Here is a 71,927-nt window from a genome sequence, read left to right on the forward strand (position 1 = left end):
ACCTCCCCATCCCCCTCCAAAAATAGCTGTTTCCTTCAGCTTGTTTTTGTGTGTTTGCTGTGGTCTGTATCTTCATTAGAGGCATTCCCAGTATGTCACTGAAATGTGATCTTTCGCTGTGTTGCTTCTGATTAAGGGCAGGACAGGGGAATTAAAAAAGAGCTCTCAAGACCTTGACATTGTGGTAAATGAAAGAAGCCACTCACAAAGTACCACATGCTGTATGATTTCATTTTAACGAAATGTCCAGAATAAGCAAATTCATAAAGACAGAAAATAGATCAGTAGTTGCCTGGGGCTGGAGAATGGGATGACTGTTAATGGGCATAGCATTTTCTTTGGGGTGATGAAAATATTCTGAAATTGATTGTGGTGATGGTTGTACAACTCTGTGTATATACTAAACACCACTGAATCGTACACTTTAAAAACTGAATTGATCAGGATGGGGGACACATGGGCAACTGTGGCTGATTCATGTCGATGTATGCCAAAAACCACCACATTATTGTAAAGTAATTAGCTTCCAATTAAAATAAATAAATTTATTTAAAAGATGGAATTGAGTTACATCTTAATAAAGCTTAATATTCTAGCTTAATAAACCACCCAGTGATGATGGTTATACTACTAAACACCATTTAATTGTACACTTTTTAAAAGGGTGAACTGAGTTGTGAGTTATATCTTAATAAAACTGTCCAAAAAAAAAAAAAAGCTGTCAGGAAAGCGAATATGGGATGGATATCATTAACTCTGAGCCTCCCTGTAGCTTGATCTGGGAGGGCTGTCTCCTGGGAGCCTCTGGAGCAGCGTCTTCTGGTTTTCCTTCTGCTCTCTTCACCTGGAGGAGTCTTTCATCCTCTTGCAGAGTGTGGGCCACCTGACAACATTATGGCAGTCAACAGGAGCGAGCGTATGAGAGCCTCTCCTCTGACATTTCACCATCAGTAGATACAGTGCCCTGACTTTTTCTGTTCGCCTTCAGCCGTGCTGGGTACTCCTGCACCAGAGACACTCTTGCTTTTTACTATGGAAAATTTCAAAGATTGACAAAAGTGGAGAGAATAGTGCAATAAACCTCCATGTTCCCACTATCCAGGTTCACAAATGATCCCTTCATGAACACTTTCTTTTCATCTATATCCCCCACCCCCTTCCTTAGACTATTTCACAGCAAGTACTAGACGTTTCTCTTTCACGCTTTCTAGAGCCTGTGCTGTGCTATGCTTAGTCGCTCAGTTGTGTCCGACTCTTTGTGACCCCATGGACGATAGCCTGCCAGGCTCCTCTGTCCATGGGGAGTCTCCAGGCAAGAGTACTGGAGTGGGTGGCCAGGCCCTGCTCCTGGGGATCTTCTCAACCCAGGGATCAAATGCAGGTCTGCGGCATTGCAGGCGGATTCTTTACCATCTGAGCCATCAGGGAAGTCCTCTGTTCAGTTCAGTTGCTCAGTTGTATCTGACTCTTTGTGACCCCATAGACTACAGCATGCCAGTCTTACCTGTCCACCACCTCCCTGGAGCTTGCTCAAACTCATGTCCATTGGTCAATGATGCTATCCAACTATCTCATCCTCTGTCATCCCCTTCTTCTCCCACTATCAATCTTTCCCAGCATTAGGGTCTTTTCCAATGGGTCAGCGCTTTGCATCAGGTGGCCAAAGCATTGGAGTTTCAGCTTCAGCATCAGTCCTTCCAATGAATATTCAGGACTGATTTCCTTTAGGATGGACTGGTTGGCTCTCCTTGCAGTCCAAGGGACTCTCAACAGTGTTCTCCAACACCACAGTTCAAAAGCATCAATTCTTTGGCGCTCAGCCTTCTTTATGGTCCAACTCTCACATCCATACATGACTACTGGGAAAAACCATCGTTTTGACTAGATGGACTTTGTTGGCAAAGTAATTTCTCTGCTTTTTAATATGCTGTCTAGGTTGGTCATAGCTTTTCTTCCAAGGAGAAAGTGTCTTTTAATTTCACAGCTGCAGTCTCCATCTGCAATGATTTTGGAGCTCCAAAAAATAAAGTCTCTCACTGTTTTCATTGTTTTCCCATCTATTTGCCATGAAGTGATGGGACCGGATGCCATGATCTTAGTTTTCTGAATGTTGAGCTTTAAGCCAACTTTTTCACTCTCCTCTTTCACTTTCATCAGGAGGCTCTTTAGTTCTTCTTCACTTTCTGCCATAAGGGTGGTGTCATCTGCATGTCTGAGGTTATTGATATTTCTCCCAGTAATCTTGATTCCAGCTTGTGCTTCATCCAGCCTGGCAATTCTCATGATGTATTCTGCATATAAGTTAAATAAGCAGAGTGACAATATACAGCCTTGACATACTCCTTTCCCAATTTGGAACCAGTCTGTTGTACTTTGTCCAGGTCTAACTGTTGCTCCTTGACCTGCATACAGGTTTCGCAGGAGGCAGGTCAGGTGGTCTGGTATTCCCATCTCTTGAAGGATTTTCCACAGTATGTTGTGATCCACACAGTCAAAGGCTTTGGCATAGTCAATAAAGCAGAAGTAGATGTTTTTCTGGAACTCTCTTGCTTTTTCCATGATCCAGCGGATGTTGGCAATTTGATCTCTGGTTCCTCTGCCTTTTCTAAATCCAGCTTGAATATCTGAAAGTTCATGGTTCACGTACTGTTGAAGCCTAGCTTGGAGAAGTTTGAGCATTACTTTAGTAGCATGTGAGATGAGTGCAATTGTGCAGTAGCTTGAGCATTCTTTGGTATTGCCTTTCTTTGGGGTTGGAATGAAAACTGACCTTTTCCAGTCCTGTGGCCATCGCTGAGTTTTCCAAATTTTCTGGCATATTGAGTGCAGCACTTTCACAGCATCATCTTTTAGGATTTGAAACAGCTCAGCTGGAATTCCATCACTTCCACTAGCTTTGTTCATAGTGATGCTCCCTAAGGCCCACTTGACTTTGCATTCCAGGATGTCTGGCTCTAGGTGAGTGATCATGCCATCTTGATTATCTGGGTCATGAAGATCTTTTTTGTACAGTTCTTCTGTGTATTCTTGCCACCTCTTCTTAATATCTTCTGCTTCTGTTAGGTCCAGACCATTTCTGTCCTTTATTGTGCCTGTCTTTGCATGAAATGTTCCCTTGGTATCTCTAATTTTCTTGAAGAGAGCTCTAGTCTTTCCCATTCTATTGTTTTCCTCTATTTCTTTGCATTGATCACTGAGGAAGGCCTTATCTCCCCTTGCTATTCTTTGGAACTCTGCATTCAAATAGGTACATCTTTCCTTTTCTCCTTTGTCTTTCACTTCTCTTCTTTTCTCAGCTATTTGTAAGGTCTCCTCAGACAGCCATTTTGCCTTTTGTAGCTCTTTTTCTTGGAGAGAAAGAGGAGACAAAGCATCCTGAATTCTGTTAGTAAGGGGGTTGTCTAGGGCTCTAAACTCTTTTCAATCTGCTTTCCCTGTGGTCCTTACTTTAGCATCCTGCTCCCCTGCTCTAGGTCCCCTGGAGGAGGGCATTGCAACCCACTCCAGTATTCTTGCCTGGAGAATTCCATGGACAGAGGAGCCTGACAGGCGTTAGTCCATGGGGTCACAGAGTCAGACACGACTGAGCGTGTCTGAGTGCTTCTTTTCAGGAGCACCCAGTATGGCTAGTCTTGGGCCCGGTAAGGATTCTGTGGTTTAAGTCAGTCGAATTCTCAGCTTTCCTTGCATCTGATTTAAGATTCAGATTTCTTAAGTCTGCTAAGTCTGTTACTAGTTAATCATTGTATCCCAAGCTTCCCCAATTTTACATCATCATCTTCTCTCCACGTTCCCTGTCCTAAACTCTGTTTTTGGCTGTGGTAGGTCTTCATTGCCGTGCGCACGCTTTCTCTAGTGGTGGCACGTGGGGGCTTCTCTAGTTGTAGCTTAGTTGCCCCCTAGCGTATGGGATTTTCTTTCCCTGACCAGGTATCAAAACCACATCCCCTGCCATGGAAGGTGGATTCTTAACCACTGGGCCACCAGACAAGTCCCCTGAGTGGTTTTGTTATTAAGGAAAAAGCAGGAGTTGGTGAAAGTAGAGGCGTCTGTTCAGTATGCCAGCCTGTCAGAAAGATCAACTGCTTTTTAATTTTTTTCCCTTTATTATTTATTTATTTATTTTTGCTCTGTCCAACCCTCTTTTACTCAAACTGGAACCCTCTTTTATTTCTTTATAGATGATTGATCTATTTGCCTGGAAAACCTGATCTATTTGCCTGGAAAACCCCTTTCCGATCTTCAAGAACTAAGAGGAGTATCCTTGTTTTAACACGCCTCTGTTCCAACCTTAAGCCCAGGCAAGGTTATGGAGTCCCTGCATTATGCCTTGCAGGCATTTTTGTCCTCGCCTCTTATTCTGGCATTGTTTGCCTGAGCTCCGAGTGCTGCATTGCTATTTGTTTTCATCTTCCTTGCTGGCCTGGGAAGTAGGGCCTGAGACTAGGAAGTAGATCTCGTTTTCCTCTGTACCATGAGCAGCGTCTGGTTCCCAGTAAACGTGTGTTAACCCCCAGACTGGGTCATGGAGCACCGTGCTTCCAGGGTGGGGACAGGAAGTGGACGATGACCCTTTCCTTCTCGCCTCTTACAGGCGTGACAGTTTGCTAAATATTAAGGAGTAGAACATGTTGTCAGCTTGTTGTTATGCAACGTTGCTCCCTTTGCTTTCAAGTCTGGTGTTTTTTAGCCGGTCAGCAGGTCAGAGAGGGTGGGAGGGCCGCTGTAAGGGCGTAAACATCCTACCGAAGAAGGAAGGGACTCACTCACAGATGCTGAGTTTCCCTCCCTTGAGAGAAAGGCTTGTAGTCTCCACACCCCCCACCACGCCCCGCTCCAACTAGGGAAGGGAGGCAGTTCATCCTGTCTTGACAGCTATTCACTCAGCTCTGCAGGGTCTTCCATTATGTTTTCCTTTGGACGTGATGCCAGGAGGATTTTTTAAATTGATGATTATGTTATTAAAAAAAAATCTGATGTTAAGATATTATTTCTGAGAGGTCCTATTAAAAATGCAAATATATAACTTTGAAAGGATTTAATGTGTTGTTTCTTTATATATGAATATATATACACATTTGGCTGTGCCAGGCCTTAGTTGCGGCACATGGGATCTTCCATCTTCGTTGCAACATTCGGGGTCTTTAGTTGTGGTCTGCAAACCCTTAGTTGCAGCTTGAGGGATCTAGTTCCCTGACCAGGGATAGAACCTACGCCCCCTGCCTTGGGAACTCCGAGTCTTAGCTACCGCACCACCAGGGAAGTCCCTGATTTCGTGTTTCTTGAAGTGTGATCCTCAAGAAGCTATAAATATCATCCTGGGGCGGGGGAAGGAAATTAAGAACTAGTGGCCAAACAAATGTGGGATGCTAGATTAAACAAAGTTAAATAGGGTCCCTTCAAGACCTGTCAGCATCTCGCTGCTGTGCCTTGTGACTTCGAGAGGGGTGTGTAGTAGCAACGTTTCCTGAGTTTATTTTATGTTTCATCTGAGGAGCAAGAGCACTTCAGTAATGTGTTTTGTGGAACACAAGTAATTCTGGAAACAGCCCCTCAGCTTAAGTTCATCCTTTGAGGTCCCCCGGACGTGCCACTTCATCTAAGCTGCCCCTGGAGATATGTAAACTTTTCTTTCGTGAATTGCCTGACTTTCCTTTGTCTCGTTGTCTCCCTACCTCTTCTCTACCCACTGTGGTGGTGGTGGTTTAGTCGTCAAGTTGTGCCCGACTCCTGTGTTGCAACCCCATGGACTGTAGCCCTCCAGGCTCCTCTGTCTGTGGGATTCTCCAGGCAAGAATACTAGAGTGGGTTGCCATACCCTTCTCCAGGGGATCTTCCCGACCTAGGAATCGAATCCGGGTCTCCTGCATTGCAGGCAGATTCTTTACCGACTGAGCTACAAGTGAAGCCCTCTCTACCCACTACCTCCTTGTCCATATTGTATCAGTTTCACTGCATCTGGGACATCCTTGTCTTGCACAGAGGTACTCAGGAGATACTTGCAGTACTGTATTGGTGCCTTAGCTGAGTCAGCCTTAGAGTTCAAAAGGCACCGGCAGGAGTGGGAGCCCAAGAGAGGTCCGGGGCTTGGGACCCTCACTGCTCAGGGATGGGGATCGGGGAGAGGACTCAGGAAAGACACGGGACCAGTGTAAGAGCCTGGACACAGAGAACAGGAAAAGAGAGCAAAATCTGGACATGCTGAGAATATAAATCAAATGTACTGAAGGCCAGCTCTGTGTCTGACACCCTGTGGTAGGCTCTGGTTTTCGTTGTTGTTTGTTTCTGTGTGTGTTTTTTTTTTAACATTTCTTTCTTTATTTGGACGCATCAGGTCTTAGTTGCGGCACATGGGCTGTTTGTTGCGTTATGCGTGATCTTTCATTGCGGCACGCAGACTCTTCAGCCGTGGTGTGGGTTTCTCCTAGGCAGGAGGGATCTTAGTTCCCTGACCAGGAATCAAACCCATGTCCTCTGCTTTGGAAGGTGGATTCTTAAGCCCTGGATCACCAGGGAAGTCCCCTAACCATTGAATATTTAAACTTAATTCTGACCTTTCAAATAGGTGATATTCTTCCCATTTCCTCAATGAAGAAATGGCATCAGCAAGGTGAAGCAGACATCAGTGTTTGTGCTGAGGATACAGAGATGAATAAAGCCCAGGCCCTTCCCCCAGCAAACCCTTGTTTTACGGAATAGGTGGTCCTGTAAATAAATAAACAGTGGGGTGACTACAGTGATTAAGCTGTGGTCAGGGTCACAAGCAAGAACCCAATGTGTTTATGTGGGGAAGGGATGGGAGTTGACAAATCCAGAAAGGCTTCCAGGAGTGATGCTGGAGCCAGGTGGGCTGAGAGTGTGAGAACAGCAGGGACCGAAAAAGCAAAAGCTTGGGGGTGAGGAATATCCCAAGAAATTCATTGCCATTGGAGTATGGCATGTGAGGTAGGTGAGAAGTGAGGCTGAGGAAGTTGTAGACAGGTTGAAGAGTTTCGGATATGATTTTTGAAAACCATGGGAAGCCACTGCAGGGTTTTTAGCAGAAGAACAAGCCCGTGTGGATACATAGTGGTAGGTAGTATTATTCCCATTGTCTGTGAGGGAAGCCAGGCTTGGAAAGAGACTTGCCCAAGCTCACTCAGCTTATCAGAGGTGAAGCAGAGCCAGTTTCAACTCAAATCCATCTGGATCTTTCCATGACTAAGCTGCCTCTCAAAGTAACAATGGCCAATCATCACACTGAGTTTCCTACTGAAAAGTACTCTCATTCTGATATTGGAATGAGACAATAGTTTTAAGACTTAATATGGGAAAAAAAAAAGACAATATGATAAAAAAAAAAGGTTGTTCTTTTTTTTTTTTCTGCCTTCTTTATTTTCAGAGTAAAGAAACACTGGACAAAGTTAGGAGATAAAATATGCTTTATAATAAAACCCATTTTACTTCCCATAAAAGTTCTTATTTTCTAGAAGTTTTAGCTTCTAATACATTTAAAGTTTTAGCTTTAATACATTTAAAGATAGTCTAATGATGGATGAAGATAATGAGAATTTATCAATGTAAAATGACATTCTTTATTCATTTTTCCTTTTTTTATTTTATTTTTTAATTTAAACTTTTTTTTTATATTGGAGTATAGCGGATTAATAATGTTGTGATAATTGCAGGTGCACAGCAAAGTGACCCAGTCAGTTCAGTTCAGTTCAGTTGTTCAGTCATGTCTGATTTTTTGTGACCCCATGGACCACAGCACACCAGGCTTCCCTGTCCATCACCAACTCCCAGAGTTTACTCAAATTCATGTACATTGAGCCGGTGATGCCATCCGACCATCTCATCCTCTGTCGTCCCCTTCTCCTCCTGCCTGCAATCTTTCCTAGCACCAGTCTTTTCTAGTGAGTCAGTTCTTCGCATCAGGTGGCCAAAGTATTGGAGTTTCAGCTTCAGCATCAGTCCTTCAAATGAATATTCAGGACTGATTTCCTCTGGATGGACTGGTTGGATCTCCTTGCAGTCCAAGGGACTCTCAAGAGTCTTCGCCAACACCACAGTTCAAAAGCATCAGTTCTTCAGTGTTCAGTTTTCTTTATCGTCCAACTCTCACATCCATACATGACTACTGAAAAAACCAGAGCTTTGACTAGACGGACCTTCGTTGGCAAAGTAATGTCTCATACATATATATGTATGACTTTTTTTTTTTGAGCATAAGCCCATCTGTTCTCCTTGGTTGGCCCTTGTAATAAACCTTTTTTTCTGATCAAAAAAAACAGGCTTAATGTGATCAAGAGCGAAAGTTGGGCTGCTCTTTTGGAGTCATGGCGCCGTCGCTATGGAAGGGGCTGGTGGGCATCGGCCTCTTTTCCCTAGCCCACACGGCCTTTTCCGCTGCACAGCATCGTTCTTATATGCGATTAACAGAAAAGGAAGATGAATCACTGCCAATAGATCTAGTTCTTCAGACACTCCTGGCCTTTGCAGTTACCTGTTATGGTATAGTTCATATTGCAGGGGAGTTTAAAGATATGGATGCCACTTCAGAACTAAAAAATAAGACATTCGACACACTAAGGAATCACCCATCATTTTGTGTATTTAATCATCATGGCTGAGTACTGTTCTGGCTTTCGAATACAACAAATTCTTCAAACCAAGATGCATTGTCCTCTACACATCATTGAAGTTACGAAAACTTGAATGACTGCGTTGTTAAGATTTTTACAAATTATAATAATAGGACAGGACACAAAGCTGGAATATTGGAGTTTGGGATACAAAACACTCCCCCATCAGTATTTATATTGATCGCTCAGACCTAATTAAAAAAGTCCACGACCCTTATTTGTACACTGTTAACCAAGTCATTAATGCAGTATAAGTTATCTGTGAAATGAGTCTTTGATCTTTCATAGAGAGAATTCTTTCTTCATTTAAAACAAATTCACATTTTTGTAAAAGTCACTGTTTTGAGCACATTTCTTTGAAAAATGTTGATGGTTTTGTAATTATTTATTTTCTTAGATTTCTTTTGCACTACAGTTTTTAGGATCCTTTTGGAAATAGTGTGACTACTGCATTTTGCTGCATGAATGGTAGTAAATGGTCTTAAGTTCTTAACAACAAATGGATTTCTCTAAAGAGACCAAAATGGTGACTTATCAGTTTTTCTTATGCCCCTAAAAAGTGGCTCTGCTTCAGCAGATACTTGCCAGTTTTTAATTTATCCATGACTTCTCACCCTACCCCACTCCCATATACCTCCTAACATCAGCTGTCTTGTTTCATCACTTCTTCGAAGTTCAGTGTGCAGTGAGCAATTTTTGTGTCAGAAATCCCTTGTCATAACAAATAGATTTAACAAACTCAGCTTACGTAAAGCTACCTGTGTTCTTTTCATATATCTGTAAAAAGATGTCCCTAATTGATTATGTAGTGTAAGAATAGTTGAAGATAGACCAGAAAGACTATCGTGAATTAATTATCCTGCCTATGTAGAAGAACAGTGATCACTGAAGAAAACTAATTAGTTGTTACTAGCCAGTTTAACTTATTCAAAGCCTCTGTTATTTTACTGCATACTAAACTAGTGAATTAGTTGGAGAAGGCAATGTCAACCCACTCCAGTACTCTTGCCTGGAAAATCCCATGGACGGAGGAGCCTGGTAGGCTGCAGTCCATGGGGTCGCTAAGAGTTGGACATGACTGAGCGACTTCACTTCACTAGTACTTAGTGCTATAAAGGTTCAGAGAAGGAGGAATCAGGGAGGACATCATGGGGGAGATGGCATCTGTGTTGCCCTGAAGGAAGACGTAAACTAGAACAGATAATGCGAAACCAGGTGAGAGAACGATGGGGCTGAGGGGGTGGAGTTGTGCATCCACGTGGTAGAGTAGGAGTGGGCGTGGGAAACAGATGACAAGAGGCCACTTCCTGGCATAGCCATAGCCACTCCCTTCCAAAGATTGCTATGTAAAGAGGAAAGAAACAACGATCATATAACTTGATTTCCATCTTCACTTTTGCTAAATGTAAATACACAACTGACATTCTTAAAATATTTTTAACTGCCTTATTGCAGCCACTAGAGAGTTTATTTCCTGCCCTGTTCCCCCTTACTCTGCACAGTGATATATCTTAATGTCCCCATCCCCTCCTCAAAGCCACTCTGTACATAAAAGGACAACAATGAAGATTCTACTGCTGGTAGGACCGTAGTCAGATGTACACACATAAATGACATTTGAGTGAAAATGCAATCATAGGATTCTGTATGATGAACAGAGCTTGCTTATGTAGAAGGGGGTGTGTGTTTGTGTTAATTCTCCCAAGTTAAGATTCCTTCTAACTGTTCGGATGATATTTAGAGCCTGGAGTTGGAATCTTTTGCAAATGCTACTCTATTATATTACTGTTGATGGTGTGGGGAAAAAAGGATGTATATATGAATCAAACAGACCCAGGAAAGTGTTCCAGCTCCCTTCCTACCAATTCTTTTACCTTGAGCACATTATGAACTGTCTTAAGACCAAGTCTTATGGATCTTTGATCTTATAATTATGCCACTTCTTTCTGCCATTGTGAAATTACCCATCACTGGATAACTTTCAGTAGCAAATAAATATGCTTTAAGGGGACAACAGAGGATGAAATGGTTGGATGGCATCACCGACCCAATGGACATGAGTTTGAGTAAACTCTGGGAGTCGGTGATGGATAGGGAGGCCTGGCATGTTGCAGTCCATGGTGTCCCAGAGAGTTGGACACAACTGAGCGACTGAACTGAAGTGAATATTTCTTACCTGAAAACAGCCCCCCCAAAATTAAAAATGTTTTCTAATTTTGTTTCTCAAATGTTACAAGATAAATTCATTAACTTAAAACTCTGTTGATCTTATTCCCCTCTTGAGCTATCTTTTAGTTTCTGCATTCCCTTTCTCAATCAAACTTAAAAATGGTCTCTTGTTTTGGCTTTGACTACTTCCCCTCACTCTAATCTCTTCTCATCATTCCACAGGGACTATTCTTGTCTGTGTCATCCAGTGACCTTCATGTTGCCAAGCTGAAGGCCACTGCTTTGTTTCGGTCTTACTTATTCTCTCAGCAGCATGTGACAAGGCTGATCTCTCTTTGACACTCTGCTTTCCTGGGTCTCTTCATACCTCCCTTGACTCTCTTCACGTCTCCTTCTCTCAGGACTTCCCTGTGGTCCAGGGGCTAGGACTCTGCTCCCAGTACAGGGGCTCTGGGTTCGATCCCTGGTCAGGGAACTAGATCCCACGTGCTGCAGTTAGCAGTTCCCATGCCTCTACGAAGATCTGAGATCCCATGTGCCACAGCTGAGGCCCAGTGCAGCCAAATAAGTAAATATTTTTAAAAACAAAATTCTTAAAAAGAAAATCTCTGTCTGTCTTCACCTCTAAATAATAATACGCCTCATGTTCTGAAATGGCCTCTTCTCTATTCACCCTCTGTAGATGTCCTGTTTTAATCTGATGGCTTGCCATAACATCCGTTGGCTAATGACCCTCAAATTTGTAGCTTCATCCTCAGACTTTCTCTGGAACTCTAGATTCCTATCCAGAGAGATGTCTAGGCAATGTTGCACATTTAATGTGACCGAAAGAGAACTCTGGATGTAGTCTAAACCTGTTCTTTCAGTCTTCCCCACCTCAGTAAGTGGGGAAGTGCTAGTATTCCTTCTAAGTACTCATGCCAAAATATCTAGGCCTTACTTTTTTTTTTTACTGAGAAAATAATTTATTTAATTGTAAATCAGGAATTTTAGTTTTTTAACATTATTAATAAGATTTTTGAGTTTGTCCATTTGGATTTTAAATTTAAGTGAACTTAAAAAAAAATTCAAGATCCCTTCAAAAGGAAACATCATTCCTTTCCTCTGATCTCTGAGGGTATATTTTCTTTGCTTTCAGACTTAAATTATGAACTTTCCCTACTCCAGAATGGATCCCAAAAAACTTGAATTATAGAGAGGCAAGAGTCCTAACCGACCTTTGATCGCCTTTTTCTTTTACAAGCCCACTTCTTCAGGACTTTTGTTGGTTTTGTTTTACTGGGTTGTGAAAAATTTGGGCAAGAACTGAAGAGTAGGAGGCACAGTGAAACAGCAGAGAAAATGAAGGTTTCATTTTATCGAAGAAGCTCCCAGTGCTGAGCATCAAGCCAGTGCAGTGGCTCTTCAAGTCAATTGCTTGAAAATGGAAAGCAATGTCGTAAACTGGAACGCAAGCAAAATAGAAACGTGCCTGCATACGTAAATGTTGCCTCCTAACCTCCTTTACATCGACTTGCTTAGCTTTACAGAATATATAAGATCTGATAGCTTCTTTTAGAGAAAGGAACTGAATGATAAGATGTTCAGTTACAAGAACTGGATCTCCCATTGCCATCCCCTCTACTTTTGATATAAAATCAATTGCCCATTTTTATTAAACACGTCTGGTTGTTATACTTCAGTAGTGCAAGGGGAAATGAGAGGTTCCTTGATGTTAGCCCTCCAACTTGGGGCTTGATGGGCTGAGGATTGGAGCGGGGGTAGCAGAACTCACTGATGACTGACTGTCATGAAGTCCAGGTCTGGGAAATGTAACCCCTTGCAAGCCTCTTCAGTCCCCTGCAGGTCTTTGTCTCCTGTGACACCATCCACTTCTTCTGGCCTAGGATCTGAAGACTCAAGTTCCAGAGTCTGGCATACTGAATATGACTTGGGCAAGACAACACTGCTCTGGCTGTCATAATGGTTGAGGAGACTGGAGACCACCCACACTGCCTCCCATTCAGCGCCTGGATCCATGCCATATTTATGTGCCAACTGCATGCCCTGTGCCCCTCAGAGGAGGCACTGCCCCACAGTGATCAGCTCCCTGTCTTTCTACCCTCTCTTTGCTTATTTCATGCCAACTTACAACAACTCATTGCCAACTTACTTTGAGGCTTTGTTCTCACTTCATGCAGAGCACCCACTGGCCCATTCAGATTGCTTGTGACTCCCAACATCTCCACCACATCCACTGGGAATCTCGACTAGTCTTGGCACAGAAGCCAAACAATGTCCTGATAAGGAAAGGATGTTGACTAAACCATTTGAGGATCAACAAGGTAGACTGGGGCATACTAAGAGTTCTCCTGAGGCAAAAGCAACCCTGTGTTGCTTCAGACCCAGCAGAGATAGGAAGACACTGAAATCAAGAGGACAGCCCCTCACAATCGTATCTTGTTGCCAAACGCTTCCCTTCACATTCTTCTCTTCAGTACGTCAGCTGGCACACATAGAGTGTTTCTGGCTTTTTCTTTGTCTATGGCAATTTTTTTTTTTTTTCAACTGATAATGTATCCTCTTCCCTGCCTCCCCAACTCAGAATAGATAAGAAATCACTGGGAATTTACATCTGATTACCACAGGTTCATTCTCTCATACTACAAGGCTCAAAGTTACAAGGAGAAATAATACGTACTTGCTGTGTTGGTCTTTTGTTAGTTTTTTTTTTTTTTTAAGTTAAAAGTAAGTGTTACTTTTCTGAGGAAGTAGGCAGAATAATACTCTCTCAAATTCAGAAATGTACTGGCACAAAGTCAAAGTTATTTCTAACCACATGATACTCTTTTGTCTGCCAAGATAGCTTGACAAGCTTAATATCCGAAGGCAGGCCTATAGGATAATCCCAGCAGTATTCCGGGGATAAGATTTTAGTGGGTTTGTGGAGAAGGAAATACTTGTTGAGATGGCTTTCATCATGCCTTTGGGTTTCTATGTCATTTTTCTTATCCTTGAGGACTCCTTTGAAGCACTCCTGAGTGATGTTCAGGACCTGAGTGGGTGCTCCTTCTGAAATGGCCGCGTGGTAATAAAAATCCCCTCTGCCGAAGCGAATGTATGCTGCAGACTCCTTCCACCTCTCGTAGGTGAATTTATGGGGATCTGCCTTGTACCACCAGGCCTGTAGCTTTGCTCACCGACTTGCACAGGGTCTCCACTCCAAACTTGTCGTGGAAGACCTGGTCCAAGTCCATGCAGAAGAGGAAGTCAACCTCATGGCAGATGTACTCCCCAATGGTCTTCACATGCATCCTGAGGATGTCCGGCCAACTCCTCTCAGGCTTGATCTCGAACACTTTGATGGAGCGCAAGAGGACCCAGGTCTATCAAAAGCATCTTGGAGACATCATCCACCATGATGTAAACTATGACTCTGTGGCCAACCATGAAGTGCTTATTGGTAGACGTTAAGAACTCCTCCAAGTAATGCTCAATGTAACTTCCGACAGCAAAAACTGTCAAAGGGCCTTCCCACACTTGCAGGCGCCTTCCATTCCGTCATGGTCGCAACCTCGGGACATCTAAGTGTGTTGAATCAGTCCGAGAGATGAAGTTTTCTTTCGTCTTCCTTTGTCTGTTCCTTTTCTTCTGTGTCTTCGTCTTCCTTGTGGTAACCATTGTTAAGCCATCTTGGAAACCACCAACCCTTCTGAATACTGCTGCCACCAACTTCGGGGTTTTTTGAGGGATTTATCCAGAACAGAGAGCCTTCTGGGCTGTGGCTGTATTCCCCACATACAACGACAGCTGAGACAACCAGCATTGACAAACTCACTTTTCCTTTGACATTCATTCTTTTCTCTGTATCGTCTGCTCCTCTCCTCCCAGAGTAAAAGGCAAAAACCACCAAGCTCTGTTGAGCTTTGCTCTGCAGAAGGAGGCAGGGCTGGGAGGCAGGGCGAGGAGGCAGGGAAGGTCCGGGACTCCCACTCCGCAAGAGGATGCGCAGAAGCCGGGTGCGCTGAGGCTGGTGGGCGCCTCTGCGTCTGCCTTTTCCCGAGCCCCGCGGGGCATGCCAGGCAGTGCCATGCCGGGCTGTGCCGGGGCGGGGCGGGGCGTGCCAGGGCGGGGCTCCAGCAGGCCAGCTGCCGGGCACGCCTCCCTGCCGGGCTGCAGGTAGAGGGCCCTGGGCAGCTGGTAGCACTCTCCACGCTCTGCCCCGCCCGCGCAAGGCCCTAGGCCTTACTTTTGATTTCTTTCTTCTTCCACCATCATCATCCAGTCCTTCAGCAATTTCAGTCTTCTAGTTCTATCTTCAAAAACATTCCCAAATCTTATCACCTTCCTGCCATCTTCATTCAGTTTCAGTTCAGTTCAGTCGCTCAGTCATGTCCGACTCTTTGCGACCCCATGAATCGCAGCACGCCAGGCCTCCATGTCCATCACCAACTCCCGGAGTTTACTCAAACTCATGTGCATCAAGCTGGTGATGCCATCCAGCCATCTCATCCTGTGTCTGCCCCTTCTCCTCCTGTTCCCAATCCCTCCCAGCATCAGAGTCTTTTTCAATGAGTCAACTCTTCACATGAGGTGGCCAAAGTATTGGAGTTTCCATCTTCATTACTAACACCCTAGTCCAAGCCACATCATCTCTCACCTAGGCTTCCTGCAGTAATCTCCTACCTAGTTGCCCTGCTTCAACCTGTATCTCTGCCACAAGACCCTACTGTACAAGGACCAGAGAAATCTTTGGAAAAGGTTAAGTGGTTTATGTCACATTCCCAACCATCCCTCCCCCACCAGGTGGCCTCCTGTTGCACTCAGAATGGAATCCTGAGTCCTCGCCGTGACTGACTGAGCTGTGTGTGACCTGCCCCCTGGTCTCTTAGCCTCTTCTCCTTGACCATGCACCCAGCTTCATTATTCTATTTTTGGCTCCTTGAGCATGCCAAGTCCATTCTTGCTTTTTAGGCCTCTTTGTACTACTTATTCCTTCAGCCCAAAATGCTCTTCCAGTTTTTTTTTTTTTTGGCTGCACTGGGTCTTCATTAGGGCATGTGGGCTTAGTTGCCCCATGACATGTAGGATCTTAGGACCCCAACCAGGGACTGAACATGTGTCCCTTGCATTGGAAGGCAAATTCTTAACCACTGAACCACCAGGGAAGTCCCTGTTCTTCCTATCTTCATGTGCTTGACATTTTCTTATTCTAATCTTATTTTAAATAGAGCCAGCCCAGAGAGGCCTTCTCTGACAACTCACTCTAAAATTGCTCTCTGGGGATTTCCTTTGTGGTCCAGTGGTTAAGACTCTGTGATTTCAATGCAGGGGGCACAATTCCAATATCTGTTCGGTGAATGAAGATCCCATATGCCACATGCTGCAGCCAAATAAAATAAAATTGCTGTCTCTATACACTCTGTCCTTTCCTTTTATTTTTGTTCTCTACTGGCAGTTGCCACTATTTGATATTTTTCTTGTTTATCTATGTATATGTTCCTTTCCTCATTCCTTGCTCTCTTTTCTGTTCAGCTAAGATGTATACTCTGTGAGGGGTGTGGAGAATTTTGTCTGCCTGTTCATCACTGTAGCCTGGGCTCCTGGGTCAGTGACTTGCACAGAGAATATGCTCACTAAAAATGTATGGAATGATGAATATGTTTTTCTCATCTATAGAATGCAGAGGGAAATACTTAGTTCTCAGAGTTGTTGAGGACTAGCATTATCAAATCTGATGATGCATCTAAAGTGAATGGTTCTGTGTCTAGCATCTTTTGCTTAGTAAATAGAAATGATATTATTTTTAAAGTAGCTGGCTCACTATACACATTCAGCAAAAATTATATCTGTTCTTGTAGTCTGGGTCCTGTGTAGTATTTTATATTGAAATAACCTGTACTCTGAACAAGGTAAAAAAAATACTTCCCAATCAGCTTTTTTTTTTTCCTCCTAAAGAAAACATTTAAAACCTGCTGTTCAGTGATTAGTCAACATCAGTTAGTTTAGAACCATTATTAATGTTACTTCTCCTCCCCCTCCTCCAACACACACAGAGACACTGCATTATAATAAGGTTTGGCTTTCCCCTGGGAAATTATCATTTTCTTTCTTCTCTTTGGTTATATGATCTTTGCCAATTAACTCTCCTCAGGATCAAAGTGTTTTGGGGTTTGGTTTCCTCCTCCTGGTATTGAGGTTCTCTGAAAACTAGTCCTAGCTTTTGCATGTTCTGATCAATATTTCTTTTGCATTTATTTAACAACTATTTACTCAGGATCTCCTGAGTGCCAGGCAGTGGGGGTACAGACAGAAATTCGTAGGCGCCTCTGTCCTTAAGGTCTAGTGGGGGAAGCAGGATCCCTGAACCAGTGAGGATAATGAAGTATCTATGAAGGGAGTCTCATGGCACACGGTGGAAGTGTAAAGGAGAGAGGGGCTAATTCCCAGAGGGGAGGGTGGAGGGGTCCAGAGCTGTGTGATTGCTTACCAGCAACAAGGAGAGAATGGCCTCTCCTTGTGGGTGGAGCCATGGAGGAATGAACCTGCCTCAGGGGCCACTCTCTGGGAGCTTGGCATGGCTGTGTGATCATCGTGGTGGTGGTGGTGGTGGTAACTCAAAGGTCATGAGAATTGAAGCCAAAGAGATGAGTGGGGACTGGGTTATGGGTGGCTCTGTGTGCCCTGCTAGGGAATTTGAACTTTCCAAAAATGACTTAATAAGATTTATAAATACTTAAAAAAAATTTTTTTTTTTAACTTTTTATTTTGTATTGGGGTAGAGCCAATTAACAATGTTGTGATAGTTTTGGGCTGACAGTGAAGGGACTCAGACATACACATACACGTATCCATTTCCCCCACAAATTCCCCTCCCTTTGAGGCTGCCACATAGCATTACGCAGAGTTCCATGTATAAGCACCTGAGATTTATTGGGTGCCAGGCTCTCTTCTTTGTGCTTTGTTGTATTAAATCTTTTCATCTGTAAAATAACCCCATGAAGTAGGTGCTGTTATTATCCCTATTTACAAATGAAGAAATGTGGGCACCGAGAGGAAAGGGAACTTGCCCACAGTCGCCCAGCTCTTTGGGGCACAGACAGGACTCAGACTCGGGCAGTTGGGCTCCTGGGTTTACCTCCTTCACCAGGGCCCTGTTCTTCCTCTCACAGTGAGCTTGTGTGGGCAGCCAGGATCTCCGAGGAATTTGAAGTCTGGGAATGGCATGGTCAGATTAGTTCTTTGGAAATTGATATTGTGGTGGAATAGTCACATTGCGACATCTTGTCCACCAGTTCGTTTCCAAAAACTTCTAAGGCAAAGAATACAATGTGACTTTTTACCTTGATGTAGGCAGTATCTGAATGAGGTTGGCCGTCTTCACAGTGGCATCTTATGTCTTCATCAGCTCAGCCCAGCCCAGCCCAGCCGCTTTCCCCCAGCCTTGTGACATAGGACAGAGGCTTTGCTAGACACACATGGAGGAGATGAATAGTCAGTTTGTCTCGAGGGGCCCTGTTGTTTGAAAAGCCCCAAAGTGTCACACTCCTGCAGAAACTGAGCCCGTCCATGAGGAAAGCAGACTCAGTCTCGCCTCCCTGTCTGCAGGGCCCACATTGAATGGGCAGCGGAGCCCAGGCGTTGCTTACATAGCGATCCCTGTTTCTCTTTCTGGAGGGATCCTTGCTGGTGAGGTTGTCACTTCGGTGTCAAGGAGGTTAAATATGCTGGATCAAGCAACCAGTTGGATTGGATCCCTTCAAGCTTTTCCTGATTTGAAAACTTAATCCATTGTTATATCTATTGTCTTTTATTTTTTAAATTTTATTTTTAATTTAAAACATTTTTATTTAGGCTGTGCTGGGTCTTTGCTGTGGCTCATGGGAGCTTCTGTAGTTAGTTGTAGTGTGAGGGGCTTCTCTCTAATAGCAGAACACGGGCTCTCGAGCGCATGGGCTCAATAGTTGTTGTTCACGGGCCTCGTTGTTCAGTAGCTTATGGGATCTTCGTTCCCCGACCAGGGATCGAACCCATGTCCCTTCACTGGAAACTGGATTCTTAACCACTGGGCTACCAGGGAAGCCCCCCATTATCTTTTCCAAATCTGAGAAAATTCCTTCTAATTTACAACAATGTCAACTTTAGTAGCACAGCACTCTCCACGCTCCTGGCTTATGGCTATTGATACAGGCCTAAGAAGGCTGAGCGCTGAAGAATTGATGCTTTTGAACCATGGTGCTGGAGAAGACTCTTCAGAGTCCCTTGGACAGCCAGGAGATCCAACCAGTCCATCCTAAAGGAAATCAGTCCTGGGTGTTCATTGGAAGGACTGATGTTGAAGCTCCAATACTTTGGCCGTCTGATTCGAAGAGATGACATACTGGAAAAAACCCTGATGCTGCAAAAGACTGAGGGCTGGAGGAAAAGGGGGAGACAGAGGATGAGATGGTTGGGTGGCATCACTGACTTGATGGATGTGAGTCTGAGTGAACTCTGGAAGACAGTGAAGGACAGGGAAGCCTGGCGTGCTGCAGTCCCATGGATTTGCAGAGTCAGACACAACTTAGCTACTGAACAACAACAACACAGGCCTAAGAGTCTTCCGCAGGCGTTAGGGACTTTGATCATTCCAGCTGTTCTGCCACCATGGTGTGAAATTGCTGTTTTGTTTACAGTCAGACATTGTATGAGGTCAGTTCTCTTGACAGCACTTGAAAAAACCCATTGCTATATGTTCCTACAGGTCTTTGTAATGTACTCTGGTTTTAAAAATTGAAATGATTTTTTTAACTGCTTTGGAGGAGATCTTGTCATGATTACAGTGATCAAAACCAAACTAAATCATGTAGTGCTCAGGAAAAAGAGGGAGGAACACATCAAAATGCTGGTAGTGTTTGTGTTGCTTTTGGTTAATTCCTTTTTCTATGTCTTCTGCTTTTTTAAAAAATGTGTCTATGGTATATGCAAAATGTTAAAACTTGTTTAAAAGGTGGGGCGGATGAAACTTAAAAAACGAAAAGCTCCCTGTGATCTCATAAACTAAGCGCAATATATGTTCTTGCTTTGGAAATGCTCTTGTTCACATCCATGCTTATTTTTTTTATAGCTACAGTCCTGATAAATGCAGCTTTGTGTATTATTTTAGTTTTGTAGCCTATGTTCAACATTATTTCATATTTCTACATAGTTTTCATAACTGGAATTTCTAATAGCTGCCCTGCATTCCATGGTGTTGATGTTCCATACAACACTGCCCGAGCTGGACAACTGGATTGTTTCCAGTTCTTTTAGGTAAGATGTAATGAGCATTTCTGTTCATATTGCATTTTGAGTTTATTCCTTAAGGTGAATTTCCAGAAGGGAGTTCCCAGCATGGAAAGTGTGAATGCAGTTATGGCTTTTGGTTTTTACCTGTAGGAAGATTCTGCTTTCAGAAGAGCTAATTAAATGTGGATGGTCACTAGCTGATTATGTGTCTACCTGTTACGTTTCCCTTACCAGTATTGAGTCCCTATATTTTAATAAAGCGTATTATTTCTAAATAATTCATGTTTATTGAAGAAAGTTTAGAAAAGATATAAATAGATCAAGAGGAAAATAATCTATAATCCCACTGCTTAGAGGAAGCATTTTTAAAATGCATTTTCTTCCACGTATATGTTTCATAATGTTACATCATGTGGTTCCATGTAACCATTTCTCCACTGTTGGATAGAGGCTTTACCCGCCCCGTTTTCCGGGACTGTATTAAATAATATTGGAACGAATTTTCTTTGTGCACTACTGTGAATAAATCTGTGTGTATGTCTTGGAATCATTCCTTAGGGAAAACTCCCAGAAGCGAAATTGCTAAATCAAAGAGCATGGATGTTGTTAAGGCTTTTGATAAATACTGAAGGCCTGCTAGTGAGGACAGTCATTCCTTGTTACACTTACACCTGGTTAGACATCGCTGGCTGGGTGAGAGGTGACAAGGGCTGGAGCCAGGCTGGTGCTGTGGAGAGAAAGGTGCAGAGGAGGGGGGTAGTCAGGCTACATTTCTTTCTTCTTCTTTCTTTTTCAATTTTATTTATTTATTTTTGGCTGCACTGCATTGCTTTTGTGCAGGCTTTCTTATTGTGGCGAGCAGGAGGCTACTCTCTTGCTGTGGTGTTTGGGCTTCTCATGGCCTGGCGTCTCTCGTGGAGCACAGGCTCTGGGCGCACGGACTTCAGTTGCAGCATGCGAGCTCAATAGTTGTGGCACAGGCCTGATTTGCTCTGAGGCATGTGGGATCTTCCCAGGTTGGGAACCCATGTCCCCTGCATTGGCAGGTAGATTCTTATCTATTGCACCACCAGGGAGGCCCCAGGCTACATTTCTGACAGCGCATCAGCAGGCCTTGGCGACAAATGGCTTGTGGCCTTCTGTGTGTGTGTGTGGTGTTCGAGGTAGACTGGAGAATTTTTACCCCATATTCCATATAGGAATTTGCAAGGATACAGATAAGGGTCTTCCCTGGTGGCACGGATGGTAAAGAATCTGCCTGCATTGCAGGAAACTTAGGTTCCATTCCTGGGTCGGGAAGATCCCCTGGAGAAGGGAATGGCAACCCACTGCAGTTTTCTTGCCTGGAGAATTCCATGAAGGAGCCTGGCAGGCTACAGCCTGTGGGATCGCAAAGAGTCAGACACAACTGAGCAACTAACACATACAGATAAGATAATTTTTAGGACAGCAAACCTGAGGCCTTCTATAGATGTAAAAGTTTATTGATAGTAATAGTCACCAAGAAATCTCACCCCACAAGCCTGTTTCAAAGGATGAAATAGGCTGATGTGTATAAAGCATCTACGCTTAGACAAATAGGCATTCTTCTGTGTTGACAGCAGACCTGGCAAGGTCTTGGGAGATAAAACTTGGGAGAATTGCTACATTTTATCCTCCTCCATTTGAGTCACAGAGCATGTGGACACTTGCTTCCCTTTTTCCTTTTCTCCTGCTTCCAGTGAGGAGGGAATCTGTTTAACAGTTGAGGGTAGGGTCCAGCCTGGAGTGACAGGGAAGGAGATACCCCCAGCCCTGGTCTGGCTTGGAGGGAAGTGCTTGGGGCTGAAGCTCTGACTGCTGGCTGCCTGGCCCTGCTGCTCTGAATCTCAGCCCGGGGGAGGAGCCTAAGGATGCTGATAACGAGGTCCTTCCGGTCCAGCCAAACAGGCACAGGAAAGCTGCTGCGGAGCAAAGATTAGACACACTCCCTGATTTACACAACGTGGAGAACAGACCTTCCCCGCCTCCCCAGAGCTCTTGGCGGGTGGTATTGTTTATTGTTGGAGGAGGACAACAGAGGGAGCCTGGCAGGCTTGTGCAGAAGCCGGAAACAACGAGTTGGGTCTGGGAAGGTGTTTTCTTCGATCAGTGCAACAAACATGTTTTGCAGACAGAAGCTCCCCATCTTGGAAAGGGATTAATGAGTGGAAGGGTATCTTCCTTCTCCCCGGTAGACAAGGGGCCTGAACCACCCAGTGTATCCTGTGCCCAGGTGCTGTGGTGCAAAACAAATTAACTGCCTGCCGGGGGAGTGCGTGGAATGGGGCCCAAGTGGGTGGAGGGCGGCCCTCCCCCTCGTCTCCTTTCTCTGTGGGAAGACACATCTGGGCCCAGGGCAGTGATGACTTCTCACTGCGGAAAGTGAAAGAGCGTTGTTTACTTAAGCAGAATCGTTCCGATGTGGCCTTTGGTGAACTGTTCTCGTGAAATGCCATTCCTTGGATTACTTTTCACTCTCCTTATTCCTCTGGATTCCCAAATCCATTTTGTACTTAGAGCAAAGAGGAAAATATGGAAGATAATGTGTACGAAGACTAAGATAAAATACCTTACTGTCTTGCCCTTGAAAATAATACTGTGGAGATCTCAGGCCTACCTTGTTTTTTATCTTTATTTTTTTCATGTGTCTCAAAGAATATTCTTGGGACTTCCCTGGTGGTCCAGTGACGGGAGACTGTGCTTCCAAAGCAGGTGGCCCAGGTTCGATCCTTGGTCAGGGAACTAAATTACACATGCTGCAAGGAAGACCTGGAGCCATCCTGGCCACGGCCCCCCGACCGCCGCCCACCCCCCCCTCGCCAAAATCTCAGAGGCTGCTTTTTTTTTTTTTTTTTGCGTTTTCTTCCCTTTTATTAGATTCATAATATGCTGCCCAAGTTGGAAATGCAAGCAAACCCAGGGCTGCTTTTGACCTCCCTCCCATCCATGGGTCCCTGCCAACCTCCCTGGTGGTTAGGCCCCAGCCTTGCCCAGAGGGGATGTATAGTTGCAGACTTTATTTGTCCTGGCGGCAGCTCTGATTTAGAGTTAGAGGACCCAGGTGTCTCTTCTGACTCTGTTGCCTACACGCTGTGCAGCTGGAGGCAACTCACTCTTCGTCCTTTCAAAGGCCATTTCTGTAAAATGGGGAGAAGGAGACAGGTTCCTCCTGCCTTCTCAGGAGGGTTCTGTGTCAGAGTCCAGTGAGAGCAGTTTCTGAGCGGCAGTACATGATCCTCAAGGGCAAGAGTTTTGTTTTGATTAGGGACACAAATAGCCTATCGTTCTACCCGTTGGATTTGGCTGTCACACACACGATGGATACTTGGTTTTAAGGGAATTTGGCGTGAAAGAATGAGCCCACCATGTAGAGAGACATGGTTTAATATACACCATGAGCTAGAAAAGGCAACTCCAGAACCTGGGAGGGACATTCCCTAAAGGGTTTCTGTCACAGTAAGGGGTGCAGCAGGGCAAAGAGAAAACAGAAAGAGACAGACAGAGCACCTCAAATAGATATTTTTAAAAGGGCCCCTTTCACTGTATTAGGATAGCTACCTTGCCTCTTAAGCACTATTGTAAGACTGAATGAAAGGGCAGAGTATAATTTTCTTTTTTAAAATATTTATTTGTCTGCACTGGGTCTTAGTTACGGCATGTGGGATCTAGTTCCCTGACTGGGAATCACACCTGGGCCCCCTGCCTTGGGAGTGTGGAGTCATAGCTACTGGACCATCAGGGAAGTCCCTATAATTTATTCAGAGTTGGAGGTCATCCTTTTTCCCCAAAAGAGCTAGATACTACAGTCTCTCCAAAAGCAAACACTGCACTAGTTTTCTTTTGTAGTTTTTCTGGAGATATTTTATGCAGATATGCTGGGCTACGCTAAGTTGCTTCAGTCATGTCCGACTCTTTGTGACCCTGTGGGCTGTAGCCTGCCAGGCTCCTCTGTACCTGGGATTCTCCAGGTAAGAATACTGGAGTGGGTTGCCATGCCCTCTTGCAGTGGATCTTCAGGGATTGAACCCACAGTCTCTTACGTCTCCTACGTTACAGGCGGATTCTTTTCCACTAGTGCCACCTGGGGACCCCGTGCAGGTGCAGTTAATTAATTATATGCCCTCTTTTCATACTATGGACTTCCCCAGTGGCTCAGTGGTAAAGAATCTGCCTGCAATGCAGGAGACTCTGGAGACATGGGTTTGATCCCTGAGTCAGGAAGATCCCCTGGAGGAAGAAATGGAGACTCACTCCAGTATTCTTGCCGGGAAAATCCCATGGACAGAGGAGCCTGGCGGACTACAGTCCATGAGGTCGCAAAGAATCAGACACGACTGAGCAACTGAGCACAGCAGCAGCTTTTCATACTATGCACACTGTTCTCCACCTTGCTTCTTTCACTTAATGTACTTTGCAGATGTCCATAGTGGGCTGCATGGAATATTGGTGTATAGTTTTCACAGTCTGTACAACTATTTTCCTACTGATGGAGTTAGGCTGATTTCTTATTTGCTATTATAAACATTGTTGTAATATATCCCACTCCATGTGTCTTTGCACATATGTATCAGTATCAGTGCAGGATGAATTCCCCGAAGTAGAATTGTTGAATCAGAGAGATTATAATAGTCTTTTTAGTTTTCAGTCGATATAGCCTTGCATAGAAATTGCATTGGTTTGCCTCCCATCAGCAGTATACAGGTGCTGTATTTTTGTATACTCTGTCCAATGCAGAGTGAACGTTACCAATGTGATATGAAAAATGGCCTCTGATTACAAATTCATTGTAGTTTTCATCATAAATGATAATTTATAAATTCATTATAGTTTGAATTTACTCATGAGCAAGGCTGATTTTTTTTTAATGTAAGTACCATTTTAATTTCATCTGATAAACTGTCTGCTCATGTCTTTTACTCTTTTTTTTTCTATTGGGTTATACATCTTATTGATTTATAGGAAATTAGCCCTTAGTTATATGCATTTCACATATTTTAGTTCATCTTTGTTTTATGATGCAGAATTTTAAAAAATTAGTCAAATGGGTCAATATCTTTATTTAATGGCTTTGATTTTATGCAATTCTTAGAAAGCATTCCCCACTTTAAGATTTCTGTATTTATGTATATCATGCTTTCTTCTAGCACTTGCATGTTTTCATTTTAAAAAATCCAAATCTCTCATCCATCTGGAATTTATTTCAGGAAGAGGAGTGAGACAGGATTCCAGCTCAATTTTTTTCATAGAAAAACATGGGTTTTGAATCCTGGCACTTTAGCTCATTAGCTGTGTAATTTTAAACAAATAAGTTAACCCCTCTGAACCTCAATTTCTTTATCTGTGGAATGGGAATAATAATGCCTACCTAGTGAGGCTGTTGAAAAGGTTAAATAAGATTATGTATGGAAACAGAATAGTTCGTGGCATATAGTTAAGTGTTCAAATCATGGTCCAAATACCCAGGAACCTGGGAAAACAGGGCGTTCCCACAAGGGGAGAATTTTGAGGTACGTGGGATACAGAGGTCACCTTGCAACTCGCCAGCGTGTGACTTAGGGTGAATCACTTAAACCCTTGGTTTCCTCACCTGCATAATGAGTGATAAGAACTAGTTCTTGTGGAGAGGCCCAGATTAGATCATGTCTGTGAAAGCATTTGGTCAACTGTAAAGGGCCATAACAGAAATGCTGGAGATTATGGCCTGATGAATGAGAAGCAGCCACGGCACAGGTGGGTGTTTGCCATCCCTGGCCGGGGAGAATAATTAACTTGCAATAACCTGAAATTAGCAGCTGATGTAAAGCAAGTGAGCTTGCAGTACTTGATTATAGTAATGTTTAGTAATTGCCTTCTAGTAATTAAGCAATAATGAGCTTCCTGAGACAGAACCTTGTTAGAGCAAAAGACAGATCAAGCCCTTCCAGTTCAGTGTACGCTTCTTGAACACTGCCAGGGGAGTATGCAGACACGAGTACCTTGTGGAAGTGTGGTTCTTGTCTTTAAGAACAGACGGGAGGAGCCGTAGACGTGTAGGGCACAGCCCCCTGCAGCGGACAGAGCACATGTGGAGATAAACTGGGAGGAAGGTCCGCAGTGCCCTGTGATTGTCCAGGAGGGAGAGAACCACCTGCTCAGCCCTGTGTGTCCGTCTGCACCCAGTCCCTGCAACCCAGCCCGGACTGAAGAGCCGCAGCTCAGTAATGCTTTCTTCAGATGTTACTTGTTGCCCTTTTCTGCCCCTCATTTGGTTGTTTTGGATTCATCAGTCTCATATCTTGTTTCTCGGGCCCTACCCATCTTCCTCCACAGCTGGGGCTTTGTTTAGGGTCTCTGTTTCTCCTAGACCTGATGAGTCCAATTTTTCCCAGGGTAGGAGTTGCTATATAAAGTGTAGGATGTCTGGTTAAATTTGAATTTCAGATAAACAACTAATAACTTTATAGTAGCAATATAAGTATGTTCTGTGCAATATTGGGGTTATACTTATCTGCTAAAAATTATTCATATGTCCCATGTAATATTTGGAGCAAACATACTGAAGTCTATTTGTTGCTATCTGAAATTGAAATTTAACTGGGTCTCTTCCTCCTTCCCTCTTCCCTCCCATCCTTCCCTCCTCCCTCCCTCCATTCCTCCTTCTAAAACCCTATCTGAATAGCCCTGATTTCAAATGCTATAAAATAGCATTTACCATACTCATGTTTTATGGAGTCCAAGTAGCAAGGGATAGTAAAAGGTATTAATCTTAGAAAAGACTTTTCAGCTAAAGTCATGTCTGGTAAATTCTGGTTTAAACAGTTAACCAGTTTTCTTCATTGTGGAAAAATTTTCAGAACCTTTTAAGTCTCCAACCCTGGATTATAGTATTTAGTGTTTCTCGAAGTTATGTCGCTGTCCTCCCCCTCCCACTTCCTGCGTTTTTAGGGTCTTAGGAGCAAATGTTGAGTGAATGCTGATGGGCCTTCCGGGTGTCTGTTCTATTTGCAGACCATGAGTTCTGATTTGAGGTTTTGGAAAAATAGCCCTCAGTGTGTAGTCACTCAATCGTGTCCGACACTTTGCAGTCCTATGGAGTGTACGCAGCCCACCAGGCTCCTCCGTCCATGGGATTTTGCAGGCAAGCATACTGGAGTGGGTTGCCATTTCCTTCTCCAAGCCCTCTGTGGAAAATAAAAAAGAGTTTGTATAATATTATGATTCTGTTTTTGTTTTAAAAATCTTTAAATTAAAAAATAAACACATTGATGTGAGAATATGTATATTAAAAAAGCTAGAAGATTGTAGAACAAATTATTAACTGTACTGTCCCCAGGGCGGGTGTGGGTAGGGAAAGAGATTTTCCCTAGCAGACTTTTCTTTCCTTCTTGTTTGACTGTATGCTCTGCAATCAGTATATATGACTCTTGACTGACGGTTAGGGATTAAAAAAAGTTTGATTATTATACTTTTGAAAACATTTGATTATTGTATATTTATTTACATACTGCTTTTCTGTTTATTTCCTGATTTGCAACTCAGTGATGTAGGTTCTAATGTTGTTGTTGTTTAATCACTAAGTTGTGTCCGATTCTTTGCGACCCCATGGACTGTAGCCCTCCAGGCTCCTCTGTCCATGGAATTCTCCAGGCAGAAGTACTGGAGTGGGTTGCCATTTCCTTCTCCAGAGACATTTTCTGGACCCAGGGATTGAACCCACATCTCCTGCTTGGCAGGCAGATTCTTTACCATTGAGCCACCAGGGAAGCCTCATAAATCCCCGCTTTCTGGATGAGGAAACTTTACCCAGCTCTTTGGCTGACCCAGGTCTCTCTCGTTCCTGAAACACTCATGCTGCCTTTTTGGGTTAGCGAAGGGGCGGCACGTGCAGTGCTGGGGAGGGACCACGGCTCCTCTTCACCGACCCTCTCAGTTTATAGAGCACGGTTGAGACCTTGAACGGGAGAAGGACCTCCATGAGACATGTAGCCTTTGAACAAGGACAGGTCCCCCAAATATCATTCTCTTTGGCAGGGGCTAGGGGACAGAAGGCAGGGCAGGGATCTGGCCCTGTGTTCACCAGAAGCCTTGACTTTAATTGGTTGTGCTGAGCCCAAAAGAGCAAGGGGAGATGTTCTGATGTACAGCAGTGAATACAGTTTGTTTTGTTTTTTGAAAAGGTCACTTTGATAAGTGCTTTTATGTTGCCAAAATCACATTGGTTAGAATGTTTTTTTTTTCCTTTTAAGCTTTTCACAGTACATTTTGTTTCCTTATCTTTTTAAAAACATATATTTAAACACGATTTGTTTCTTTATTTTTGATTGTGCTGGTTCTTAATTGCTGCGTGGGCTTTCTTCTAGCTGCAGAATGGGGGCTACTCTCCGGTTGCAGTACGCGGGCTTCTCCCTGCAGTGGCTTCTCTTGTTGTGGAGCACGAGCTCTAGGGCATGCCGGCTTCAGTAGCTGAGCAGACGGGCTCCGTCGTTGTGGCTCCGTGGCTCTTGAGCACAGGCTCAATAGTTGTGGTGCAGAGGTTTAGTTGCTCTGAGGCATGTGAGATCTTCCCCAACTAGGGATCGAACCCATGTCTCCTGCACTGGCAGGGAAATTCTTTCCCATGGAGCCACTAGGAAAGCCCCTCCTTATCTTTTTTAAAGTCATTTTTTTCTTTTCCTCATCTGTTTTTCCTTTTTTGAATTTTATGTACATATCCACTTACTTAGAGCTATTGTGGTATTTACGGTATTTGAGGCTTGGCTTGTTTATCTGAGCAGAGTTCCTGTTTATATCCCTTGTGCCGATACTTGGTTACAGGACAAACTGAATGGTGGATGTGGTTTGCTGGGGAAAGTCTGGACCCAGCTCTGAAAAGAGACCTGCGCACGGAGGGTGTAGCTGTGCTTGGATGACTGGCATCAGTGTGCGGCCCTTTCAGTGTAGTGTGCTGCTCCCAGAGCAGGGAGGTTCCAGAACACTGCAGTTCAGAGAGGCCTGGGGGTCCATTCAGCTTAGCCTCCAGTCCTCATGACAGTTACAGCAGTGCTCTCTTACCACCAGGCAGAGGGCAGCAGCATTCTACTTCAGAAGGAGCTGGAATTAGGAGTTAGATGCATCTGGCTTTGAATCCTGGTCTTAAGACTGACTAGCTGCATGACTTTAGAATAACCCCTCTGTGCCTCAGTTAGAAAAGGCAGAGGAACCAGCGATCAAATTGCTGACATCTGTTGAATCATAGAAAAAGCAAGAGAGTTCCAGAAAAACATCTGCTTCATTGACTCTGCTAAAGCCTTTGACTGTGTGTTTCACAGCAAACGGTGGAAAATTCTTAAGGAGATGGAAATACCAGACCACCTTACTTGCCTTCTGTGAAACCTGTATGTAGGTCAAGAAGCAACAGCTAGAATTGGACATGGAGTAATAGACTGGTTCCAAATTGGGAAAGGAGTACATCAAGGCTGTATATTGTCACCCTGCTTGTTTAACTAATATGCAGAGTACATCATGAGAAACGCTGGGCTGGAAGAAGCACAAGCTGGAATTAAGATTGCCGGGAGAAATATCAATAACCTCAGATACACAGTTGACACCAACCTTATGGCAGAAAGCGAAGAGGAACTAAAGAGCCTCTTTATGAAAGTGAAAGAGGAGGGTGAAAAAGCTGGCTTAAAACTCAACATTCAGAAAATGAAGATCATGGCACCTGGTCCCATCACTTCATGGCAAATAGATGGGGAAACAATAAAAACAGTGACAGACTTTATTTTCTTGGACTGCAAACTTACTGCAGATGGTGACTGCAGCCATGGAATTAAAAGACACTTGCTCCTTGGAATAAAAACTTTGACCAACCTGCTGCTGCTGCTGCTGCGAAGTCGCTTCACTCGTGTCCAACTCTGTGCAACCCCATAGACGGCACCCCACCAGGCTCCACCATCCCTAGGATTCTCCAGGCAAGAACACTGAAGTGGGTTTGACCAACCTAGACAACATATTAAAAAGCAGAGATACTACTTTGCTGATAAAGGTCCATCTAGTCAAAGCTATGGTTTTTCTAGTAGTCATGTATGGATGTGAGAATTGGATCATCAAGAAGGCTGAGCACTGAAGAATTGATGCTTTTGAACTGTGGTGTTGGAGAAGACTCTTGAGAGTCCCTTGGACTGCAAGGAGATCCAACCAGTCAATCCTAAAGGAAATAAACCCTGCACATTCACTGGAAGGACTGATGTTGAAGCTGAAGCTCCAATACTTTGGCCACCTGATTTGAAGACTCACTGAAAAAGACCCTGATGCTGGAAAAGAGTGAAGGCAGGAGGAGAAGGGGACAACAGAGGACGAGATGGTTGAATGTCATCGCCGACTCAATGGACATGAATTTGAGCAAACTCCAGGAGACAGTGAAGGACAGGGAAGCCTGGCTTGCTACAGTCATGGGGTTGCAAAGAGTCGGACAAGACTGAGTGACTGAACGACAACAGCAAGTTAGGGGTGGTCATAATAGTACCTACCTCATACATTGTGGGACTTCCCAGGTGGCACTAGTAGTAAAGAATCTGCCTGCAATGCAGGAGAACCAGGTTTGATCCCTGGGTTGGGAAGATCCCCAGGAGGAGGGCATGGCAACCCACTCCAGTATTTTTGCCTGGAGAATCCCACGGACAGAGGAACCTGGGGAGCTACAGTTCATGGGGTCACACAGAGCGAAGCAACTTAGTATGCACATACGTTGTGAGGAGTAAATGAGCAAATACATGTAGAAGAATACCGTTCATGTAAGAAACATTGAAGAGAAGAAAATGGCACCCCACTCCAGTATTGTCGCCTGGGAAATCGCATGGACAGAGAAGCCTGGCGGGCTACGGTCCATGGGGTCACAAAGAGTCGAACGTGACTGAGTGATGAGACAGCAGTAGCCAGAAACGCTGACTTACAAGAGAAGCCATTTGCAATGAGCAACCTGCAGACCAGCTGGAGAGTAGCCCCCGCTCGCCGCAACTAGAGAAAGCCTGCTGCAGCAACAAAGACCCAACACCGCTAGAAGCAAATTTTTAAAAACTTTAACAAGAGAAACATGGAGTAAGTGTCAGCTATTATTAACAATAATAGAAAATACAGTTCCTAGAATCGTGCTTGGCCAGTAGCATATCTTGCGACCTGTTTGCTCCAGACAAGGTGTGACTTTTGTTGTCAATTTTGGGACAGGGTGTAACTGACAGCTTCTGAGTGGATCCCCCCTCCCGGGACGCTGTGTTACCACGTGGCGCTTGGTGATGCTTGGGCTGTTCTGTTACTTCCCAAACAGAAAGACTTCCTCAGAGCGCAGTTTCCAGATGTCTTGTGAGCTTTTCACCCAGCGGTATGTCTTCTATTAAGAACGAAACAGTAACCACAGCCAGTCCCCAGGAGTTTACAGTGCAGCGTTCACCACGGGCAGTCTGCATTTTTAAAGGGACCAAACACTTTCCCTCTCAGAGGTTTATTTAAAAAAACAAAACAAAACAGCCACTCAATGGAGCACTGAAGTAATTTCTTACAGAAAGGGGCGGGACCTTTGCTTTTAGTCTGTGGCTGCTCCAGGTGGTCACTGCCTGCGGCTTGACTCTGAGCCTGACTCTGGGCAGGTAACTTCCTCTTCTTTCCCTGAAGCTGCATAATTTGGGCTCTGCTGACCTTCTCTTAGGAGCCCTGTATCTCAGCCCTTTATTTTTGGACATTCTCCTCTTGATCTTCTGCTTTGTTTCTTTGAACTCTGCCCAAGATGGAGACATCGATGTGTTGCAAATGATCTGAGCACAGAAAAAGCACATGATCCAAGGCTGCGTTCTCTTTTCGTTGACTTAGGATGTGTGAGTTGTGGTCTGTGTGTGAGCCACATGGCCGCACATCTTCCCGCTCTCCTTGCACCTAACCCTGAGATTTCTTTTCTTTTTGCTTTTAACAGCTTTATTGAGTTTTAACCCTTGCGTTTTTAGCCGGAGTCTGATCTTGATTCTTATCTTAACTGCTCCAGTGTGGTAGAAAGAATTTTGGATTTGAACCCACAGGGGAAAAGAAAAGGAAAATCACGTTTACTGAGTCTTGTCCTCGTCATTCGATTTGTCAGGATTTTCTGAAGTTGCTAGTATGAGCCGGGCTTTGTGAAAGGCACCCTAGGGTGGTGCTTCGGGCAATGTGGGTGCTGGACCCAGGCTATCTGGGTTTGAATTTCAGCTCCATCAGCTCTTTAAGTGGGACCTTAATGACATCTTATCCCATGTGTCAGTGTCCCCATCTGTCAAGTTAGGATGCTAATAGTGTCTACCTGATAGGAGTGTTGTGAGGATTAAATGAGTTAATAATATAGAATGAGGTGATGATGGTGGTGGTAGTAGTGGCGAAGGCGATAATCACAGCAATGATGATGACTGGGGGGACTAGGATCGGAGCTCAACCAGAGAGACGCTTCACTGGTTTCATGCTGCTCACAGTCCCGTATGCACGTGCCCGTGTGTGCTAAGGGATGCACTTGGAACATGAGACAGATATAAATAAATAAGTACAGTAAAACTTGGTGAGGGGAGGGGACAGGGGAGGCCCCTTTTGATGGCATGTATATCTTCTGGACTTGAAGTCTGGCTGTTGTCTTTATGTTTGGACTACCCTCAGTTTACTCGCCTGTAAACTAGGTTACATGAAACACCCGCCTTATAAAAAGAAATGAAAGTAGCCACAAAGCGCCAAGTATGGTGCCTGACATATGGTGAGCTGAGTGACCATTTATGGACCCAGATTCTTGACAGAGAGATACTTTTCCTCTGCTGTCCCAGGGAACGGAGACCTGCACGTTGGCTTTGGCTGTCAGTTGTCTTTCCGAGGGTCGTTGGAATCCACATAGAAATCACCGTTGTTCACATGGAACTGCCCTGGCTCCTTCGCAGGTCGCTTTGCAGTGGCCTCTCCCTCCATGCCTGCACCCTGCAGCCCTCAGCCCGTGGAGCTCCGGAGGCAGGTGGGCATCACCCTTGGCGGCCCCCGCTCCCCAGGCTCCCTCGCCCCCGTGTGCTCACTGACCCTCTCTGCTCACCTCCTTTACACTGACCCTCCTGTGCTCCAGAATCCATCAGGCTTGTTCGGCCTTCACCTTATGAAATGAGCTATGCTCCTGTTGTTTTGAATTGTGACTAACTTCGTTATTGTTCTTTAGCTTTTCTCATGTTGATCTCACGGGCAGAGACTGTGTCATCTCTGTATTTCCTAGGATGACTGTTCTTATTGTTTAGTCACTAAGTCTTGTCTGATTCTTTTGCAACCCCATGGACTGTAGCCTGCTAGGCTCCTCTGTCCATGGGATTTCCCAGGCATTCCCTTCTCCAGGGGAGTGGGCTGCCATTCCCTTCTCCAGGGGATCTTCCCAGCCCAGGGGTCAAACTCGAGTTTCCTGCTCGGCAGGCAGATTCCCTACCTCTGAGCCACCAGGGAAGTCCAAGTGACTAGCACACTGCTATAGTAGGTACTGAACTGTTTTTACCAGGATGGGGCTTTGTGGGTACCAAGGCTCTTTTACATGGTCTTCTTTTTTCCTTTAAGTCTCCATAAGAGTTCTCTGAAGGAGACAAGGCAGGTAGCCTTTTTAGCACAGTCGGGAAACTAAGGCTTTTACTTCAGCCGTAGGCTCATTAGTTAATTATTTAATTCTACAGAGTAGATATTGACTAAGTGTAACTGTGTCCCATGGGCTAGGAAAATAGAGCTGAAAGACATCATTCTTTCCCTCAAAGATGAGGCAGACATTAGAACAAAGAATTGTATGACGTTTTAGGACAGAGGAACGGTGAACCTGTTTGTTTGGGGAAGATGAGCAGAAAACTCAGAGAGAAAGAGATGCTTCCATCAGTCCCTAAAGGACTAACTTTCCAAACATAGAAAGGTTAAGGATTGTTTTTGATATACACTTGATTCCCTACAGTGACAAGTACTCAGTAAACATTTGTAATATGAAAACACACACGCAGAAGGTGATCGAGAGGGCTTCCCAGAGGAAATACTGGTACGTAGTCCAGGGGGATGAGAAGAAGGGTACTTTGAGAGGTGCTGTAGCATCCACACGGCTAGCAGGAGGTGAATAGCAACGGGGAGGTGGTTGAGGGGAATATGGCAGCATCTCCCCCTGGTAGGACCCCAGGTCCCCCAGGATTTGCAAGAGACTGAAAGCTTCCTCCCTTCATTCACACTCCCAGTCTCTAGCCCTTCCTCCCAGAGGCACTCACAGCATCTACATAAACCACCTTTCAGCTTTGCATGGGCTCCGCTTCGCTCCGCTTCCTTGCACCCCCAGCTTGTCTGCTCAGAGATTCATAATCTCCTTTTTGTGGCTAAAAGAAAACTGCTGACCACAGGAGCAACCTGCAGCCTGACTGCTTGGAAGAATAAAGGTTACCAGGTGAAAGGGCGTCGGTGTCATTTGCTCTCCGTGGCGTGAAGGGACCGGGAAGGGTTAAAGGCCATCTGTGACCACACACCTGTGTTCCTCTCTCGCTGGAGGGGAGCATTACATTGCTTCTCTGATGAGTCAGCCCCGTGGTTCCTGGGGAGACGGGCTGGCGCAGCTTGAGCTCTGTGGGCAAGTCTGACCAGGCCCATCTCACTCGTGCCTGTGTTTGCCTTGCAGCTGTGTAAATGAGTATGGAAGATTATGATTTCCTGTTTAAGATTGTTTTAATCGGCAACGCTGGTGTGGGGAAGACGTGCCTAGTCCGACGGTTCACTCAGGTAAGAACCCTGGAGTCTGGGTTGGGTTTCTCTGTGTGGCCTGTGGAGCTGCTGGTGGTGGTTTAGTTCCTGAGTCGTGTCTGACGCTTGCAGCCGCATGGGCTGTAGCCCGCCAGGCTCCTCTGTCCGTGGGATTCTCCAGGCAAGAAAACTGGAGTGAGTTGCCATTCCCTTCTCCAGGGGATCTTCCCGACCCAGGGATCGAACTCGAGTCTCCTGCTTGGCAGGCGGATTCTTTACTGCTGAGCCACCAGGGCCTACAGGGTTAGGGGATCCTAATAGGATGGGTGAGCAGTACCCGCCCCAGCCTCTTGGCTGCCAGTCCTTTCCAAGCCCTTTCCAAGTGTACCAGCTCTGTAGCCTAAACTAGAAGGTTTGTTTTTGACATTTAAAATTTTCCATCTTATTTGAAATCTCAGCAGTGGTGAACACGACCACTCCTTCCTCTGTGAAATACCCTTTGCTCTTTTCTTTCCTTTTGTTTTGATTTTTTAAATTGAAGTATAGTTGGTAAGCAATATTATATGTTACAGGTGTGATTGACCATTTTTAAAAGGTAGTACTCCATTTAGAGTTTAAAATATTGGCTGTATTCCCTGTGTTGTGTAAAAGGTGCACACAGCTTGTTTGTTTAATATGTAATAGTTTGTATAGACTAGAGATTTTAAACCATCCCCAGGGAGCACGGCTCAGTGAGTTACCACCAACCCTCCCAAGCCTCCCATGGCTTCCTCTAGTGAAACGGGTGAGTGGCTTTGCTTTCAGTCTTCAGTATCAAAAGTACCTTCATTGGTGTTTAATCACTAAGTCGTGTCCAGCTCTTTGCGACACCATGGACTGTAGCCCTCCAGGCTCTGTCCATGGGATTTTCCAGGCAAGAATATTGGAGTTGGTTGCCATTTACTTCTCCAGGGAGTCTTCACAATCCGGGAATCGAACCCATGTCTCCTGCTTGGCAGGCGAATTCTTTTACCACTGAGCCACCTGGGAAACCCATCAAAAATACCTTATTGGATAAAAAACCCTGCAGATTACTCATTAATAATAATACAGATGAAAACCAATAATAATTAAGTGGAAACGAATCTGTACATCAAGTTAAACAAACATGTTAACTTTTTAAAAACTCAGATTCAAATTAAACCACTCAAGCTCCCTGCTGATGCCCTCTCAGTTCCTCCCAGAAAACTGAATCATTTTGGTTTAGAATCAAATATGCTGATTTTTCTAACCTACTCCATGAGAATGAAATGAGAACAATGAAGGACCATTTGAACCAAATTAGATGTTCCCTCTGGGTTGGGTCCTTTGTTCTAACTATAAGTTCCCTTTAGGGGGCTGCCCTTTTGAGAATTATCGCCAGAGATTATATACCCGATTTTACCCAGAAATGGGTGGGAAATCATTCTGAGATTGACCTTGTTTTGTGTTTCCCGGAAAATGATGAATGACATCCTTTTCAGGATTTATCATGCATGCATCTTGCATTTTCATCAAGTGCTAGTGGGGAAGTTGAGAATAGCTCTTCTGTCTAAGGCAGAGGGCAGTTTGATGCTGGGGAAAGCACACTGGCTTGAGAAGACCTGGACCTTCATCCCAACTCTGCCCCGGCTTGCCTGGGAGCCTTGCCCAGCCTCCCTGCTTTCCTTTGATCTCCAAGGCCTCTTCCAGCTCTGAGAGTCTGTGGTTCTGTGGAAAACCAGAGAGGCCGATTGGATAACACAAACAGCTGGCGGGCACAGAAATGTCAAGGGAAAATGTCAAGGATTTTCCCAGGATAATGAACACAGAATAGAACTTGTTACTGAGCCAGGTGTGCCTGTGTGCTAAGTTGCTTCAGTTGGGTCCGACTCTTTGCAGCCCTATGGACTGTAGCCCACCGGGCTCCTCTGCTTATGGGATTCTCCACCAAGAATACTGGACTGGGTTGCCATTCCCTTCTCCAGAGGATCTTCCCCACCCAGGGATCAAACCCACACTTCCTGCTTCTCCTGTGTTGCAGGCGGATTCTTTACCACTGAGCCACTGGGAAAGCCTACTAATCCATGGTCTGGTGAAATAAAAAACGACAAGCTTACTGGCTTCTGGGTTCAGTCAGCCACCAGGGCATAATATTTGAAACTTCAGCTGGTTTTACTTCCATCTAACGTTAGTAATCTTTCCTGCTTTCGGCAAGCGGATGAGATGAGACTGCAGAGATACAGAGAAGTTTGCAGCCCCTTTATTGAAAATTCTCTTGACCTTGTCTTATTACTGAAAGCTCCCTTAGACATTTTTCAGCCCACTCTTCTCATTTTATAGGTTAAAAAACCCCTGAGGTCTAGAGGAAGGAAGTGACTTGTTAGTAATTTTGTGTCATGTTAGTGGCAAGGCTGGGATGAGAAGCTAGATCTAGCTCACAGCCTGATCATTTTTATCTTCTTCATGTTCTCTTCTTGGAGACCATAGGAATCTGGCCTTTCTTATTTAAAAGCCTAATTCTTATCATTAGGGATAAAAACACCTCCCCACCCCTGTTTTGGTCACACCGCTAGGCATGTGGGATCTTCGTTCCCTTACCAGGGATCGAACCTGTGCCCCTGCAGTGAAAGCTTGGAGTCTGAACTACTGGACCACCAGGGAAGTCCAGACATGTTTCCATTTTTAAACAGTTATGTTTAGCAGACTCTTTGTGACCCTATGGGCTATACAGTCCATGGAATTTTTCAGGCCAGAATACTGGGGTGGGTAGCCTTTCCCTTCTTCAGGAGATCTTCCCAACCCAGGGATCGAACCCAGGTCTCCCGCACTGCAGGCGGATTCTTTACCAGCTGAGCCACAAGGGAAGTCCAAGAATACTGGAGTGGGCGGCCTATCCCTTTTCCAGCAGATCTTTCCCATCCCAGGAATTGAGCCAGGGTCTTTTTCATTGCACGCGGATTCTTTACCAACTGAGCTATGGGGGAAGCCCAACCAATAAGCACACCACCCCTTAGTTTTTCTTTTCTGTTTACTTTATACCCCTCTTGGCTCCTCAACTCCACCCTCCCACCCCCCGCCAGAGTTCATATTTCATAGACAGGATTATGTTTGGTTTTGTTATTTAGTTGACAGTTAAAAATGGATTGGATTCAGCTGTTTTGGAGGCATGAGGAATTGGGGAATGAAATGATGAGGGAGACATTGGGAAGGGTTTGTTTTATTTTTTGGCATTTGTTCCACTGCAAAACAGCTGGAGCTATAAACTTGAAGCTTGGCAGCCTTGTGTTTGAGCCAAACCAAAATAGAAGAAAATTGATTCAATATTTGTACGTAAAGTTCTGAATGTTTATATTTACAGGGTTTGCAGACGTGCAGAGGAACATTTGCTGTTGGTGTGACGCTCAGTCTTTCAAGTTCAAACTTTAATTAAAGACCTCTCTTGTTAGGGAATAGACTTAATTAATGATGCCCCCAATCTTAGCTCCCAGAGCTAATAAAGTCCATTTTATTTTAATTTCTGGAAGTTCTGGAGTGTGAATGTGAAGAGGGAAGAGAAGCTAGGTGGAGGGTTTTTTCTTGATAGAATTCCTTCCCTCCAACTTCCTCTCTAAGCTTATGGGAAATATTATGCAACAGTAAATTACAATATACATATGATTTTACTAAACTCATACCTTTTTAGTTCAGCTTCCAATTTGATGTAAAGCTTTGTTTTGAAGTACTTACGTTAGACGAGAGAGGGACTGGTTTTTCTGAGGTCACCTGGAGCTCCTTAGGCTGCTTGCTGCCTCTTGGGTTGGTGCTATTTCGACTATTCTGTCCCCCTGGATGAATTTATCTTTTTTAGTTGTTGTCCCAGGGTCGTTGGCCCTGATCTCATGTAGTTGTATCTATATAGAGGAAATAGTTATCACTGTCAAGGGAGAGGGAAATTCAGATCATCAGCTGTCTCCTTCATGTTTCTTGTGTTGATTTCTTGTTTGTTTCTTCAGCCTGGTGGTTCACAACGATGGCTGTTCATGCCCTAGACTAATAGCCAGTTGTCATCTTCCTTGATCTTATCTTTTAGAGCACCTATCCGTTTTGCCTGCACCCTAACCATCCCAGTTTCATCCCTACGGCTCCATGTTCCTGAGTCTTATCCTTGTGTCTGACTTTTGTTTCATTCTTTGGCGTTAATTCCCCCGTCCTTTCCCAGTTCCCTTCCTTTGCCCTCTCTGTCTGCTTCCTTCTTTCTTGGTCCCTCTTTCCCCTTCCTTCTTCTATCAACATTTGTTTCTCCTCCATTCATCCTCCTTTCTCCTCCCTCAAAACATACACACAAAGGTAAATTAAATAGGGTTCCCATGACACTAACCAGAGTTCTCTCTTCCATCAGTTAACTCAGCCAAAGGAAGGGGCTGGCAATGGGGGTAGGGGAGGATTTCATTTAATTGAAAGATTTGCTTATTGTTATTTTCTATTATTTCTGCTTTAGGGTCTTTTCCCCCCAGGACAAGGAGCCACAATTGGAGTTGATTTTATGATTAAGACAGTGGAGATTAATGGTGAAAAAGTAAAGGTAAGATGCTAAATGTCCAATAAGGCTTTCATTGTGCTATGTGAGAAGAAGCAGTTGTTTTCATAACATGTATTAAATCACCTAGTGGAAACCCACACTGAAAATGACGTACTCAGCCGTGACAGCTTATTTCCAGACAGAGTTCCTCTGTTCCCTTCACAGGGGCAGGAAGGGGTTGAGGATAATATGTTTACAGATCAGAAGACAATGAGAGAAGAGCTAAGGCCAGTTTGTCCTGCTCTTGTCATGTCGGATGAGATGTAAAAACAAGGAAGAAATTTCTTCTGGAAATGTCTTGAGTTGGGCTCTTAAGACTTAGGTACTTCTTTTTTTCTTTCTTTCTTTTTCTCTGTCTCTCCCTCCCTCCCTCCCTCCTTTCTTTCCACACTGAACACTTTGCAGGATCTTAGTTCCCCAACCACGGATCGAATCTGGGCCCTTGGCAGTGAGAGCACCAAGTCGTAACCACTGGACTACCAGGGAATTCCCTACTTCTTTCTTAATCGCAGCCTCATTAGAGAGTCTGCTGATTTCTACATTCATCATTTTGCCATGTGAATCATTTATTAGAATTATTCCATCTCCCACCATACCCCAACCCCTGATAAGTGAGAAATACTAAATGAGGGGTCCAGGAAGGGTCCATGATCTGCCCCCCACCCCTGCTTTGTGGCCTCTGGGTAGTTTAGTACCTGAAAGAGCTACATTGGGTTCAGTAACAAGAAAAGGGAGGGGGTGTTTTTCAAGCGCCTAATATGTGTCAATCCCTCCACTGCCTTCTTTTACGTTTAACTCAATCCTTATTGTAAACCCTAAGAGGTAAGTGCTAAATTATCTTCATTTTGTATTTTTTAGAGAGGTCGAGTGATTTATTCATCCATGATTACACAGGTAGCAAGGGAGGTAGGTGGGATATGAATTGGTTTTATATGAGCCAGTGAACACCGTTGCCCCCCTGGGGTGGGGAGACGGCAGGCATAATGAGCCATTACCTTGGAGCAAGGGAAGAGTGAGATGATGGAAAGAAATGTGCGGTAAGACTAAGTTACTTGGAAGGAGGGGTAGAGATACTGATCTTTGGTGCTATGCCCATCAGAGTGAGTGAGATTCCACAGTCAGACCTTTCAGAGCTGAGTGCCATGGAAAGAAGGGATGATCCTGGGATCAACAGGACAGTGAGCACTGTGGCCTCAGCGTTCCAGCCAGACCCAACTTCAGCACTTCAACCTCAGTACCCCATCCTCAGCACCTCAACCTCAGCACCCCAACCTCAGCATCCCAACCTCATACCCCAGCCTCAACATCCCAACCTCATACCCCAACTTCAGCATCCTAAGTGTGAGTCTGTGCCACTTGCATCCTTCTCCCATAGGTACCTGCAGTCCTGCCTTCGGATGCCTCAGGAAGGACAGAGAAGCTCCAGGGTGCTCTTGGAGCATGCCACAGGCACACAGAACTGTGTTTAGGAGGAGACTCCTGAGTGGGGACAGAAACTTTGCCAGTGTCTCTTCCAGCCCTGACTCCTCAGAGGGGTTTGTTACTGCAGACATCTACACCAGATACAATAGTGATGGAGAGCTGGGCCCTGTGGACTCCATGTGAGCGTCCACTGGAAAGTTCAGAAAATCAGTGCATTGAGGTGGAGAGAAGGAGCTAGGCTGTGGGGAGAGGAGGGAGCCGGGAGTGTGCACTCAGGAAGCAGTGGCAGGAAGAGCCATGTGTAGTTCTCTCTTGTTCCAGCAGAGGGAGCTGGTTGCCATCCCAAGGGTTGGGTTAAGATCACTAGGCATTTTATTTCCAGAGATTTGGTTTTCTCATTTATATCCATATATATGTATGAGTTCCTTCCTTTGACCAGAAAGGTTCACGCCTGCCATGTGCCAGGTTCTGGGAATAGAAAGCAGCAAATAAAGAAATGGTCCCCATTTTTAAAGAACAGGCTTATTTTTCTTTCCTCAATTCCCAAGTTTAGTTATTACATTTATTCTACTTTCTGTGAACCATAACCTCATTTTTAAGTACTTATTATACTTAGCTGAAAATCCATCTTTTTATAGCATCTGAATCTACCATAGGCTCCCTGGGAGGAAGGTTTGTGTCTTACTCATCTTTGGATCACAGCACAGTTCCCATTTCTGTCATCACTTCAGGCCTCTCTGTGAGAAGTGAGAGCTGGCTCATCTCCCAAATCCAGCTTTAATGACTCTTTGCCTGTGAATCTTTCTCGCCATATATGTAGAATCAAGACAGAAGACGACCCTCTTCAACCACAGTAATCCAAGGATCTCATGAACACGGACGTAGGAGGAGAGCAGCCGCGTCTCCCCGAGGAAACAGTTACTTTCTCATTATTGTCAGTGTTCTTTAACACGAACCGAGTACCTCTTCTTAGTGAGAGTTTAGTGACTTTTTGCTGGGAGTCTGCAGGCTTTGCCAGTGTCCTGGAGAGCCCGTGGAAAGAGAACTCACTGCTGGTTTGCACAGAATCACCCACCTGGTGAGAGGCAGGGCAAGACCTGAATGTTAATTTTTCTCCCGACTGCTCACCATCCTCTCTCAGCCTTCCCTACAAGTCCCTTTCTTCCTAGGATGGCTCCCAGGATCACTGGCAGCTAATCAACGGTATTAGAAGGATTCCCCTAGCTATTAAGAGAAGAAAGTGGAAGTGTTAGTCACTCATTTGTGTCTGACTCTTTGCGAGCTACCCCGTGGACTGTAGCTCACCAGGCTCCTCTCTGTCCTTGGAATTCTCCAGGCAAGAATACTGGAGTGGGTTGCCATTCCTTTCTCTAGGGGGTCTTCCCAACCCTGGCATCGAACCCGGATCTCCTGCATTGCAGGCAGATTCTTTACTGTCTGAGCCACCAGGGAAGCCCATAGCTATTGAGGCTTACAGTCAAATCAAAGTTAAAGAAGAGGCCCTTCTCTTAAAGTGGTCTGTGTTATGAAGGTGACCTTGGGTAGAAAATATAATTAAAACCTATATAGAATTTTCTCTTATCCATTGATTTCTCTTAGCCTGTCATAAATTAATGTGTATTAAGTAAAACTTTAAGCTCAGTTATGACATTTTAACCTTAGGAGATTTGTTATAATAGAAATAGACGATTTGCTGGATTTTTCTCTCATCAGGTATGCATTGTGTAGATAGGAAAGTCTTGAGAGTATGTACACGTGTTTGCTTTTACAACCATCTGTCCATCCTTTTGTTCATCCAGCCGTCCTGTGTCAGAGTGAATGCTTTGTACCAAGCACTGTGGTATGGTAAAGCGTCTTTCTTCCCTAGTAACTTCCTGTCATCTTTCACAAACATTTCATCTGTGAAACCTTTTTAAACTCCCTGTTAATCATTTAAGCAGAATGAGTCCATCCTTCCTTTGTGATGATGACCATCCTCAGGTCATTCAGTTAGCCATCACGTCAGTGTGTCCACCATGAACCACAGACTGTTTTAGGTGGGGCCCTGGGGTATATGGTTAAATAAGAGACAGCCTTCGCCCTCAGAGAACTCAGTCTTATAAGCAGACACAGTAGATTGCAATGCTTTTTTTTTTTGGCTGTGCCACATGGCATGTGGGATCTTAGTTCCCTGACCAGGGTTCGAACCTGCACTCCCTGCGGTGGAAGAGCAGAATTTTAACCTCTGGACCACTCGGGAAGTCCCTGAAGTACATTTTTGTAGCAGTGAGGCAGGAGAGGTGTGAGTGGTAGTGCAAAGGAGAGAGGACGATAGCACAGCCTCATGCTGCAAGTGAGGGTGGTTAGAAAGCCCCGGGCAGGGTTATTGAGAACATACTGATGGACAGAAGACCCATACCAGGAGACACTCTCCTGCCTGCCCCTCTTTAATAGAACATCTCATATCTTACCATGGGCTTCCCCAGTGATGCTAGTGGTGAAGAACCTGCCTGCCAGTGCAGGAGATATAAGAGACATGGGTTCTATCCCTGGATCGGGAAGATCCTCTGGAGGAGGGCACGGCAACCCTCTCCCGTATTCTGGCCTGGAGAATTCCATGAACAGAGGAGCCTGGTGGGCTACAGTTCATAGGGTTGCAAAGAGGCAGACATGACTGAAGCGACTTCGCAGGCACACCTATCTTATCATAGTTAGTCAACTGTGTATTCATCCTGCTTTACTATGAGCATTTTGATATCAGGGATTGTGTTTTATTTATCTTTGTATCTTTCCTGTGCTTAGCACAGTGCTCTGCATCTATTTATGATCTGTAAATGCTGCAAAAGAGCAAACAAATTGCAGAGACAATAGTGAAACTAAGTTGAGTAATAAAGGCAGTGGAACATGGATCTCCTCAGAAATTAACCATAAGGCTAGAAAGAGGAAGCTCCCTTTGGGAAAGCAGCCTGCATCTCGGCCAAGACATCTGATCACTTTTCTGGAAGATATTTTGGTGGTTTTAATTCTCAGAGCTGTTCTCAAGATGTGCCTGTCATGAGAACATACTGATGTCTAAGGATCAGCAGTGTTAAATCCAATCACAAGTGTTTTTCAAGGTTCACTGTGGCATTAAGACAATGGTCTTTTGTTCTAAGACACAGCCTGGAGAGGGGAACCATGTCCCTAGGTTTGAGACAGAGAAGAGAAGTAGCTTTTGTCCTGGCAAAAGCTGTAACATCTGTATGGCTGCCTTCAGTGTACACAGGCTTTCATGTACAGCATCAAAGGGCAGCTGTGACTTCAAATCAAAGGAGAGCCTGTGTGCCTCTCTTTGGTGGCAGGGACCACCGGTCACTCTCGGTCTTCTCAGCTAAGCTGATCTGAGCAGAGGGTGACACTGCCTGCCTCATCCTCTCTGGATGCAGTTGGGTGTCTAAATCAGCCTCTGGCAGCAGAGCAGCACGGTGTATGGACCGAGTCCTCTCCTGGGGGGTCAGAGTTTGGAGTCTGCATCCCAGCCTTGTGAGTTACCTGCTAATGAAAGGAAGGCGTAAACTTGCCTACCTCACTGGGATTTGTTGTAAGGATGAGATGAGACCATGAATAATTATTTGAATATTTACTATTTTCCAGACACTGTAGGGGATAACTGAGAGGAAAATGGACCCCAAACTCCCCCCTGCTCATGAAACTTTCCATCTAGTGAGAAAGATGGTTATGGAACACGTTATTACAAATGCATAAGTGATTCAAGTGTGTCAGGTGGGACTTCCCTGCTGGCCCAGTGGTGAAGAATCTGCCTGCCAATGCAGGGGACACGGGTTCGATCCCTGGTCTGGGAAGATCCCACATGCTGCGGGGCCAGCTAAGCCCGTGTGCCCAGCTACTGAGCCTGTACTCTAGAGCTCGCGGGCCACAGGGAGAGAAACCCCTGCACTGAGAAGCTCATGCAGTGCAACTAGAGAGTAGTCCCCGCTCATCGCAACTCGAGAAGGCCTGCAAGTAGCAACCGAGACCCAGGGCAGCCCCAAAGGAAAAGTGTGTTTGGTGCTGTGATAGGAAATTATAGGCTTGGTTGGAGTTGAGATGATTTAGGGGTGGAGATGGGGAACCTGGCCTAATCTGAAGGTTCCAAAAGTCTTCCCTGAGGAAATGATGTCCTGTTAATGGGGTGGATGCACCTTGTGACACGTGAAATCGATGCAGTGAGAAGGGAAGATTTCTGTCAGTGTGATTTCTCAAGGCCTCAGATTTGTTCTGCACTCAGCAGTCTATCTGGGGAACAGTTTCTCTCTCAGAAGTCTGCTCTGTGCAGGGAAATTCAGGTTGAAGTGAGAGGTGTTTTGCCTTCTTTGTCTTTAGAACCATCAGTTATGAGGTCTTCAAACTGGTAAATGACTTCAGCAGGTTTGCATGTTATTAACCTCTTTTAATAAAGAAGCTGTCGAAGCCAAAGGAGGTTAGGTGACTTGCCGAAGGTCGGAGGGCTTACGGGTGGCGGAGGGAAATTATTTTCCTTGTCTGCCATGGCGTTGCTCCTGTTTTCATGAACAAAGATTACACCTTAATATATTCATGTGAATGGATTTTTTTTGCCCTTTCCAGTTGTTGGCTGAAATGCCAACAGTCACAGAGTGACACCTTGCCCTGGATCCTGACTTTTGTACTAGGGCATCGTGATGAAGCACAGAGACTCTGGGACTTCCTGGCAGTCCAAGGGTTGAAACTCTATGCTTCCAGTGCAGAAGGTGTGAGTTCAGTTCCTGGTCAGGGAACTAGGATCCCACAGGCCACTTGGCATGGCCAATAAAAAAATAGAGCAAGGACTCAGACCACACTGCATGGTTGAATCAGCTCTAGGATATATTGGCTGTGAGATGCTGGGCAAGCTAATTAATCTCTCTGTGCCTCAGTTTCCTTACATGAGAAATGATACAGGAATAGTGTTTACCTACCTCACAGAGTTCTTGTGAGGAGTAAATGAGTTATTATGTGTAGAGTACTTAGAATAGAGCTTGGCACATAAATGCTCAACAGTTTGGTTGTCTAGTTTTTTTTTTTTTTCTTAAATAAAGAATGGCTCAAAACAAAAATGAGAGCATTTGAAATATGTTCTAAGAGTGTAAACCTTTAATAAGACCTAGGAATATACTTTCTGATTTAGAAAATAAACAAAAGGGAAAATTAAAGATATGAGCAATGAAGAATCGATGGATAAAAATAGCAGTTCTTATCTGGCAGAAACCAACACAGTATTATTGTAGTTATCCTTCAATTAAAAATAAATAAATTAAAAAAATAGCAGTTCTTAGGGGAAACAGGCTTATAATAAAAGTTAAGTAGATTTTACCTTTTAAATGAAATTGTGTGAAAATAATCTGAATGCCTTTTAAAAAAAAGAATAAAGGGGAAACAAAATTTAGCAAAGAAAAAGCAAAGCAAGTCCCTCTCTTTCACCAGAAGGGATTAAAAAAAAAATTAGAGGTGCCTTTCTCTTACAGCAAAAAACAGCCATGAACTTATTTGGGTGAAGGTGTCTCTATTTCTACGCACTGGAAGCATATTGGAATGGGTTGCCATTTCCTTCTTCAGTGAACCACGTTTTGTCAGAACTCCTTATTGTGACCCCATCCATCTTGGGCAGCCCTGCACAGCATGACTTATAGCTTCATTGAGTTACACAAGCTCCTTCACCATGACAAGGCTGTGATCCATGAACGGGGTTCACTGGAAGGACTGATGCTGAAGCTGAAACTCGAGTACTTTGGCCACCTGATGCGAAGAGCTGACTCATTGGGAAAGACCCTGATGAGGGAGAGGTGGTGGCAGATGATGAGATGGTTGGATGGCATCAGTGACTCAATGGACATGAGTTTGAGCAAGCTCCAGGAGACACTGAAGAACAGGCGTGCTGCAGTCCATGTGGTTGCAAAGAGTCGAACGTGATTGAGCGACCAAACAACAACAAGAAGGCAAGGCTTTCTTTCTTCTTTGCTCCACCAACCTGATCCTTCTTTTATGCCTTTACAGCTTCAGATCTGGGACACAGCAGGTCAAGAGAGATTTCGGTCCATCACCCAGAGTTATTACAGAAGCGCCAATGCCTTGATCCTTACCTATGACATCACCTGTGAGGAATCCTTCCGTTGCCTGCCTGAGTGGCTGCGGGAGATAGAACAGTATGCTAGCAACAAGGTCATCACTGTGCTAGTGGGTAAGTAATTACTAATGAGGAGGGAAATTGATTTGTGAGCATCAGAGAATGTATAATCACATAAGGCCTTGGCACCTTGCAAAAATAGTCTTCAACAGGGGTCCCCAACCTCTGGGCCGCGGACCAGTGCCTCGTGTGAGATCAGCAGCAGCGTTAGAGGAGACCTAAAGTGCGCAATGAATGTAATGAGCTTGACTCATCCTGAAACCATCCCCCTACTCCACCCATGGGAAAATTGTCTTCCACGAAACTGATCCCTGGTGCCAAAAAGGTTGGGGACCATTGGTCTACAGCTCTATAATTCATACAGTCAGCGTTCAGTTCTTCTGATTGAAGTTAAAGAGAAAATGAAATAGAGTCTAACCCACAGTGATGATTTAAAAAACTAGAGAATACTGCTGATTGATTTTCCTATCAGCATAGTCTCTAGAAGAAGGTGGATTGCCATGAAAGTTATAAGGGCTGCTAAGCATTAAAAAAGGAACTTCCCTGTAGCTCATATGGTAGGGAATCTGCCTGCAATGCAGGAGACCCAGGTTTGATTTCCGGGTTGGGAAGATCCTCTGGAGAAGGGTATGGCAACCCACTCCAGTATTCTTGTCTGGAGAATCCCATGGACAAAGGAGCCTGGCAGGGTACAGTCCGTGGAGTTGCAAAAAGTCAGGCATGACTGAGCAACTAACAGTACTACTACTAAGCATTAAAAAAAAAAAAAAATCTAGGCCATGGAAACTGCTGATCTAGAAGATATATCTAAGTTGATAAGAAATTCATTATTGAAGCAATTGTGTTTTGCTTTAAAAATGGATTTTGGTTAACGTTTTTTCCCTTTTTATGCTTATACTGATCTGAGAAATTCTAATTTTCAGAAAGAATCCCTTAAGGGAAATTCTGCAGTTTATTTCATCTTATAGAAGGATAGAACCTCTATTTAGTATGAGGGGAAAACAGGAAACAACCCATGGTTTTTTTGTGGTAACAAATGCACCTGTTATAAATGGAATTGCAGTGAAATGGACCAGACTATTAAAAATCCTCTACTGGTGATGGAAAAATGTTAATAATATATGGTTGTTAAAAAGTTTCCTTCCTGGGAATTCCGTGGTGGTCCAGTTGGGATGCCACGCTTCCACTGCAGGGGGCACAGATTTGATCTCTCCTTTAGGTCTTGTCGGGAAACTAAGATCCTGCACACCATGTGGTGTGGCCAGAAAAAAATTTTTTTCTTCCTAAGAAGTAACATTGTTGTATGTTCTAGAAAGACCCAAATTTTGGAAATCTGATAGAGATTCTCAGAAACATTAAGTTAAAAATCATGATTAACAGTAAGTTAAACAAACACATTATAGAATCAAGCATTATAGCTGGTGTATATGTGCGAGGAATCATTTTAAGAACATTGTGTGTCACGATCTCAAATTTACAGATGAGGAAAGCAAGGCTCAGAGAAGTAAAGTTTTTGTTCAAGGTCACACAGCATGTTAGATCGACTCCAGAGGCTGTGTTTATCCAGCTGTAATGTGCTGCCTTGTAACAAATTGCAGGCTGCTGGGTTAAGTATTTGCCTCTCTATGAGAACCAGTGCCCCCTGTTCAGATCTGAAAACCCACCTGCACATTGGAGAATCTTTGGTGGGAAGAGCTTGAAAGCCCTCTGCTCTGGACAGAAAGCCCTGAGATTGAGTCAAAGCATTACTACTTGGGATTCTGTTTAAGGAAGTTGAATGCACAGATGAGGGAACATAATTAGCTCGATATGAAAGAGGCACTGGCTGTTTTTAAAAAAACTTTTTATTATGGGAAATTTTAAACATAAGCAAAATAGAGCAAACCGTATAATGAACACCCATATGCACGTCTCTCAGAGCTGACAGTGAACAGCTCACAGCCAGCCTTGTTTTATCTACTCCCTACCTCTTCTGTCTGCCCTCCCCTTCAGATTATTTTGAAGCAAATCCAAGATGTCGTATTAATTCAGTTTGTATTATGTCAGTATGCATCTCTATAAAAGATATGTCTTTTAATTCTCCTTTTAGCTGGAGGTTATCCTTCCATATTTGCTTCCTGGGGATTTGCTTGTTAAAGCATTTGTTTGTGCTCTGGCGTTTTCAAGTCTGAATTTTACTATTTCAGCCTGGTGGTGTCATTTGATGCATTCCTCTGTCACTTAAATCTCTGGCGGATTTGCAGGTCAGTCTAGAGCCTGCTCAGATTTAGGGTTTTTGTTTTTTGTTTTAGCAAATATATTATGTGGTTGGTATTCTGAGGTGCTGTTCTCAGGGCAGTCGAGAAAAATGCTTGATTCTTTGTTTTTATTTTTTAAGCTTAGTCACAGAAGTTTTGTAAAAAGTTTTTTTATTGTGTGTGTTTGGGCCGTTCTGGGTCTTCGTTGTTGCGTGCCGGCTTTCTCTAGTTGCAGAGATCAGGGGCTACTCTTCATTGTGGTGCGGGCTTCTCCTTGTGGTGGCTTCTCTTGTTTCGGAACACAGGCTCTAGGTGCTTGGGCTTCAGTAGCTGTGCTGCAAGGGCTAAGTTGCCCTGTGGCACGTTGGGATCTTCCCAGACCAGGGATCGAACCGGTGTCCCCTGTGTTGCAAGGTGGACTCTTAACCACCGGATCACCAGGAAAGCACTCTTTTTCATTTATTACTTTTCAAAATAATGAGTTGGTTCCCAAGTCTTCCAAAAGTAACTATTAAAGTTTGTTTTTGTTTTGAATATTGTTATAGATTTAAATATATTTGATGTATTCTAGTCCTTTGCAGTTATTGTTATTGATGCTTCTATATTGTTCCAGCTTTGACAGTGGGAGCCTCTTCAAGTGCACTCTTGAGTCCTTTTGACATGGCCTAGGAATCCTTGATGATTTTCTTGTTTTCTGGGATGACATGTTGCAGGTGCATCTAATGCATTTCCTGACCTGCAATTAACCATTTCTTTAAGAAATACTATTGATTTTCAATGGGAAGTTGTATTTAGAAGCTAAGCCAAGGTGATAGGAATCATCTTTACTGCAGAGTTGGTGGGGTGGTGTGATGGCTTTTAGGCTTCCCAGTAGACAGAGCTAGTGTATGTGTGTCTGTGTGGTGGACTCTGTAGCTTCTACAGGGGAGTGTCTCATTAGGCTCTCCTGAACACTTTGACCCACAAGACTACCATCAGCCACATGGCATCACAGACATTTAGGAGGATACAGGACAGCAAACACAGCTTAATAGCAGGTCAGTACCAAGCATTCCTCTTCAGTGGAAGCAGCCCTCATAGAGTGAGTCCACAGAGCTGCCCAGGACCTGCCGGGACAGTTCAGGTGTGAGGCAACCAGGCTCACTTCAGGCAAGTGCAGGGTCTTGCTCTGGCAGCAAGCCTCAGTGGCCCCGTAGGAGCCAATCTCTCTTGTAGTAGCCCGGCAGCCCTAACTTTCAGGGTCTTTCCAAATGAAGAATTGCCACACTTAGGGAAGCCCAAAGTTAAGGCTTTCCATTAGGTATTTACAATTCATACATAGAATTCCCAGGCCAGATGGAATTTATCAATCAAGGGTCACTTTTACCGTGAGCAATGTTGCCAAGCATCACAGTTGACATATTACCTTTGTCAGATTTACAAAACAGAAGTAGAACAGTTTGAAAGATAAAATAACACCATGAATTATTCACACCGATACTTCCATTTGTAATTCAGGACTACAGGAATTTTCCTTTTCTTCATTAAGCTTATATCCGTGTTTCCGTTCTCCCATGTCCCAAATCCCTGGCCCAGTGTCACCAGCATAATTACTTATTTGCTTTATCCCCTAAAACATGTACAGCAGCCACAGAGTAATGCTGCTAACATGACCACTAACAAGATGATTTCTGCAGCACTTAAAGATTTTTTCCTTCAGTTCTGTTTGTCCTTACATGCCACTGGGGATGCGTGGTTCCATTACTGGTTAAATTCCCTTCAGCTTACCTGAAATAATTCCTCTTTGTGTGGTCATGCCACTTCATGATAAACAGCTTCATTTGTTTAATTTTGTTTTCAATGTTAGGAATTGCTTTTTAAATTTAATTTCATATTGTATAGTCATATAAAACATTGATAAGGTTCTGAAGTCAAATCTATGACACAAAGTATATTTAGAGAGGTCTAATTTTCACCCCTCACCCTTGTTCCTTTCACAGGTGATTGTTATCTTTAAAATTAAAATTTTGTCTCAGTCTCTCATTAATAAAATAAGACACTGTATGTATGTATTTTTTTCATCCCCTTTCCTTAGATCAAGAGCTGGGTCTTATATATACTTTTTTCCTGCTTTGCTTTATTTGCTTAATGACCTATCCTAATGTCTCATTCCATGATACCCTGTAGAGATAGTCCTCATTGCTTTTTTAAAAATAGTTTTGTTTACTTTTATTCATTTATTCATATTTGACTGCACTGGGTCTTCCCTGCTGAGCTCAGGCTTTCTCTAGTTGTGGTGTGTGGGCTTCCCTTGTTTTGGAGCACGGGCTCTGGGGTGTGTGGGCTTCGTTAAGTGTGATGTGAGGGCTCAGTAGCTATGGTGCATGAGCTTAGATGCCCCACAGCATGTGGGATCTTCCTGGACAAGGGACCGAACTCATGTCCCCTGTGTTGGCAGGCAGATTCTTAACCACTGGAACACCAGGGACGTCCTTCCTTATTGCTTTTTCCTGGGGCACATAACTCCAGATAGCTATGGTAATAACGCTTTATTCAGCCAGTGCCCAGCTGATGGGCTTCTGGGTTGGTTCCAGTTCTTTGCCATTACAAATGGAACTGATATGTTAAAATAAACAACCCAGGAATCATAGTCCCATTTGTTTCACTTTACTTTCCATCTGTCTGGTTTGACTTCAGACACGGAGGTGAATTGGATGTTTCTGAATCTGCAAAAAGGTCAAATGACAACCCTCTCTCTCTCTCTGATTTTACTGCTGTTTTAGGCAACAAGATTGATCTGGCTGAAAGGAGAGAGGTCTCCCAGCAGAGAGCCGAAGAATTCTCAGAAGCTCAGGACATGTATTATCTGGAGACCTCAGCAAAGGAATCCGATAACGTGGAGAAACTCTTCCTTGACTTGGCTTGCCGCCTCATCAGTGAAGCCAGGCAGAACACCCTGGTGAACAATGTATCCTCACCTTTACCTGGAGAAGGGAAAAGTATCAGCTATTTGACTTGTTGTAATTTCAACTAAAGGCTGAGGCAAGGTGAGGCGAGAGGAATCCGCAGCTGCCCTGATGGGCCACCAGTTGCTGGGGAGACCTGGCGATGACTGTGGCTCCCACTCTGGGACCTTCTGACTCCTGTGGGCTCCCGAGCTTACAAAGCATGGTGGGCCAGGGCCTCGTCCGCAGGCCAGCATTCGCGGAACATACAATGGTTTCACCCTTTTGCAGTCTGGAGTCGGGTCAAGGAGAAAATTGCACTAGGCGCTCCATGACCTGCAGAGCATGTTGCTTTTGTTTTTTTAAACAAGCAAGTAAAATGCATTCCTGAACACGGTCCAGGGGGAAACGTACTGTAGGGACCCCTCCTGCACGTCAGTGGCTGCATGTGGGGGCTGCTCTTTAGGGCTTCTGGAGGCCCTGGTTTTCTTGTCTACCAGATAAACCAAAACCAGGAAGGCCAAGTCCTGTCTCTGTGGTGCGTGTGGATGACTCCATGGGGATTTTGGCAAGTGTTATTTCTCTTTTTACCACGGGCACTTTCAAGAACTTTGGGATGTAACAGTGAGATGAAACCTTTACCCATGACAACAGTAACAATCATTGTTTTAATACTGTACACAAGCTCCATGATCCTTCTGGTGCTAATGATTCTGCTCTTTCACAGACCAAGCATTTTAGTACATCGATGTCCTTACATACCTTACATAGAAATAAAAACAAAACAAAAATTAAGGGAAGTCCATGAATCAGCTCTCTTTCTCGAAGTCTCATTACGACCTGTCCTAGGATAGATTTATTGGAAAAGAGAATGCTTTTCCTTCCCTTTCCTCTTCCCCTCTGTCTCTACCATTTTCTACTTCTATTCTCCCATCTTTCCTGCCCCTCAAGTAAATGAAAACGTTTGAAAAATGAAAAAAAAAAAGAGAGAATGGTTGACACCCCCATATAAGAGATTAGCTCTAAGACATTATGAGTAGTATGAAAAACCAGACCTGATCTGACCAAAATACTGTGGATTAATGGACTGCAGTGCGGAGTTCCAAGCAGAGCACAGTCCTTGATAGCAAGTCTCGTCTTTTGCTTCCTGGTACTATCCATCTTGGACAGACCAACGCTTAGGATTTTGTAGATGTTTTTAGTATGGTAAGTGAGAATTGCAGTGGATGAGAAGTCTCACGAACCATTTTTGTATCTGCAGTGATAACCTTAGAAAAAAATCTGCTTGTGGAAGCAGATGGAGTAGTCATTTGTCATCTCCTTGTATTAATGTTACTCTCAGACTCATGACCATTCATTCTTTCCCATATCTTTTTCTTTTCCTCACTTTCTTTCCTGATTTTCCCCTTTTACCTTGTCCCTCTCCTCCCCGCCTCCCTTGTATGCATATGTTCCCGCAAATCTCCAATTCAGATGGAAATGTGTATGCCTTTACTTAGCCAATTTAAAAAACAGGACTCAAATGGAAGCCGTGATGCTGAATATGTGTTGCTGTTTCTTCAGTGCCATACTTCCAATTTGTTCACGGATATAAATGCAAATTGGGAAAATGATTAAAGCTGTTTGCTGTTGATGCTGTCAGATGTTTCAGTAGCTTGCTGCTTAGCATAACTGAGGGATGAGTCATGGGATTAGGATATGATCGGTAATTCCACTGTTGTTGTAGATGGTGGCAGTCTTGGTCCTGATATATTGATGTGTGAAAGCTATTGAATTTTTAAACAACGAGTCATGTACAGACACAATATTGGTGAAGCCTTTCTAGCATTTCTAGGGCAGGTTTCAGAGTGACCTGTCACTTGCACATGGGAACTGTACATATTGTTTAAGGGACTGATGCTATGGTTGGCTTCACTGTGGTTGTCCTGATACTGTGGGTAAAAGAAAGGGATCCCAGAAGTTTGAGTTGCTTTTATTTCAGGATCTATCTCTATAGGAAAGAAAATCATTTTCATCAACACCAACCAAAATAATTTATCATAGTTGCCTTTCCCTCCCCATCTTCCTCATCAAGCCAGCAAATAAAAGGTATTCAGAAAAGTTGATCAAGATGAGCAGAAGAGCTCTTTTTACATCGTGAGGAAATGCCCTTAAGTTTAGGTCTCATTTAGAGCAAAATCCAAAGTCCTCAGTACATCATGACCCAACTTTGTTTTATAGCAGCAAGTATGTTGAAAATAAAGTTGCTTTATGAAATAGAGGCTAGAATGCTGTTAGATTGGACATAATAGTTGTAAAATAGCAGGCTGTAGGGCCACTGTTGCATTCTGAGATTATTTCCTAGGGAACAGTCTCCTTTATCTACTCTTGGCTGAACTTCAAGGTGATTAGAAGGCTCTGCTCTTGGCCCCTTTCCTCCTTTATTCCTTGCAGCCTTTCTGTACTTAACACTCACCCATCTACACCACATCAGCAGGGACATATGAGAATGTAGGGCTTTGTTTCTTTTATTTTTCCTCTCTTAGCTGTATGAATTCTAGATTAGGCTTTATGGACACTGATGTATCTTATGTTCCCTGATGCATCTTATGTTCCCTGATGCATCTCAAGTTGGAGAACAAGCCCTGACAATATTGTAGGTGCTCAATAAATATTAGTTGAATAAACAACTTAGTGCCAAGAGGAGCTTTTCTGGTTAAACAGAAATTTCTAAAATAGAACTTGAGAAAGGACACTATTTAAATATGGTCATCTTAACCCAGGCCAGGTCCTAAATGTGTTGATTTGTCTATTAGTTGCTATTGCCTTGGTCATATTTGCTAAGATGAGCCTTCTTAAATGAAAATGAATTCTCATTTAATGATGGATGAAAAAGAGAGTTGTGTTCTCATAGTTCAGTTTGGCCTGATCTGATTCGTGAGACCACCAGAGTCCATGTCCGCCTCCATTTTGGTGTGATCTTTTTTTTTTTCCGTTAAATGAAGTTACTAAATATATGGCAAACTTTTTTCTGTTTACAACACATCATAATCATGTCATAGAACCAGACCTGGAGAATCTGTGAAATCATATAGTTTACTCATAATAATGATATTATGGCTCTGTATAGGCTGTATCCTCAAAGGATTTTATGCTTTGTCCTTTACCTATGCAAGGCTTTTTAGTCCTCCATGTGTTTTGTTAGAGCTATTAAATTATAGTCACATTTAAGTTTGATTATATATAGCCAGTCATCCTTCTGTGGATTACTTAGAGTAGGCCGTTAGCTTTCCCTGGCCTTTTCTTCTTCTTCTTCTTCTTTTTTTTTTTTAAGTTGTTTCATGTTAGCACCTCTAAGTAAAGAGGCAAGAAAATAAATAAAAGTGAAAATGAAATGGATTGACAGTGTGTTAGTTTCTGAGTTACAGTTTGGTAAAAGAGGCAAAAGCCATTGGCCAAAATAAGATACTTGGATTAGGGTTATTTAAGCAATTTAGACTTGTTGGAGAGAAGAGGCAGTATTTAACCAAGGACTGGATTCTTCTTTCCTCTTCTGTTTATGAAGATATGTCTTTGGAGGACACTGGTGATTCCCAGTGTTAGATAATGATTTGCCTCATTTACCCTTTAAACTATCCCGTAATTCTTCCAGATCCACTATCAAATTTCAGTTAATGAATCTTTCTGAGTAAATACCAGTTGCAAATGATTTTGAATTGGTCCTCTGACTAAAATGAAAACTTATTCTTCCTTTTTAAATAATCTACATGAATGGGATCATATTATAGTCAGAAAAAAAGCTAGTTTTTTCCATGTATCAAACCAACAGCTTTAAAGATAGACATTGTCTGTTTCTCAATCCTGCAAAACTCTGTGTATTTCATAATCATAAGTACTTTAAGGATCACTGCCCTGTTAGCCTCTGAAAGAGCTCTTCTCGTGTTTACCCTTTGTTTTTTTCTAGAAGTTTTTGGTTGTTTTTTTTTTTTCAACTTCAACGGGTTATTTATTCTCTTCAGCCGTGGCCCTGACAGATGTGTTTTAGTGCAACTAATACTTTTGAGACTTAACTAGAAAATGAAAAGCAGTGAAAAAACATGTTACCCTTCTGACAAAATGTACTCTACATAAGCAGTATGGTTAGACACTAATTTGGAGCTAAGAAAGGGATGTGCTTTGTGTTTTTTTCTTCTTCTTCTTCTTCTTCTTGGGTTTCATATCTGTGACCTGAGTCTATTTGTGTTTGGAGGGAAAAATGATTTTCCTTAGATTCTTCAGACTGGGGAGAGAGCATACTGAACTGAGAAATTATCATCCCTTCCAATAGCTCATTAATTATAGTAATGTTAGAGCAGGGGAGACAACATTTCATCTCCTTTCCTAAGCCCATGGGAACTTTGCAGTCATTTTGGGGAACCATTGTTTAAAAACAAATTGAGATCAGCTATAGCCCAATACAAAATGTTTCTGGTGATTAAAAAAAAGAAACCAAATTGAGGCAAAGCAAAGATGGTGAAGGAGTTTTAGATTTAAAACGTTTGAACAATATTTATAGGATTTGGGGACGTTTAGCTTGGGAAAGAGAGGAATACAGTGGGTATATTAGAATAAGACTTCGGTTTGAAGGGGTGGAATAAGACCCACTGAATAGAGGCCACAGGGCCATGGACTTGAACTTCACATTAGAAGGAACTTTCTCAACAAGTTGGTTCCTCATGGAAGGGGCTGCCTCTGTCAAGCAAAGGCTCAATGAGAACTTGGCAAAGATGGTGTGGGGAGGATCCCAGTACTTCTTGGGGTGGACGAGATGACCTATTAAAATTCTATTTCTAGCACTTTGCTCCTCATAACATGTTCAATTAAATATCTGTTGACCCACAGCTAATAATTTTTTTAAGGTTTTGCTCTTCTGCCCAAAGTGCATGTCCCTCTCCAGGAAGGAGGTTGCTTACATGTCATTAGGTCGAGACTGGCCGTTATACCCTTAGGCTGGAATTGCTTTTTTTGGTCCATTCATTGATGTCTTGTTGAATCACAAACTGGATCTTGAGTTAAAGATTAAAAATGTATTGTTTTAGTAGAAGTTACATGAACTGTTCCCTTCTCTAGGGGATTTTCCCAACCCAGGGATCGAACTCAGATCTCCTGAATTGCAGACAGACTCTTTACCGTCTGAACCAACAGGGAAGCCCCCATGAAATCATGGAAATTATGTATCTGTCACTTGCCAAGCATAGGCCATGCTCAGTTTTAGTGAATAGTTGCTATCTCCTCAGGGTTTCAGGATAAACCTTTTTAGCAGAGCAGAATCTTCAGTAAAAGATCCCATAAATATACAAGCATGAAGTTGTACAGCTCCCATCACAGATGGGTTGGTGGTCACTGGCATAAAGCAGTCCCCAAGATCGATCTTGGAAAAATCTCAAATGACGTTTGGTTAGTTTGTTCGATTCTTTTGAAAAAACATGATGCGAAAATGGTTTTAAAAGAATGGAGACCAAGTTGCTTCATGTAGAAAGTAACAACATATAGATCTTTGATTTGAAAATCAGAGATAATTATAAGCAATATTTACTAATAAAGCCCATGACTCTAATGATTCTACCTGCAAAATAACTTGCATCCTTGCAAGGCTGGTAGATGGCTCTTTATTGGTCTTCTTAAACAAAAGTCATTGGTCTTGCATCACTATGGTGAGAAACACTTGAGTTTGGGTGAGACTTTGTTTGATTCCTTTGGATGAGAAATCAGAGCACAAAAGCTAGCCTCCTCTTTAATTGACTGCATGATATGCATGAGTCAAAATTTTACTTTTCCACTGAGTTAAAGCGAAATTTTTAGAGGTGTTGTGTTCTAGTTCCTGATGGAATCCTTGGTGGGTTTTGACTTTGACACATCAGGGAGGTGTGATGTCGGGAGGTGATTAGAAGATGGAACACTAGGCCAGGGGTGAGGAGTCCTAGAATCCCCTTGAATCAGCTGTAACATTATGCAAAGCACAATCTCTTGAGCATCCGTTTCCTCATCTACCAGATAGACTAATAATAATATACCTGTCAGGATTATTGTGAAGATTAGATAAATTGAAAGTACTGAACTTAGTAAACAGTAAGCACCCAAATCTTTGTTCTTTTCTCCTTGATGAAGAGCAGACTTTGGATGGTTTGATACAAGTATAGATCATTTGAGCAAAACAAGGAGCCCTCCTGACTTCAGGAAAACAAAAACGAAAACTCCGCTTCTGAAAGAGCCTTAAAAGAAAGTCATGTATTTAATCCATTTTTCTGCCTTAGTGCATAACTGTTACCCAAGAGACTCCACTTCTTTACCTACTTCAAGAAAGGTATTCTCTCTCTTCCAATGGGCAGTTCCAGGGTTGTAAACTCATTATCAGGAAACTTAACCTTATTACTGAAATACCTCACAGTGCGATTTGAACCTCTTTCTTCTTGATCCCATCCTCCATGAGAAGAAAAATTGGCTGATCCTGTCTTCTTTTTAAAGGGCCATGTTTGCCATTTAGTATTACCCTTTTGCCTCATTAAAAAAAAAAAAAAAAACCTGACAGAAAAAGCTCATTAAGGTGATAATTATTATCCCCTTGGAGAATGTCAGGATTCTTATTGACAGCAATCAGATTTAGATCACAAACACTGTTGTAACTCTTCAGTTAGTCAGTATTTTCTTCTTTAGTTAACATATTATTGATAACCAAGTGTGCTTCTGAAGACTTATTCTGGTGGTGTGGCTCTCATTTTCTCCTCTTGGTAAAAGTGGAGTCACGAATCCCAGCTTTTGTCAACTACTTTTAGAATGTAATTTCATATATGACATAATTTGATGGACATAATTACCAACACCTAATATTAGCAGGGTTTCTTGCCTTTTTTTACATTCTGAATTAAAAATCAGAATACCAAATGCCTAATAAAGCAAAAATTCTTGCACAGAATAGCAAAAGATAAGAATCTGGTCTGCTAGAATAATTTGTCACTAGTTGGTTGAATGGTGCAGAGCTTTTGTTTAAAGTTACACAGTTATGCCTGGATTAAATAACAATAGCAAAACTTGAGAAGCCCTCTGAAAAACAGCTGCTAAACATACTGCTTTCTGGAAAGTAATCATTAAGAATAAATATTCTCTTGTTCTATACAATTGCCGAATGTTAGTGGAAATTTCTTGTAGGCTACTTGAATGTCAGTTGATTTATTAAAAAAAAATTTGTGTGTGAATCCTTTTATTCCTTTAGGGCATTTTGGGGCTTTCGTGTTCCTGTTGTAGAAAATTTCAAATGACTGGAATGCTGGCTTCTAATTTCTGCTCACTGAAGTGGCCTCTAGGCATATCTGATGGTTGGGGCCTCTTTGATGATCTGAAGGGAGCTACTTAAATACACTTACATAAAGTGTGTGAATAAAATTGCTGTTTTCAGCAAACAAACAAACAAAAACACTTTTGATTAAAATTTCAGATAATAAAGGGTTAAGAAGAGTTTTTTTCATAATCTAAAGGGAAACGTATGCCCCATATATATTGTTGCCTACATTTTAATGCATGACTTTTAGTATAGGGATGAAATAAAATACAAAATATATAATTCTGGAGGTCTTCTCAGCAGCTAGTTAAAATATTTAGATAAGCTGTTTTATGAAGACTTAGAAAATCCCTAGTTTCCCTTTCTATATCTCCATTGAAATGGATCTTTAACATAAACATAGTTGTAACCAACAAACATAAACAAACTTGTTCATCATGGAATCTTATGAACTCAGCTCTTTATTGGTTATTGGTTTTAAGCATAGGCTCTCAATAATATCTAAATACATCAATATATAAAATCTAACTATTAGCTTCAACACAAGCAAAATACTTGATTTTAAATGTTAATATGCAGATATTAACGGTATGCTGTATCATGTCTTCTGTGTTCATGTATTCCTTTTTAATAAAATGCCTGTTAGAAGTATAAGCCGATGATGATGTGAGTGCAATTATCTGAAAACATTTTGTAGAAAGGTGCTTGTCTGAACATTTAATCCACATTAAAAAGTGGTAGAGGGAGCAGGAATCTGACAAGATATTTTAAAATGAAGTTGCATTTCTCTTTTCAAAATGCAGACATAATTCGTACATCATGTAATTTACCCCTGTAAAGTGTACAATTTAATGTTTTTTGGTATTTTCACAAAGTTGTGCAACCATCACCATTCTTTGACTCCAGAACATTTTCATCATCTCCCAAAGAAATTCTGTACCCATTAGCAATCACTCTTCTTGATTCCCCATCAATCTCTCACAACCACTAATCTATTTTGTTGCTACAGATTTGCCTATCCTGGGCATTCCATATAAGTGGAATCATACAATATGTATTCTTTTGTGTCTGGCTTCTTTCACTTAGCATAATGTTTTTAAGTTTCATGTTGTACCAAGTATCATGTTGTAGCATGAATTAATACATTTTTTATGGCTAAATAATATTCCATTGTATGTATACACATACCACATTTTACTTGTCCAGCAGTTGATGGACATTTGGGTTGTTTTCACTTTTTGGCTATTATAAATAATGCTGCTATATATATGTGTGTGTGTATGAGTGTATATTTGTGTACAACTTTTCTGTCTGGGGATATGTTTTCACGTCTCTTAAAATTTAAGCAATTAGTCTAGCAAATCAAGTCACTTGTGTTCATTTAAGCAGAGCTTCTTAAAATCCTTAGAGAATGCAACTTATAATCTTAGATCAGTTGATCAATTAGGAGACTCTTGAATAATGGCTGACACACTACTGTGTCTATAAGAATTTTTCTATGAGGCCATCATTTACATATGATAGTCAATGTCATGAAGACTGCTTCAGTCTTGTGCAAATTGGGTTTTCATCACATGGAGAATTTCGTGGGAAAGGACGGCTACAAATCATACCGGAGAGCAGCACTCAATCTTCAAGGATTCAGTGAAAGAGCACTTTTAATATACAATTCCTTTATGAATATCGACTGTGTTTCAAAGTGTGGATTTTCCTTCTTGAAAAAACATTGTCAAATTGCCAAACCACTTGACTGTCCATTGTAGCTTTGGTTTTTATTATAAGAAATAATTCATACTGAGAGTAAAAAGAATGTATTTTGTGTGCAAAGGATGAATGTATTAATAACTTTTTATTTGTAACAGAATTTTTTTTAAAAGATGAATGGAAATTGCTTTCCCATGTACTTGTAAATAAATAAACATTTCTTGTTGCCCACATTTGGACGATCATATGCCATCAAACAATGAAAAAGCAAACCAGTTTTAAGTACACTAATGTCTTCCAGCATGACACAGAATGTGCTATGGATCCGGGATCTGAAGACTTGAGTTTGAATGTCAATTTTCTAACAAGTTTACTTTAGACAAATTTTTTGCACTATGGATTTATTCCCTGTAAAATAAGAGGCTGTATTGAATAATCTTTAAGGCCTTCTCCAAATATAATATTAAATAAGTTTCCTATGCTGTATTCAAGATGGGAAAATTATAAGCTAATTATAGCTAATGATTGAGAAGGCAATGACAACCCACTCTAGTACTCTTGCCTAGAAAATCCCATGGACAGAGGAGGGCTGCAGTCTGTGGGGCTGCAGTCTGTGGGGTTGCGAAGAGTCGGACACAACTGAGCGACTTCACTTTCACTTTTCACTTTCATGCATTGGAGAAGGAAATGGCAACCCAGTGTTCTTGCATGGAGAATCCCAGCGATGGGGGAGCCTGGTGGGTGCGGTCTATGAGGTCGCACAGAGTCGGACACGACTGAAGCGACTTAGCAGCAGCAGCAGCATTGCTAATGATGAGAAAGTTGCTTTCAGTTGAGTTCATTTCAGTCACTCAGTCCACAAAGAGTATCCAACTCTTTGCGACCCCATGGACTACAAAACATCAGGCTTCCCTGTCCATCACCAACTCCCACAACTTACTCAAACTCCTGTCCATCGAGTCGGTGATATCATCCAACCATCTCATCCTCTGTCGTCCCCCTCTCCCACCTTCAATCTTTCCCACCATCAAACTGCTAATGAGTTAGTTCTTGGCATCAGATGGCCAAAGTATTGGAGTTTCAGCTTCAGCATCAGTCCTTCCAATGAGTATTCAGGATTGATTTCCTTTAGGATGGACTGGTTGGATCTCCTTGCTGTCCAAGGGACTCTCAAGAGTCTTCTCCAACACCACAGTTCAAAAGCATCAATTCTTTGGCACTCAGCTTTTTTTATAGTCCAGCTCACATCCATACATTACTACTAGAAAAACCATAGCTTTGACTAGATGGACCTTTGTTGGCAAAGTAATGTCTCTGCTTTTTAATATGCTGTCTAGGTTGATCATAGCTTTTCTTTCAAGGTGCAAGCATCTTTTAATTTCATGGCTGCAATCACCATCTGCAGTGATTTTGGAGCCCAGAAAAATAAAGTCTCTCACTGTTTCTATTGTTTCCCTAGCTATTTGCCATGAAGTGATGCAACTGGATGCCATGATCTTAGTTTTTCTGGATGTTGAGTTTTAAGCCAGCTTTATCAGTCTCCTCTTTCACTTTCATCAAGAGGATCTTCAGTTCTTCTTCACTTTCTGCCATAAGGGTGGTGTCATATCTGAGGTCATATCTGAGGTTATTGGTATTTCTCTCAGCAATCTTGATTCCAGCTTGTGCCTCATCCAGTCCAGCATTTCTCATGATGTATTCTGCATATAAGTTAAATCAGAAGGGTGACAAAATATAGCTTTGATGTATTCCTTTCTGAATTTGGAACCAGTCTGTTGTTCCATGTCCAGTTCTAACTTGATCTGCTTGACTTGCATACAGAATTCTCAGGAGGCAGGTCAGGTGGTCTGGTATTCCCATCTCTTGAAGGATTTTCCACAGTTTGTTGTGATCCACACAGTCAAAGGCTTTGGCATAGTCAATAAAGCAGAAGTAGATGTTTTTCTGGAACTCTCTCGCTTTTTCCATGATATAACGGATGTTGGCAATTTGATCTCTGGTTCCTCTGCCTTTTCTAAATCCAGCTTGAACATCTGAAAGTTCATGTTTCATGTACTGTTGAAGCCTCGCTTGGAGAATTTTGAGCATTACTTTACTAGCGTGTGAGATGAATGCAATTGTGCAGTAGCTTGAGCATTCTTTGGTTTTGCCTTTCTTTGGGATTGGAATGAAAACTGACCTTTTCCAGTCCTGTGGCCATTGCTGAGTTTTCCAAATTTGCTGGCATATTGAGCCCAACACTTTCACGGCATCATCTTTTAGGATTTGAAATAGCTCAACTGGAATTTCATCACCTCCACTAGCTTTGCTCATAGTGCTGCTTCCTGCTGCTGCTGCTGCTAAGTTGCTTCAGTCGTGTCCGACTCTGTGCGACCCCATAGATGGCAGCCCACCAGGCTTCCCCATCCCTGGGATTCTCCAGGCAAGAACACTGGAGTGGGTTGCCGCTTCTCCAATGCATGAAAGTGAAAAGTGAAAGTGAAGTTGCTCAGTCGTGTCCGACTCTTAGCGACCCCATGGGCTGTAGCCCACCAGGCTCCTCCCTCCATGGGATTTTCCAGGCAAGAGTACTGGTGTGGGGTGCCATTGCCTTCTCCGAGGCCCACTTAACTTCACATTCCAGAATGTCTGGCTCTAGATGAGTGATCACATCATCGTGATTATCTGGGTCATGAAGATATTTTTTGCATAGGTCTTTTGTGTATTCTTGCCACCTCTTAATATCTTCTGCTTCTGTTATGTCCATAGCGTTTCTGTCCTTTATTGTGTCCATCTTTGCATGAAATGTTCCCTTGGTATCTCTAGTTTTCTTGAAAAGATCTCTAGTCTTTCCCATTCTATTCTATTCCTCTATTTCTTTGCATTGATCACTGAGGAAGGCTTTCTTTTCTCTCCTTGGTATTCTTTGGAACTCTATCTTTCCTTTTCTCCTTTGCCATTCACTTCTCTTCTTTCCATAGCTATTTGTAAGGCCTCCTCAGACAACCATTTTGCCTTTTTGCATTTCTTTTTCTTGTGGATGGTCTTGATCCCTGAATCCTGTACAATGTCACGAATCTCCATCCATAGTTCTTCAGGCACTCTGTCTATCAGATCTAATCCCTCGAATCTATTTCTCTTCCACTGTATAATCGTAAGGGGTTTGATTTAGGTCATACCTGAATGGTCTAGTGGTTTTTCCTACTCTTCATTTTAAGTCTGAGTTTCACAATAAGGAGATCATGATCTGAGCCACAGTCAGCTCCCAGTCTTGTTTTTGCTGACTGTATAGAGCTTCTCCATCTTTGGCTGCAAAGAATATAATCAATCTGATTTCGGTGTTGACCATCTGGTGATGTCCATGTGTAGAGTCTTCTCTTGTGTTGTTGGAAGAGGGTGTTTGCTATGACCAGTGCATTCTCTTGGCAAAACTCTATTAGCCTTTGCCCTGCTTCATTCCATACTCCAAGGCCAAATTTGCCTGTTACTCCAGGTGTTTCTTGACTTCCTACTTTTGCATTCCAGTCCCCTATAGTGAAAAGGACATCTTTTTTGGGTGTTAGTTCTAAAAGGTCTTGTAGGTCTTCATAGAACTGTTCAGCTTCAGCTTCTTCAGCATTACTGGTTGGGATGTAGACTTGGATTACCATTGGAATGGTTTGCCTTGGAAACGAACAGAGATCATTCTGTTGTTTTTGAGATTGCGTCCAAGTACCGCATTTCGGGCTCTTTTGTTGACTATGATGGCTACTCCATTTCTTCTGTGGGAAAGGTATTCTTGCCCACAGTTGCTGCTGCTACTGCTGCTAAGTCACTTCAGTCGTGTCTGACTCTGTGTGACCCCATAGACAGCAGCCAACCAGGCTCCACCATCCCTGGGATCCTCCAGGCAAGAACAGTGGAGTGGGTTGCCATTTCCTTCTCCAATGCATGAAAGTGAAAAGTGAAAGTGAAGTCACTGAGTTGTGTCCAACTCTCAGTGACCCCATGGACTGCAGCCCACCAGGCTCCTCCCTCCATGGGATTTTCCAGGCAAGAGTACTGGAGTGGGGTGCCATTGCTAATGGTCTTCTGAGTTAAATCACCCATTCCAGTCCATTTTAGTTCACTGATTCCTAGAATGTCAATGTTTACTCTTGCCATCTCCTGTTTGACCACTTCCAATTTGCCTTGATTCATGGGCCTCACATTCCAGGTTCCTATGCAATATTGCTCTTTACAGCATCGGACTTGACTTCCATCACCAGTCACATCCACAACTGGGTGTTGTTTTTGCTTTTGCTCTGTCTCTTCATTCTTTCTGGAGTTATTTCTCCACTGATCTCCAGTAGCATATTTGGCATCTATGGACCTGGGGAGGTCATCTTTCAGTGTCCCATCTTTTTGCCTTTTCATACTGTTCTCAAGGCAAGAAAACTGAAGTGGTTTGCTATTCTCTTCTCCAGTGGACCATGTTTTGTCAGAACTCTCCACCATGACCTGTCCGTCTTAGGTGGCCCCACAGGGCATGGCTCACAGTTTCATTGAGTTAGACAAAGCTATGGTCCATGTGATCAGATGGGTTAGTTTTCTGTGATTGTGGTTTTCATTCTGTCTGCCCTCTGATGGAGAAGGATAAGAGGCTTATGGAAGCTTCCTGATGGGAGAGACTGACTGAGGGGAAAACTGGGTCTTGTTCTGATAGGCGGGGCCATGCTCTGTAAATCTTCAATCCAATTTTCTGTTGATGGGTGGGGCTGTGTTTCCTCCCTGTTATTTGACCTGAGGCCAAACTATGGTGGAGGTGATGAAGATAACGGCAACCTCCTTCAAATGGTCCCATGTACGCACTGCTGCACTCAGTGCTCCCAACCCTGCAGCAGACCCACACCTCCGCCAGAGACTTCTGGACATTTACAGGCTCTGGGTCAGTCTCTTGCAGGGTCACTGGTGCACACAAGGTTTTGTTTGTGCCCTCCAAGAGTCTATTTCCCCAGTCCAGTGTAAGTTCTGGCGGCCCTATGGTGGGGCTAATGGCGACCTCCTCCAAGAGGGCTTATGCCATACCCAGGTCTGCTGCACCCAGAGCCCTGCCCCTGCAGCAGTCCACTGCTGACCTGTACCTCCGCAGGAGACACTCATACACAGTTCTGGCTCAGTCTCTGTTGGGTATCTGGGTCCTGGTGCAAACAGGGTTTGTTTCAGTCCTCTGAGCATCTCTGGTAGGTTCATATGTAAAACGTAATTTCACCCTTCCTACCATCTTGCTGGGGCTTCTCTGCCCTTGGACATGGGGTATCTCCTCAAAGATGCTTTATCCTATCATATATTGGAAAGAGTATTACCCTGAGAATTAGAAGTCAAATTCTAGTCCCAGCTGATACTGAGAAACCATATGGCTTTCAAGTCTTAATTTTCCCAACTACAAAATATGGACATGACATTAGATATTTTTAAGATCCCTTCCAGCTAAAACACATTATATGGTTCTATTTTTTAGAGATAGCATTTAAAACACTATCCTTCGTAATTAGGAATGAGACTACTTACACATTACTAATGAGGCACTCATTCATTCACCCATTCATTCATTCAACATTTATTGAGCAGGAAATCAACCCTAAATATTCATTGGAAGCACTGAAGCTGAAGCTCCAATACTTTGGCCTCCTTATGCAAAGAGCTAACTCATTGCAAAAGACCCTGATGCTGGGAAAGATTGAGGGCAGGAGAAGGGGGTGATAGGGGATGAGATGGTTGGGTGGCATCATTGACTCAATGGATGTGAGTTTGAGCAAACTCCAGGAGATAGTGAAGAACAGGGAAGCCTGGCATGGTATAGTTCATGGAGCTGCAAAGAGTTGGACATGACTTAGCAATTGAACACTACCAACAACATAGGGCAGATGCAAGAATCTGCTTTTAGATGTCTCCCACCTCCACTGTAGGAGTCATTTACAGAATGAATTTGCACCTTTTCTTAAAATTCATCCCCACTTCAACACTTGCCCCTCACTGTCTGGCTTGGGATATGCATCTGAGGGACAAATGTCCTGGATTAAGACTGAGTACAGTGGGTCATGGAGCATGGTCGAGTTAACAGGATAACAAAGGTATAACACTATGACTCTGGGCTGTCTGGCATTCTAGCTGCAGCAAGTCAGGGTTACTTTCTAGTTGCAGTGCATGCACTACTCACCGCAGTGGCTTCTCTTGTTGTGAAGCATGGGCTTCAGTAGTTGTGGCATTTGGGCTCAGTCGCTTTAGCTTGTGAGCTCCTAGAGAATGGGCTCAGTAGTTGTGGTACATGGGCTTAGCTGCTCTGTGACAGGTGGAATCTTCTCAGGCCAGGGATTGAACCTGTGTGCCCTGCATTGGCAGGCAGATTCTTAACTACTGGACCACCAGGGAAGTCCTAAGTATTCTATTATTATTTTGGCAATTTCATATGATTCTAATGTAACCTATTCAGTTGTAAACAGCAGAGACTGGGAGGCAAATACCACTAGCTGGAGGAGAGACTGACTCTTTTAAGTTTTTTGACTCTTTCTGCTTTTTGCCACTAAGGGAATTTTGACAAGTTTATTTCAACTCACACATTGTTTTTTTCCATTAGTTAAACGGAACAAATTGCAAACTCGAATAGAATTTTTTTTAATTGCCTGGCTTTTATTATTCTTAAAATTTATTTTTTATTGAAGGATAATTGCTTTACAGAATTTTGTTGTTTTCTGTCGAACTTCAACATGCATCAGCCATAAGTATACATATATCCCCTCCCCTTTGAACCTCCTTCCCATCTCCTGCTCATCCCACCCCTCTAGATTGATACAGAGACCCTGTTTGAGTTACCTGAGCCAAACAGCAAATTCTAGCTGGCTACCTATTTTACATGTAGTGATGTAAATTTCCATCTTACTCTTTCCATACATCTCACCCTCTCCTCCTCTCTCCTCATGTCCATAAGTCTATTCTCTTATGTTTGTTTCTCCATTGCTGTCCTATGAATAAATTCTTCAGTATCATTTTTCTACATTCCATGCATGTGTGTTCAGTTCAGTCAGTTCAGTCTCTCAGTCGTGTCCGACTCTTTGTGACTCCATGGACTGCAGCATGCCAGGCTTCCCCGTCCATCACCAACTCCCTGAGTTTACTCAAACTCAAGTCTATTGAATTGGTGATGCCATCCAACCATCTCATCCTTTGTTGTGCTCTTCTCCTCCCCCCTTCAATCTTTCCCAGCATCAGGATCTTTTCAAATGAGTCAGTTCTTGGCATCAGGTGGCCAAAGTATTGGAATTTCAGCTTCAGCATCAGTCCTTCCAATGAATATTCAGGCCTGATTTCCTTTAGGATGGACTGGTTGGAGTTGATGCTTTGGAACTGTAGTGTCAAAGTATATGTGTAAGAATATGATATTTCTCTTTCTCTTTCTGACTTACTTACTCTAATAGGTTCTAGGTTCATCCACCTCATCAGAACTGACTCAAATATGTTCCTTTTTATGGCTGAGTAACACAAGCTGGAATCAAGATTGCCGGGAGAAATATCAATAACCTCAGATATGCAGATGACACCACGCTTATGGCAGAAAGTGAAGAGGACCTAAAAAGCCTCTTGATGAAAGTGAAAGAGGAGAGCGAAAAAGTTGGCTTAAAGCTCAACATTCAGAAAACGAAGATCATGGCATCCGGTCCCATCACTTCATGGGAAATAGATGGGGAAACAGTGGAAACAGTGTCAGACTTTATTTTTTGGGGCTCCAAAATCACTGCAGATGGTGACTGCAACCATGAAATTAAAAGACGCTTACTCCTTGGAAGAAAAGTTATGACCAACCTAGACAGCATATTCAAAAGCAGAGACATTACTTTGCCGACTAAGGTCCGTCTAGTCAAGGCTATGGTTTTTCCAGTAGTCATGTATGGATATGAGAGTTGGACTGTGAAGAAGGCTGAGCACTGAAGAATTGATGCTTTTGAACTGTGGTGTTGGAGAAGACTCTTGAGAGTCCCTTGGACTGCAAGGAGATCCAACCAGTCCATTCTGAAGGAGATCAGCCCTGGGATTTCTTTGGAAGGAATGATGCTAAAGCTGAAGCTCCAATACTTTGGCCACCTCATGCAAAGAGTTGACTCATTGGAAAAGACTCTGATGCTGGGAGGGATTGGGGGCAGGAGGAGAAGGGGACAACCCAGGATGAGATGGTAGGATGGCATCACTGACTCAATGGACGTGACTCTTGAGTGAACTCCGGGAGTTGGTGATGGACAGGGAGGCCTGGCATGCTGCGATTCATGGGGTCGCAAATAGTCAGACATGACTGAGTGACTGAACTGAACTGAATATTCCATTGTGTATATGTACCACAACTTTATCCATTTGTCTGCCGATGGACATCTAGGTTGCTTCCATGTTCTAGCTATTGTAAATTGTGCTCCATTGAAAAATAGGATACATGCATCATTTTCAATTTTGGTTTCCTTGGAGTGTATGCCTAGGAGTGGGATTGCTGGGTCATATGGCGGTTTTACTCCTAGTTTTTTAAGGAATCTTCATACCGTCTTCCATAGTGGCTGTATCAATTTACATTCGCACCAACAGTGCAGGAGTGTTCCCTTTTCTCCACATCCTCTCCAGCAATTATTGTTTGTAGACTTTTTGATGATGGCCATTCTGATCGGTGTGAGGTTATATCTCATTGTAGTTTTCATTTGCATTTCTCTAATAATGAGTGATGTTGAGCATCTTTTCATGTGTTTGTTAGCCATCTGTATTTCTTTTTTGGAGAAATGTGTTTAAGTCTTTTTCCCAGTTTTTGATTGGATTGTTTGTTTTTCTGGCATTGAGTTGTATGAGCTGCTTGTGTATTTTGGAAATTGATCCTTTGTCAGTTGTTTCATTTGCTATTATTTTCTTCCTTTCTGAGAGCTGTCTTTTCGCCTTGCTAATAGTTTCCTTTGCTATGCAAAAGCTTTTAAGTTTAATCAGGTCCCACTTGTTTATTTTGGTTTTTATTTCCTTACCCAGGTGGGTCAAAGAGAATCTTTCTTTGATTTATGTTGTAAGTGTTCTGCCTATGTTTTCCTCTAAGAGTTGTATAGCTTCTGGTCTTACATTAAGGTCTTTAATCCATTTTGAGTTTATCTGTGTGTATGGTGTTAGGAAGTGTTCTAATTTCATTCTTTTACATGTAGCTGTCCAGTTTTCCCAGCACCATTTATTGAAGAGGCTGTCTTTGCCCCATTGTATATTCTTGCCTCCTTTGTAAAAAATAAGGTACCCATAGGCACATCGGTTTATTTCTGGACTTTCTATTTTGTTCCATTGGTCTACATCTCTGCTTTGGGGCCAGTATCATACTGTTTTGATGACTGTAGCTTTGTAGTATAATCTGAAGTCAGGAAGGTTGATTCCTCCAGCTCCATCTTCTTTCTCAGGATTGCTTTGGCTATTCGGGGTCTTTTGTGTTTCCATATGAATTGTTAATTTTTCTGTTCTAGGTCTGTGAAAAATACCGTTGGTAATTTGATAGGGATCACATTGAATCTGTAGATTGCATTTGGTAGTATAGCATTTTCATGATACTGATTCTTCCTACCCAGAAACATAGAATATTCTCCTCTGTTTATGTTGTCTTTGATTTCTTTCATTCAGTTCACTTCAGTTCAGTCACTTAGTTGTGTTCTACTGTTTGTGACCCCATGAATTGCAGCACGCCAGGCCTCCCTATCCATCACCAACTGACAGAGTCTACCCAAACTCATGTCCATTGAGTCGGTGAAGCCATCCAACCATCTCATCCTCCATTGTCCCCTTCTCTTCCCGCCTTCAATCTTTCCCAGTATCAGGTTCTTTTCGAACGAGTCAGCTCTTCACATCAGGTGGCCAAAATACTGGAGCCTCAGCTTCAACATCAGTCCTTCCAATGAACACCCAGGACTGGTCTCCTTTAGGATGGACTGGTTGGATCTCTTTGCAGTAAGGGACCCTCAAGAGTCTTCTATAACAGCACAGTTCAAAAGCATCTATTCTTCTGCACTCAGCTTTCTTTACAGTCCAACTCTCACATCCATACATGACTGCTGGAAAAACCATAGCCTTGACTAGATGGACCTTTGTTGGCAAAGTAATGTCTCTGCTTTTTAATATGCTGTCTAAGTTGGTCATAACTTCCCTTCCAAGGAGTAAGCATCTTTTAATTTCATGGCTGCAGTCACCATCTGCAGTGCTTTTGGAGCCCAGAAAAATAAACTCAGCCACTGTTTCCCCATCTATTTGCCATGAAGTGATGGGACCGGATGCCGTGATCTTTGTTTTCCGAATGTTGAGCTTTAAGCCAAACTTTTCACTCTCCTCTTTCACTTTCACCAAGAGGCTCTTTAATTCTTCTTTGCTTTCTTCCATAAGGGTGGTGTCATCTGCATATCTGAGGTTATTGATATTTTTCCCAGCTATCTTAATTCCAGCTTGTGCTTCATCCAGCCCAGCGTTTCTCATGATGTACTCTGCATATAAGTTAAATAAGCAGGGTGACAATATACAGCCTTGATGTACTCCCTTTCCTATTTGGAACTAGTCTGTTGTTCCATGTCTAGTTCTAACTGTTGGTTCCTGACCATTAGTGCCTTATAATTTTCTGTGTACAGTTCTTTGTTCTCCTTTGCTAAGTCTATTCCTAGATATTTTATTCTTTTTGTTGCAATGGTGAGTGGGATTGATTCCTTAATTTCTCTTTCTGATTTTTCATTGTTAGTATATAGAAATGCAAGTGATTTCTGTGTATCAATTTTGTATCTGCAACTTTGCTAAATTCACTGATTAGCTCTAGTAATTTTCTGATACTATCTTTGGGGTTTTTTATGTGCAGTATCATGTCATCTGCTAACAGTGAGAGCTTTATTTCTTCTTTTCTGATCTGGATTCCTTTTCTTTCTTTTTCT

The 71,927-nt window shown here is 43.1% G+C and overlaps 1 protein-coding gene and 1 pseudogene across 1 annotated transcript; one reads left to right on the forward strand and one right to left on the reverse strand.

Moving 5' to 3' along the window:
- Positions 1–13,569: 13,569 nt before the first annotated feature.
- Positions 13,570–14,628, reverse strand: LOC128069090 (N-acetyllactosaminide alpha-1,3-galactosyltransferase-like; annotated as a pseudogene).
- A 20,066-nt stretch (positions 14,629–34,694) lies between these two features.
- On the forward strand, positions 34,695–52,117 carry RAB30 (RAB30, member RAS oncogene family). Its single transcript, XM_052662458.1, has 4 exons — positions 34,695–34,787; positions 39,226–39,309; positions 46,738–46,921; positions 51,867–52,117. Exons 1-4 carry the CDS (start codon positions 34,695–34,697, stop codon positions 52,115–52,117), a joined length of 612 nt encoding a protein of 203 aa, XP_052518418.1.
- Positions 52,118–71,927: the final 19,810 nt, after the last annotated feature.

The sequence above is a fragment of the Budorcas taxicolor genome, chromosome 25, assembly GCF_023091745.1.
Source record: "Budorcas taxicolor isolate Tak-1 chromosome 25, Takin1.1, whole genome shotgun sequence".
Taxonomy (NCBI): Eukaryota; Metazoa; Chordata; class Mammalia; order Artiodactyla; family Bovidae; genus Budorcas; species Budorcas taxicolor.

Coding starts and splice junctions, on each gene's coding strand:
- RAB30 (XM_052662458.1), top strand. CDS start 34,695: ATGAGTATGGAAGATTATGATTTCCTGTTTAAGATTGTTTTAATCGGC. Junction 34,788..39,225: donor TAGTCCGACGGTTCACTCAG/GTAAGAACCCTG, acceptor TTTCTGCTTTAG/GGTCTTTTCCCCCCAGGACA. Junction 39,310..46,737: donor TTAATGGTGAAAAAGTAAAG/GTAAGATGCTAA, acceptor ATGCCTTTACAG/CTTCAGATCTGGGACACAGC.